Source organism: Acanthaster planci, linkage group LG01 (genome assembly GCF_054643075.1).
Source record: "Acanthaster planci isolate LZ-2023a linkage group LG01, COTS_SCS, whole genome shotgun sequence".
Taxonomy (NCBI): domain Eukaryota; kingdom Metazoa; phylum Echinodermata; class Asteroidea; order Valvatida; family Acanthasteridae; genus Acanthaster; species Acanthaster planci.
Window position 1 is genome coordinate 2,340,367 of NC_141777.1, and position 72,089 is coordinate 2,412,455.

Consider the following 72,089-nt stretch of genomic DNA (forward strand, 5'->3'; position numbering starts at 1 on the left):
ACACCGGGAGAGATCCAACATTACCGTCAACAAACCTACCTCGGTTTATTGCAATATCAGTGAGGAAACCCGGGTGATAAAAAAGGGAACAAATTTTCCAGACCGGGATTTACAACCGCCTTTTTTTTTCTTCTTTATTTTTTTTCCATCTCTCCAGCACCTTTTTTTCGTATTATTTTCCCGCGATGAATCTGGCGAGATGGAAGCTCGCTTGAAACCCGATCCAATGCTACCTGCATATGAAATTTCTGGCGCAGCGCATAAAATGAAATTGTGTCCGCACATCGACAGATAGAAGACGGTGGAAGTGATGAATTATGGTCCGCGGATGGCCAACCAAACATGGAGGGTTGGGATCGGATATTGCGGCCAAATGTTGACATGGATTTATTCCTCATCGCCAAAAAGCAACAACACCTACCCTCACCCTGCGCTCGAGATGTTTTGCTTTCAGAAAATTCATATGTGTGGGTTGTATATATTTGGCTGCCCTCTCTTTTAACATTCTCACCCCTAGCTCGTATACAGTTACCTTCAACCACAATACTCCTCCCCCCGAGACGCAGGACACACTCCTAGATACACGTGAATACAAAACAAAATCGATGGATAAGTAAAATATGTACAGAGCATTACTAATCATGGTTATCCATAACACAACTGGATGAATTAATATGTTTAAATGTTTTCGTATATTTCTCGCATTGTCTTCACTTTCAATTTTAATCTGAAACCGACTCCTACTGAATTGGAAATCGTGAAAAAAAACTGTTCACTGGACACTTTGCAACTGTTGAGTTTTTACTAAATGAAACCAAAAATAAAACAAAGATAATACTAAATAATAATAAAACCGAGGGCCGAGACAGAATACTGATGAACTCAATGGAAAGACAAATCATTTTAACAAATCTCATTCCTATACACACTCAAACCAATGCGCCGTATGGACTAATAAATTTTTTCACCTGTGGTTTCATCGCAAACCGACGTAGATTTATGAACACTGCATGCTCCGTTTTTCTCCCAAGACCTCATAAGACTTCATTTGCTTCCAGTGAACAAAACTCAAAGCCACGAATGCAGAGTCGCGTTACCACTCAGCCATTCAGCTTTCTGGGTTTCTTTCGGATAGACGTAAATATTCAATTTGCTGAAACTCTCCTCTACCATAAGAATTCAGCCTTCTCTTTGCAATGAGATCAATTTATGTGGTAAAGACAAGTCAGTAACAGTACAGTCGTTACGCAAGCCGACAAGGAGAACTCACTTTTTTAATCTACCACGACAGTCACCCCATCCCGTTCTTAATGCCATGAAAACAACACTTCGTCTTTGTTTGGGACTCAGCGTTTTCTGGTGGCATTTCTTTCAAAATGTCAAACACACAACTTGGCCAACTCAGCTTGTAAAAACGAGGTCGGGTAAAATAAAATTGAAAAAAAAAAAAAAAGGAGCGAGCGAATCTGCGAGTGCCGTGGCTACCATCTTTCAGCTGAGGCCCGTTGTCGTCATTATTCCTGAAGGTGTGAGACGCTACCTCCTGGCAGGTGGAAATGTATAAATCAGACCAAGCCGAGGGACTTCGGCACAACAGTGACTCATGCACACCGCGCCGAGTACTATTAAAAAAAAAGCCCCCCCCCTGTCCGTCTCTCTTTTTTTGCCGAGATGATGAACTTGACCCAAGGACGAACCCCGAACAGAATTGGAAAGTAATGATAGGGAAACGATTGTACCAGCCTGTCAAGAGAAAAAAAATACTCGGTAATCGTTTGGGTATGCCTAGATTTTGATTTTCCAAACGACCGTGTTGAAAGAGAGAGTGCTGATGGTGTATGAAAATTGAAATAAGTTTCGCTTCAGCAAAAAGTAAAAATATCAAAACTATTATTTCTGTTTGAGACAACTCAAACCAACTAGAGCCTCCCGTGAATATGAATATTTCACTTTGAGAATCTCAGCTTGCGCCACATCAGTGAAGAATGCCACCGTCCCTGTGCCAGCTTCTTCACTCTACCAAACAATACGTAAACAGTCAAAGTGTCTCCTGCAAATGATTTAATAGTGCTTTGTCTGTAACACTTCGTCATAAGGCCACGGAAAGAACAATAAGGGGGGGCAATCTGACCCAGACGGTGGAAATTCTGAGTTGAAAACCTTCTCTATATCGCAATGTTTTGGCAAAGGAGAGTTCTCCGGTTCTGCTTGGCCATTTCTCCTCTGAATGACGCCCCCCCTTCATCCGATTTCTAACCACACAAATCACGGCGTAAGGGTTGCCTCCCAAAGGCCGACTAGGTTTCCCTCCGATCTATAATAGGCACGAAACGGGAGAGCCGACCAAATCAGTCGATGCTCCCACGAGAGAGTGCTGCCCGCTATGATTTCAATGTTCCAATTAATACAACCACTTAATCATTTGCGTGCAGGCGAAAATGTTACACTTGCAGTGGGGGTCAAAAATTCTGTCATTTTTTATTCAACTTTTAGGTTGTCCCATCTTGCCAAGCACTCGTAAACGGACAAGTAAACTCAACATTTGGCCTGTATTTCATTGCTAAAAACTGTGCTGAAATATGTCAGCATCAAAAACTTCAAGGTGAACTGGCGAGGGTAATGTAAGAAATGAGTCTAATACAGATGCCATTGATTAAGACCACCCCGCGCATCCAGTAAACGATATGTACAGTACACGTTTTTTATGAAGTGTAAGGGTTGAAATACTTCAGTTTCCAGAATTTTGTGGTATTTTGCTGTGCGAGAGACCCCGACGCATGGAATGACCCAATCGCTGGGGACAGCGGTGTAATTTTTACGGCGGTGCATTGAGCTAGCTCTGGTCGGGCTTTGGGCTTCCGTGCTGTCCCCAGGTGACCTTAAAAACCCATATTGAAACAATCTCAGCATGACCCGAATTTGACCGCGGCTCGAATGCCTGTCAGGACCTGACCTCGCTCGAGTTACAGCTGAGCCGCCTCACCGAATCGCGCTGACCAAACGCCCGGGACAAAAAACTGGGTTATTCTGGTTGCTAACCCATATCGCAAACACTTCGTCGCAAAAATTGGTGGAAAACGTTGACGAACAACATCACCGTCTTCCAGCCTACCTCCAGAGCCACATACCGTTTTTATGAAAACGAAGATGGTATCCATGTGATACCCTCCGAATGTGTGTACACCTGAAACAGAATATCCAATATCTAGGCCAATTTCTTAACACCTCGCGGTTGTTGTGTGTAATTCGGTTATGAGGACAGATCACTCATCGAGCTGACCCGAGAAAAGCCTCAACGACAAAACCATAACTGATGTGCGGCATGCTCTGGATGGACTTGAGTAACACTAAAAGACCTGTGTCCGGCTGAGGAAATAGCCAGTCGCATGTTAAGACCAGCCGTGAGGGAAAGAATGGAAATAAATATGATAAAGGTGAGTGCAAAGCCCGGGCGCGAGAGAGGCGTTACTTTGCGTTGGTTTAATTACGATTGCTAATTGACGAGCTGATTGCTCGGTGGCTTGGAAATGTCACACAGTCCCGTCGGTTAGAAGAAGACTAAGGTAGGGAAAATAAAACAATGAAATTAGCACACACAACGCCTCTGTCTGGGACAGGTTAGGGTTGGAAAGGGCTGGATATTTGTCCCAAATGAGATCCCCAAAACTATTCGTATGTTGCTGCTTAGAAGCATTTTTCTCTGCAACCCCTCCGCGGCATTCCACACACACACACACACACAATCTCCGAAACGCGCCACACCAACGAGGCATAGCAAAACAACAACATGGCTGCCTAAAATGGTAGTAGACACGCACATCCACCGGTGTGTTGAAGGTGTCCCATTGGTTCCCTATTATTCGAAGCTCCGTGGGGTAGAAAATGGCGCGCATTCCCGTCATAATTCAATCTTTATAAACTAGACATGTCAAAGGTCAGCGGTTATCAACTGCGTAATGGTCCCTTCCTCTCCCCCTCGTTGTTCGTATAAGGAAGCGATCCACCACCAAAGGACCAAAGAGATCCCCGATTATTAGCTCGATTTATACAATCAAACTGTTTACTCCTAAGGAAGGATTTTTACTGCGACAATCCATCGCGTCGGGGAGTGATTTACGCGTGTAATTGACGGCTATAGACCACACTGTTTACAATATGACTTGTGTCTCGTGCACTTCGCAGCTCCCTGCATTGTTTATTGATTCCTAATGTATCTGTTATCTTTCTCTGAGAAATGAGCAATTTTGCATCCCTTGGTGCTCCCTCGCACTTTTTAAGATGGGGAGGGGGGGTGTGGCGTGATGAGGTTGAATAGACAAGTTGAAGAAACTTCTTTGTTTTTTGTGCTAATGATTGCGGTCTGATTTTCCTGTCCTTAATTTGCTCATTGGGAAACTCCAGCCTCGTGATCCCGAGCAAGTGGAAACTACGATTGCACTTCCGTGGGTTTTGGGTTGGCGCACGACGTCTCGCTAATGCAACGAGATAACCGTCGGTTGACTGAAGGGTCCTCGCTGTATTTACGGTTCTTTTGTTGTCCAATCAAGGGGAGTGAACACCGGGGCTAAGTGGCCAGGGCCCCTCCATCTTTACCTGGGCCAATAATGACAGTGTTTGCTCTCCGCCGAGGAAAAAGTAGACCGTGGACGATTGAGGGGCGAGGATGTTGTAAGCGAGATGGGGCAGCGGGGGAGTGGTTGCATACCACGGTGCAGCCCGTGAGAGATTCCGCCGGCCTCAATGAAAACAAGGGTAGGGAGAGCCGGGGAGCACCGTACGGGTACGGTCTCCGTGGAATCCTTCCACGCTGTACCACGAGCTTGCCGCACCGGACCCCGTCGCGGCGACCGTTCATGGGTCCCTCGCAACACGGTCGACCGACTAGTCCTGGTTGGGCGTGCGAGAAACCCCGAGGGCCAACGGCGGGCTGACAACGGTTAAGATTCAGCCTCACTAACCATAATATCACGCTTAATTAATTACCATTCATCTGCAGTTTAGCTTAATCCAGCCCCGTCATGAAGGGCCACCCACAGGCTACAAACACTTTTCACGGTTCGCCTTGCTTCTTTTGCTAGATGGTTTGCCTAACTCTATGGTTTGCTTTACTTTTGAAACAAATTCTTTTCAAAAGTCCCCTCTGAAAGCTTCATATTGTTACTTGTGCTGTAACAAAGAATGTAGTTTTGACATTTTACGGCATTTGGGGGTTGAACTCGCCGAAGAGTTACCGACCTGTACCTTCCTTCAGTATTGCCAATACCCTCACTTTAACTGGAATTCATCTTGACCTGATTTCGTTCCTCGGAAAAAAATGTGGCAAACGACAAGTGAACTGCCCATAGTTGTGTTTGCTGATCAAACATTGTTTCGTGCTCTCCACCTTGTCCCTTCACGTCAAACCACAAGCGTTCTATCGATGCGTGTCCCCAAAGACAAACATTCTCTTGGGAAGCATTCATTTTTTTTTCTGGCAAAGACATTGAGATATTGTATTCGCGCATTAAAAACAGAATGAAATCGTTCACCGTGAGCAACATAATTTTTCCCCATAAATTCCATTACCGAAAAAGTCCCACCGCGCCTGAAATAGCCTGCTCTGTCAAGCACTGAGTGTTTTATTGAAAGAAAGGGTGAACGTGTTTATTTTAGTTTCATACCGAGACGACTGTGGTGCAGAATCGGGAACGAACTCACAATTTTTAAACTGCAACAGTCGTGGTAAGGACAGACTTTTCAAAAATCCGCACTTTTTTCATAACCGAACGGAATTACCTGGAATTTCTCTGGTCGAACGCGGGAGGCACCTGCCCCGATAGGGATCATTACTGGTCATTTTCTTTCCATTTCCTTTCGTCCACGGCGCGATGGGCCCTTCCTCTCGTCGGTTGTGTGCCCCATGTATCGCCTTGTGTCTCTGCCCCCACGTCCCAAGCAGAGGGGGGAATCGAGCGGACGTGACAGCGGCGTTGCATCTCGTGTTTGAGTAACGCTGGCGAATCTAGGGCACGTATAAACATTGGCGGCCCCTCGGCCCAGTTTCGCCAAAGCCCCCGCGTTTACTTTGGCTGCCATTTGCCGAGGAGAGACTCGAACGGATGGGGCCCTACATTATATTGATATGAAAAGGTTTCGGTTGGGGGTAGATATTGCATGAAAAATATCACAATCGATATCACAACAGCACGGACAGTGTAAATAGATGTCACCATAACCCGCTTTTGTGCGGCGGGGATGAGGCGAGGGAGAGCCGGTGGTAATTTCGGCTTAACACCCTGGCTGTTAGTGTGTTCCGCGTTGGTGGCCGCATGGAATATTCAGGGTTTGTTATAACCGCATGACACAGCTTAAACGAGAGGGAAAAATCTCGCTGAAATTAGGTAATTTAAAACTTACCAGTGCATTCTGTTGTTTTTTTTTTTAAATAAAAAGATTGTGCATGTAATCTGCTTTCCAATTCCGATTTTTTTTTGCGGAACATGTAGGTTAAGTTATACCAATGTATTGCAAGAGTGATGTTTTATCGTGAAGTGACAGTACATACATTGAATATATTTCAGCGTTCGCTATTAAGCATGCCTTATTGTCTAGCATTTAGACCTTCACAAGTGATGACCCTACAGACTTGTGAAAATAAGGATCAAAATGAACTGGTTTGTTAGAAAGAGGAAGGAGAAGGTCTTTAATTTTGTCCTGTTAATCATTCAAGATGGTTTCAAATACATGGGCTTCCACTTCGGAGTTGCCTCAAAATTGGCAGGTTGAATGAAATGCTCCTAAAAAGTGAAAAAAAAAAATTAGGGCCTACATACTTTCGCCCTTCCTGCTGTGATGAAAACACAAAGTAATAAGGACCGGACACACAAAAAACAAACAAGCAGAATTTACTATGCAGTTTCGTATTGAATTATAGTTACTTTAAAGAATGCAAAAAGTGATCTGTCATTATGCACGAAAAAGACTTTTTGAGATGGGTGCACCAGTGTTTTTGCATAGCACATACACACACCCTTTTCCTACCTCCATGAACATGTATCAATGTGTGCTGCATCGACACATGCGCACTCCCCGGTGTGCAGATAAATGTGTAAAACGTATGGAGAGAGTGGCCATACTGTACTATAGCGTTTACATTTTGACCTCAGGCAATTAGAGGACATCGTAGTGTCCATTGTGACTTCATGCTGTGATAAGACTCATGCTTCAAAGGACCGGATTGGCACTGGCAATAATGCTTGTGGAGGCGTTCCCACTGGATGTCTTATTGCATGTTTAACGACTCATGTCCAAAAATTAACGATAGCTTGAACTCGATATTTCGATGATGATTGATTAGTGGAGATTCGTCACGTCCTTGCAATTTCAAAGGCCTGTAGAGATATTAAAAAGATAGAACGTGTCTCGAAACTCTACAAATTCAGAAATGAATGCAGTCACGATAAAAGGCACAGTCCATTTGCCAGCTTGCCATTAAAGGGTAGCTGCAATCAATCTGTTTTAATACAAGCCTTCAAAATGCACCTTTTTGTCTCAAGCTTATTGTCAACTTTGTTTCAGAAAGCGTATTTTGCTGCCTCTTTGGTTTTATGCTAATGGTATTTCCATATTAATGAGTAAAACTGTGATGTCATCCCACGTAGAGAGCCTAAATGTTACATTGGTTTGTACACAAAAAAGTCATGCATTTTGTAAATTTACTCGACAAATTTTTCCTTCTTTGCTGATTTATTGCTTTTTATGTGCATAGCAATACCTCCGCACCAATGTCTTTCTCAGAAATGTTTTCTGTAAGTAAATTCTGGGTTCACACTTTGAATAGAAAAACCCATGCAATGAACTATGTCTTCCCTGGATAACATCACAGCAACAGCGCCCTCAGCTGTCAACGAAATTATAGATAATTTTAAATGTTTTAAAAAGCGCACTTTTCAGTGCATTTAACCAAATAGAAGTGCAAAGGGTCATACCCTGAAGAAAAGTATAAAGTTGCAGAAAAAATTGTGTCCAAGAAAAATTCATTGCGGCTACCCTTTAAGTGCTGCTTTTCCATAGCACTTATTTGGGGTTTTGATGTTGACTGTGCTTGCATTCAACTTGTTAGGTTCCTCAAGAAACTCAAGGGTGGGTTTTCCCACATGTCTGGGGGAAACGTGCAGGGTGATTCTATAGCAACTTTATCAAACTATTGGCGAGACATTGGAGTCTGTTTGTACAGCAGAGAGCAAAAAACTGAACATTGAAAAGCCAGAATGACTCCACATTTCACAAAAATAAAAGGAGTCTATTGGCTTTTTTACGCCTTATTAGGGGAATTTTCTCTAAAAATAAATAGTTACCGCACACGATTTGAAGAAAGGAGAACATTTTACAAAGAAAGCACTTTCTTCTGAATTAGTAAACACTGTCTAAAAGATTTCTAAAGACTCCTCCTAAATTTAGGAAGATTTCGAAAACTGCTGCTCTAAATTAATTTATACTTAAAACAGTCATAAGCCTACCCTTTTCCCGAATTGTGGAAAAACGGAACACAATATACAGTCAACGTTTCCTTTTGTGATTAGGCCGACTCTAAATGAATAAGGCAATTTCCTTGACCTAGTTTGGGTGAAAAAAACAAACACACAAATCCATAATCTCCTCAGCAACGGGATGTAATCAAACAGTCCGTGATGCAATCCAACCTTCAACCTTCTGTTGATGTCAAAGAGAAATCGCTCATTTTTGCTCGTGTATGCGTGCTGTTATTATTTCAGGGGTATGATTTGAACCCAAAAATAACCGAAAATAATGGCATGTTGTATCTTTTCTTTGGAAGGACCTATGATTCGAAGTTTAAAATGATTTATATAATGACAAGCGTTTATTGTTCCGGTTACGCGGTCTTGCTGCATTGCACGGCCGCTCCTGTTCTACCACACACTGAGCGCATGCTGGCACATTGCGAGTCCGCTGTCCTGGCACGGTAAACACTACACTACACAGACGTTTGCCATCGGTCGAATTAAATGATCTGTCCGCATATGCAGAAAAAATACGAGCAAATGGTAAGTGGGCAGCAACCTGGAAAACTCACCATGCGTCGATAATACAAAAGAAATGTTCGGATTTTTATTCAAATATGGCGCCCCAAAGCCACACCGTCTCTCGTTGCTTTTAGAAATCATCACATGGTTAATATTAGCTCAACAGTGTCCGGCTTCACTGTCAAACACTGACCCAGACCATGGCCCAGACAAAACCCTTACAAGTTGCCGAGACGCAGAGGTCACACACCATCACATAAAATGCACAAAGGTCGTAAATGTTCCGATTGTTCAAGTCTCCGTGCACAGTACTTTGTTGAACTGCCAGTTACATTGTCCAGTTGTGCGCTCGAGTTTGTATGCTTTTTTTCGTGCAATCGTTTTGCTGGTAAGACCTCTCTGCATACCGTCTGAAGGGTCGACTTTGCATTTTCTTCCCCTCTAGGCGTTGCAAAGACACAGTGCCAGAGAAAAAGAAACAACATGAAACACTGTGGAGATACATCAACAGCCGAGGAGAAAAATCCACTACAATAGGAATCTTCCGAAGCACACGGGTGTCAACGGTAGGTATAGTATATGACGTTTGCTGTGGTTTTCGAATTTATTTTGCTGTGTGGCAGACGGAACTCGTCAAGCCTCTTGTTAGACTTTTTAAAAACCAATTTAAGCTTTTTATTCGCGACTTGACAATGCACCATTGACCGCGCATTAGCCCTCCAGTGCATGAAAGGAAAGGTCATGATATATTCTCATGACTAGAGACCTTTTCTGGTTGTCGTTTATTCTGAGCAGTCTGGGTGCCAGATAATTTGGGCCTTTCTGGCTTCTTGTTTTATCAACGCAGCTCCCAAGTTGAAAATACCCAAAATATAACGGCCGTGTAGTTTTTGACTTGCACAACAACAACAAACCTGTCCACTTTTTCAGTGTTGGATCTGCCACTACTTTATGCAAACTAAAGCGGATCTGTTTTGCCACTTCGTGTTTTGGTATTCTCTCTAGATGCAAAAAATGACAACCGTGTATCTCACTAGAATGGCAGAAATAAGTATCCGGTCCCAGATCTTTTTCGATAGGTTTACACGTCGCAGGTACTCTGATTTGCTCAGAGTCCGCCATGGGACTACGTGTATTGGCCGACACTGGCTTTCGCCCGCTCGACGGCCGAGAGACAGTGTCACGCCGCCCGTACGAGTCGTGCGTGGAGCTAACTCCCGGTAGAACTCGCCTACTTCGGTGACCGTCCAGCGGTATCCAACTCGATCTGCCAAACTTGAAATCACAACAGATAGCGTTCTACTCCATCTTGTTACCGCATATCGGTCAGAATACATCGGGTTTCCTGTCATACAAGTCAGGATGGGCGAGTTCATGGCACTAAGGGCCGACATCTAACACTAATTGATCAGAGAGGCGGAAACTCTGCCCAAGTTAAATTGAAGGGGCGAAAAAAATCAAAAGCAAACAAGCGATTTCTTGAATTTCACCAATTACCATCATAGGCGTGTTAAAAGAGAGTTGGCGCAGAGTATGCTTACGTAAACGCACTTTGGTAATAGGAAAAATGCCACTGTTAGCTCAGAACATTCAGGACATGGTCTAATTTTGCCGGAGATAAGTATTATTGGAAAACACCGCCCGGTCGTCCTTCTGTGCTGAAAAGGCCTCTGGGCGGAAATGGACTCAAATCGCCGAGTTAATCTTGATTCGCAAACATTCCTAATAACCCCCGCAAGCAAGACAGCAAGAAATCTTCGCTTCAGACAAAAATCTCATTTTGGTCAAATTGTTGTCCTCTAGCTCTTTTTTTTTTAAAGGTATTCTACATAGCCAGCATAGTAAAAACAAGTTAAGGGAAATATTGAGGTGCATGTGGTTAGCCCGGTCTTCCTTTTTCCCCTGAAACGAAAGCTAATTGAGTGGATGTAATTTGCAAGTGTTTCTAACGCGAGTGCCTGGCCATGCGCCGTGTGGATCAAGCGGCCCGGTTTGAGCCGCGAGGGCCTTGAGCCAGATGTTTCGGGGACAGGGTCCCGTTTTGTCTCGGTCACGCAATCACCCCCCTCGTCCAGTGTTTGGCGTGGGGCGCACGGCCCTGGTCTGTTGTCGCTGGGGCTTTGTCGCGGGGTGTTAATTAATGAGATGAAGGGAAGAGGGAAGGGTGAGGTGCGTTATTGTTCATCTCACGGCCGAGTTCAAATATTGTCGGAGTGAGAGATTCAATTTTCCGCAGGGGATAAACACCTTCCTCCATGCTTAGAGGAGGGTGCGAGCCGAGGTGGCCGGGCGGTGCTTGGGATTTCCCAGTCGAAACTGAGTGGCCAAATCTACAGTTGTTAAACACTCGGGCTGCTTTAATACTTCAGTCCAAGTTTATTTATAAGGAGATGTCAAATAATTGTCGGACAGGGTTAATTAACATGTAATTCCACGTCAGATGTATTTAGGCGTAATTATAATTATATGCCTTGAGTCCGAGACGGACGTTCACGACATACAAACGCACGGGGAGCGATCGAGTTGACGGTGCCGAGTTGGAACCCGAATTCCTAAATTTATCGCAATACGACGAAAAGCCGCGTGGAGGTCAGGGGACCATCCAAACCCTCACGCCGGCTTGCTGGAGCTTGTGCACCATGGGGTTTGGAATGCAAGTTACGCCTTACGTGATACGAGTGGAGAAGGATACCGTACATGCCACAATAAAGTTGACCCAAAGTTCGATTCAAAAGGCCCGGTCTCTTCCTGTTCCTACTGATCACGCAAATATATTGCATTGGAACTTGGACTACTTTTGCATCCAGAGGATATGTAGCTTATCATAATCATGTACTGTTGTGTGTTCACTGAAACGAAAACTGAACACGGCTCGTTGTCCTCTCTTGGGACTAAATAATTCTTCATTAGTGGAAAGTTAACATCAAATGAAGTATTTTGGTTTTGGGTGGAATATTGAAACTCTGTTATTAAATTCTAGTGTGCAAAATCATGCAACAGAGCGGGCATCTTATGTTTCTGTTAAAAGTAATTGAATGGAGGGGCACTTCCAGTTAAACCTCTTAAAAAACTAACATATTTGATATTCTGACAAAGGAAACTCTTTAATTGAATATTATGGACCCCAAATTAAGTCAGGGTATTTGCACGAATGCTGTAACTCATGTGAACGCGAGAAGCAACTCAAATTGGCTCCAAGTGGTGTCATCGTGAATTCGTTTAGATCGCCCTGGGAGTGTTTATTTTAACTCTCCAAGAATCTGTCTGTCGGTCTCCTGGTCTCAAACAGTACCGACAGAACGCTCAACTTAGCGGTAGAACAACTCAGGCGTCAACCTTCCCCCGAGCGGTGCAACTCGACGGAATGAGCGCCCACAGACCTTGGCTAAGCTCAACCGGGGAGACTCGCTCCCATGGCCCCACTGCATTCTCTTGCCCTCGCTACAATAGCCGCTCTGTGACCGCTCAAGTGAAGTGGCTCGCACCACTTGAACAATTATCATTCAGGCGGTCACAAACGCAGGTCAACTGGGAGAAGAAGACGTGAATTGTATTACGAATAAACACCGTGGGGATGAAACGTTTCTCATATTCTTGTGACTAACAGTCGAGAACACTTCAAATAAATAAATAAATAAGTACTCCCACTTGTTGTATATATTGTGCGCAAACTTCTAATCCAATCAGGGTTGTTGACGTTCGACAACAAACCCTGGTTTTAGAACCGACGAGAACTGTAAAATTTATAAAACGTCCCGCCAAAGAACTGCTCAAGTTAACTGTACGACTCGAATGCTTTCGGCCATGTACGCATTCTGGCGCACCATTTGGGCCACCACCTTTTTTTATACCTACAACTGGTGTTTTTTTTTTTGACAAAAAAACCCAAGCCATAATATTTTAGGTGTTTTCCCATTGCTGCGTTTTCTTTAAGTTTATTCTGCCCCTGTAGATTGCATAAGCGCAGGTCATTTTGAAATGTGTAGTAAAATTTGAATTGTATCCAAAATAACTGTGAAAGTATTCCCATGATATGATGACTAGGTGGAACAGCATGTGGTCGAAACCCTCTTCCGTCCAAACATGGTCCAAACAAGCCAATGCTTTCATTGTCTTTTGCTGTGTCATGCATGCTGTCTCCGTATTTGCTGTTGTCTGTCCTTCCCACGCAATCCTCTCTGTTAATACCTGTGATGTTTTATGATTTGTCATACTTTTATTCAAGTGGAAGATTCAGAGTGAGAAAGAAAAAAGTCCGGGAGATATAAAGTTCATCTCCAGAGGTGTCAGTGCTGTGGTGCGGCTTCGCTCCATCCGCACGGGAAGAAGTCGTCCACTTTTTTTCCCCCTCAGAGCCCAGAGTGTCACTCGCTTGTTGAATTTTTGCTAATTACTTGATCGGCACCGGTGTTTTACCTCGGCCGCAGTGATGAGCATAAAAAGGGCTAATTGGGTACAATTCCTCTGATTTCAAGGGGCTTGATTAATTGCTGACAGGCCGGAACTGTCGCGGATGTACAGTGGACTGCGGAATGTTTAACACCTTCCCTCGCTCTGATTGCCCGGCTCCTAGTTAGGCTGAGTTGGGAGTCCTGCATGCTGGTTTTTGTACAGGCCTCGATCATCTCGGATGACAAAACCAGCCACGTGAATAACACCTTTCCTTCATGAGAGGTAGGGGTGGTCGTTGTGTTCATATGTGGTGACGGAAACAGAGAAGAACATGACTGCATGCAGGCTTCTAAATAAAATCCGGAAATGGTAAATATTAAAATGCACAGACTTGATGGTCTTTTTTCGGGACTGATGTTCAGTAACCGTGACAAATTGAAAGAGTTATAAGTTGGGTTTTGGGACCGACATAATAGAACCCGTGAATGCCGGCCCTCTTTGGGCACGAGGGTATTAGTGGAAACCGTGATAGAATCAACGGGACATGATTCTCTCTTAACTTTGGCACACGGTTGTGGGTCACCCAGACACCCATTAGCCAAAAGTCTCTACACTCACTAATGTGTGCGCGCGCATATTGTACACCCGTGCATTATCGAACAATCTCGTTTTCACGAAGAGACACAAATGTGTGTTTTGTCAATATAGCATAGAAAAAAGCTTTAAATGTCTAAAATGATTTTATTTTACCCGTAAATGGGTGACTAAACTGAAAAAATGCTCTTAAAACTTGTAGCTGTGTAAATTAAGGAGACCGTTGCTAAATCAAATTTACTGATAAATTCGGGGCTCACTGTTTGAACTACGCTAAGCAGAAAAACTTGAGAACGTACATATCCCTCTCATAACTAATAAAAAGGAATAGATGAATATTGTTGAGTTATAAATGGTGTGGATGGAGTTATAATTTGGTGTGGATGAAACGATGTCGTTTGTTGGTCAACCTCTATCCTACATTTTGCGCGGGCTTCAAAGTATCTGAAGCTAAAGCCGAAATAAAAAAGTCTCCGGTTTCTGGTCAGCACGCGCAGAATCCTGCCACTGCATAATTTTAACGCGTTTTTGATAGGGTATACGGGTGAGTAATATGTCCAGTGAAGGAGTCCCTTCAGTTCTCCATACATTTAGTCGGACACTCTTTGCCAGATGATGTCATTTCTGTACAATACATTTTCATCTGGGAACCAGACAAACGAGGTGGTCTTATGTCCTATGTACATTTACAAGCTTAAATGCTTTTAAACAGTTAGAAAGTACGGGCCCAGTCTTTTTATGTGTTGGCAGCGGCCAGCGTAACGTGTGCATGCAGTCGCGATGGAGACCGCCTGTTATTGCTCTATGGTTATACGTAGGCCCTACATCATTTCCAGAAAAAGGTGAGGGTAAAAAAAAGCCGCGTCGCCACACCAGGATCCAACTACTGACCAGAAACCGGAGACTTATTTTTTGGGGGCCTAAGCATGTTCATTTACGTTGAAACAGATTCAAATAAAAAGACCGGAAGCCATATTCCATTGTAAAAGGTTGACGAAAGATTGACAGATGGTTCGAACCATTCTTCAATTTTGAAGTCCTGTTATTTTTAGTCGTACAGTAAAACCTCTCTGGCAGATTCCCTCCTACATTGCAATATGCTTCTCGTCAAACACCAAACTGTGCTGGAACGACCCAACGTAAAGTTTGGTCGCGCCCTCACGTGGCAGGTTTTCACCATGCTGCGCGACCTGCTGACGAGTGGGAGTTCTTCAAAATCAGCCAAAAAGGAACTGAGCATGATCATTCATTCCCCTTAATCAGGCCCCGTCAACGGAATGGAAAACGTATTTACAGCAGAATTAATGAGCGATGTATGTTCTTACTTCAAAAGATTTCCAAATGAATGAGTCACAAAAGATGTGAGAATATTTCAACGAATGAGGTTATCTAAGCTGAACGGTCACATTGTGTTCACATTGCGTATTTAAACTAACGAGTCAGTAATAGTATGGGGGTTGTTACTATATATGGCACAGAAGTTTGCACCTGTTTATGCAAAATGCAGAAAGGATTGCTGAATTCGATGTAGAATCATTTCACTTCCTTTGTCGTGTGTCCCAGCAGTCACAGAAAGGAAAGCTAACTGCAAATTCAACATTGCAATAATTTAAAGAGCAAACTGCCAACAACGTCTGATATTAGAGTCTCTTCTCGGGTTTTGTTCATAGTAATACAAAAATAATGGGGAACAACTTTATACACAAATTTGCGATGAATATCATGTACACAAGGTTTTCATAAGAAAAAAATAAGACTACGTAGCACTGATAATGAGACCGGGGAAAACAGAAACATGTAAACATCTTCTGGTGAACACTGTTACTATTATTTTTCTCTCGTTACATGAGGTTGTTTCAGATTAAATTGATCTCTGGAGTGATATTATTGATGATACACTTTTCTGTCCGTTTTAATTCTACCCCTTTCTTAGAATGGTCTCCGAGTCTTTGTTTTATTTCTCACGCACCAAGGATCCCGTGAAGATGGACAATGTCCGACTAGACTCGAAGCTGGAAAGCTAGCCCCCCCCCCACACCGATCCGAGACAGCTGCGGAACCCGAGCGGTTCGGCCATGGTTCAGGTCACACGAGCCGTCTCGTATTTAAGAAAGTGGTCTGGAAAACGTGGTGAAACCATTACGGGAAATCTGATCAGCGGGGGCACGGCAGACAGCAGTGGCCCAGGCCGGGTAATTACCGACAGACAATGATCCGAGATCGGCAAGGCCATCCAACTCCGGCATATTGCCTACAACGCAGAAGGCACGGAAAAGGTGATTAAAAATTTAAGTCCAGTTGAAATGGAGTGGGGGGGGGGACTGGTTAGTAGTTGAACTTTACTATGAAATCTGATATTTTCTTATTTTGATACCCGGGAATAATAATTATCTCCATTCTTGCGACAGGAGGTTTTTCTCCCTTCTTCATTTTTGAAACCTGCTTGTGATTAACGAGGAGGAATTGGGAAAAAAATTCTTGGAGCTGCTCGTAATAAGCCCGACGCGTCAAGGTGGAGATAACGAAGTTTCGTTGTGATGATGCAGCAGGCCCGCGGAGGTCTCGTGGGGGCACGGCATGCCGATCTACCCCACTGCCTGCCGGTGATGAGCCTGGTGAGACCTTGACAAATGACCGGCCTGGAGGTCCTTGACAAACAACGAAAAGGAGACACCCAACGACAAAGAGGCCTGCTGATTGGAGTTTTTGCATGGAGCGCTTAAATGCTCTTTTGCATTGCGAACGAATCACTCCGTGTCTAGTCTAATGACACTATAATAGAGTGCGAAATCTCAGCCGTTGAATTCTTGGGGACTGCCTACACAGTCGAAACAAGCTATCATAGATAATATTCAGGGAAGACGTATGAGTGGGAGTTCAAAAACCTCGCCACAGTCCTGATGGTCTTGCCTAGTGCTCAAAATATCGAAGGCTAGTGACTACACACACCATAACACTTAGCGCTCCCAATTATAACACCATATACTACAGCTTTAGTCTATGTAATAAATACCCCGCTACATAATAATCACGTTTCGCTGACCAACATGGACTCATTAAAGGGCCAAGAATTTATTTCCCACTGTTAAAAGCTTATACGGACTGATGCGATTAGGATGACTTAGCTATTAGAATTATCTACCATTCAAAAGACCATTTTTGCAGGATAGGAACGCTCAGTCCAGAACGGAGTGTGCTTGATTGAAGATAGAGATTTTGAGGGATCTTCTCGGTCGCTTACTTTTCCAATTTGACGATTATGAGTGGGCCTATTGTGACACCCTCCTAAGTTAGCATAGCTAGACTTTTTCCAGACTTGGTAAGTGCTGTTAAGCACATTTATCGACTATGAACTGGAAATCCATTCTTTGGAATATTCTGTGCTTTTACCACACAACAGCAGTGCAAAACCAGGTGAAGGTTCATGTCCAGATTCAACCCGAGAGTCAAAAAGCTCATGTCCGGAAATTGGGCATGAAATCGAGAAGAGGCTTTCCTAACTGGCGCCCTTTTAATATAAATGCCAATAAATCCCAAGTGAATAGGCGATGTTCTTTTTCTGTCTGAAGTTTAACAATTGTAATTTGTCACTCTTACTTAATATTTTGGCACCTTCTGTAAAGGGTAAATAACAGGAACAGGAACTAGTCTGAGGGCATTGATGTTAACCCAACATTTACATTACACATTAAGTTTACTGGTTAAAATCTCTCGGAATTAGAGTGAACTTTTGGATAAAAATTGATGATGTAAATAGTTGAGTTTCTTGTTTTGGTTTCTATGGCGGGAACTGAAAAATACTTATCTTTTACATACTTGGAATATTCCATGGATTGATCTAATCTGATAGAGCACCAACCCGAAGGCCCAGAGCACAGTGGTAACGATTATAATGAAATTTCTTTATCGTATCACATAGAACCCCGATCCCTTTAAATTTAGGGACCATTTAAAAAAATGAATAAAATGTTATTTGACACGATTTCCCAATTTTATTTGAAGGTGCACCAAGAATGTTTGTTTCAAAATACGATTGAGAAGATATATGATAGGTGAAGTGTAGACAAGATGGCCGGCCCCAGCACTGGAAACAGGCAAGCCGCTGGGGTATTCTTGAATAAATACGGACTACCGTAAACGGGGTATTTCCATTGTACTTTGTCCTGGCGAGTTTCATTCACTATAACCCACATGCAACACTGGCCCGTGCAATTGACTTCGTGTCGATCGCAGTAGACTATGTAGAGGACTACGACATTCACCTCATATAGCACAGAGCTCTCTAAGCCTTGTCATCATGTCAACGAGGTTGATGAAACACAGTACCTTTGTGGAACAAGAGGGCTGGGCAGAAGTGCAGCCCACAAGTGACCCCCAGGGACATTTACCCATGGGGGGAGGGGGCATGTTCCCACTCCATTGACCGTGAACCTCGGATTCTGTGCCGTCCCGTTATAACAAGCATCGTAAAGCAAATCGACAGATCAGCATAGCAGGCAATGATTCAGACAATCGACAGTGCTCTGCGATACTGGCAATATCAATCGTAAGCAAGGGCGGAAATCTCTCCTCGATCGGGGGGGGGGCATCAATTTACACTTTTTTGTGCACAACGCGTGCTTATTATCTTATTCCATTTATAAAAAAAACTCAAACGGGAAAATCCTCGATCCATCAATTCTTTTAGTAGTTTGTTTAACTTAAAACATGGAGGGGACATTTGACATTGTGTCTCCCCATACCAAATTCATGGGGGGGGCGTGTCCCCTGTCCCCCCGAGTTTCCGCCCATGATCGTAAGAGTGGCCAAGGTACACCACGATGTCCTCAGTCTTTTACTTAAGACTAATGTTCCTTTGACATTAGGGTCACAAGTTGCCACTGGTTGTAATGTTTGGGGTGTCTCAAAGCGCAACATACAGCGAGATCCTACACGCCCTCAGCTGCCCGCACTACGGTTTCCATAAAACCACTTATTATGTTTGTTTTGATCATTGTCAGCAATCATAAGAAAGGCTACTTATGCACAATCCATCAGTTGTTGATCATATCTGCATATGTACCAAACAGTGACCCAACTGCAACAACAAATGACAATTCAGCCGATTCTTTCCCAAATACTTTCAAGTGTTATTGGCTGATATTGTTTGCCCCGCCGTTTCATTTCCGGTAAGTATTTTGATCGGAAATCTTTAGAGTCTTTCTCAACCCGTTGAAAGACAACGAACGGTGGCCTTAAAGACCTGTTTCTGAAACCCTTTGGCCTTTGTTTCACTCTAGATCGCACTACCACGTAAATTATTTTGCTTACTACCGACACTGTTTTCACAACGAACAAAGTCTCAGTTTCGTGGAAGAAAGATTATAAGCGAAATAGAATGGATTTCTGTGGTCCAACCGTGGTCCGACCCAACCCGCTCGTCACCACATGCATGCCACTATGACGGTTCTGCCGCCTAGCCGGCTCATTCACAACTCGCCCGAAGACCCAACTGAAGGAGATTTATTCGAGAAACAAAAACAGACACAAACCTGAGGCCAAATCCTATAAACATGTAGCATAGAGGATGAAGCGCGAGCTAACACGGTAATAAGTTGGGCATGAGTGAACGTTCCATTCTGACTATCGCTAGCGACGGACGTGAAGCCCGGCATGGTTTAGGGCTGTTGATAGTACATGTACAGTACACTGTAGGCCTTGCAGGGAATATAAACTAACGACTGTGCTTACTGTTAAGTCTTAAAATTTAATTACAGGATAAACAAAAAATTAAGACCATTGCAGGCTTACGTGTTGTTGGACTGGGAATTTTAGCAGCCGTCTCTTTGCATCGCAAACAGAGAGGGCAAGTTCGCTCGGCGAACAATCAAAACCCAAAGCCATACCTCGTGGTGAGGCGGGGACCAGACCCCCCCCCCCGGGTCATGGGTTGAGGACATCTCGACATTCATATTGACGGGGTACAAAGGAAGGAAAAGAAATGAAAAAAGTGAACCTCAAATATCGATTTTGATTGCTGGGTAATGATCAGTAATAAGAGTGATGCAATTAAAGGAAAGTGGAACACCACGCTCGCATTCCTTTCATCGAGCCTGACCCAAAACGGGGTGAAATGTTTGCTTCAAATATTTGTACAGTGATTCATGGTGGAATAATAGGCACATTTCTGCGTCCCATTCCAAACCGTGCCAAAATATATGAATATATTTAAAATAGAAAAAAGAATGTTCATACACGGGCCGTGCTATGGCTGGTGACATACCTGGCAAGAATTGTTGTGACTGCCGAGTGAAGACGTAGAATAATTCGGGCCCGGATACCACACGTTGTTGGCATTGGGGTATATATTTTTATTGCCCGGCTCTCCATTGGTGCAAGTCGTGCACAGGAATACGCGTGGTATGCACTGCGCATGTATTGAGCAACGTGGACCGCAGGATTCATCGGGGCCACGTCTCTCAGTTGCTGCCTCAATAGAGCACTGACAGTCAGTCCACACCCAGTACCGTTTCGGGTTACACTGATTGACAGCGTTGCCTGGCAACTAATTCCTGTTCGCCCTCATAATGGCTGAACGACCGAAGCCGCGCAGAAAGCCAATCACAGTCAGGGCGAGTAAAAGGCTCCGGCTCAGCGTGTGACCGTCAGAGTGAGTGGTGTCAAAGACTCGCCAGAGAACTTCCAGTCACAAGCGGCGACGGTGTGCTGTCAGCAGTCAGAGCGTTCCCGTAGTACCGGGCCAGCGTTGCCGTGCACTTGTCGATTCCGACAGTTCCCGACTACAGTGGGACGTTCAGACCAGGGTGAGCATAATCGCCGAGACTAAAAACCTGCCCGACTTTTTCTGAGGTTGTCTTCATCTGTTGGTGTGCTCCCCCACCATGTTACCGTCGTTTGGGTTTACACAAGAGCAGGTAGCCTGCGTCTGCGAGGTTCTGCAGCAGTCGGGTAACATCGAGCGCCTGGGCCGTTTTCTCTGGTCGCTGCCGGCCTGCGAACACCTGCACAAGAATGAGAGCGTACTCAAAGCCAAGGCCATCGTGGCCTTCCATCGCGGCAACTTTCGGGAACTCTACAAGATCTTGGAAAGCAATAATTTTTCGCCACACAACCACCCGAAACTGCAAGCGTTGTGGCTGAAGGCGCACTACATCGAGGCTGAGAAGCTCCGCGGCCGACCGCTGGGAGCTGTCGGTAAATACAGGGTAAGACGAAAGTTCCCGCTGCCGCGGACCATCTGGGACGGGGAAGAGACGAGCTATTGCTTCAAGGAGAAGTCGAGGGGAGTCCTCAGGGAGTGGTACTCACACAACCCTTACCCCTCACCCAGAGAAAAAAGAGAACTGGCTGAAGCAACTGGACTCACCACTACTCAAGTTAGTAATTGGTTCAAAAATCGACGGCAGCGGGACAGAGCGGCTGAAGCAAAAGAAAGGTGAACAAAATGCTGTTTCTTTTCTTATTTTTTCCCAAAATGTTTACTTCTTACCTTGTAACATCAAAATCACAATTACTTCTATTTGTTCAACTATTTTGCAAACCTCGTTATATTTTATTTCGGCTCATTGCCAGTTTGAAATGGTGCGCTATCGGAAAATATGGCATGAGCCCAACACAAGGTTGTTGACAAGGGTATCTGGCCGGCACACACCGCGCGTCCCACGTGCAGCGCCCCATCCGTGTAACACGATACGCCCGCACTTTCCTCGGGATCTTTGGCCGTTTACGCTGGCTTCCTTCTGAGGGGCAAAATATGGTAAATTGTGGGCCAGGGAAATGCAGACAAAAGAAGCAGAGGGAAGAAAAGGCAATGTAAGGCTAGCTGGAATGGCCATGCTTATTAGTTTGTACCACATATATTTTGAAAGAATATTCGGAGACAAAAACAATTGTCCGTTTTCATTTTCGGGTATAATTTTTTAGAAACAGCGGCTTTGTCGAAGGCGTTGTGTCAGGTTTTAGTGATCTATGACTGACTCATCCGAAACACTGTTGCGTCTTGCCAACTAAATCCAAGTTGCCATTTTTATAAGCACTTTCTGTTCCAATACAGTAGCACTGTAGCTCAGAATTGCTCCCGTAAACCGCCATGATAAAAATGTATTTAGGTCAGACAATATTATGCAGCAAGAGGGCAAACAAACGCGGCAGAGGTCGGCAGAATATTTAGACAGCTCTCTCTTCTCTCTCTGCCTACGTGATCCGGCCATGTCCCGTTTGTTTGGTGTGTGTCGAGCAGGCTAGGCGGCGCGGCTGTAAACTGGACATAATTTTGTGTGTCCACCTCTCTTCAGGTTGTCTTGTTTCAACCTCGAGACATATTCCCGGTATTTTGGCCCTTCCCTTCCGACGCAGGCTCTTTGCCTTTCGCGTGTATTTGAATGTCAACACGGCGAGTTACAGCTGATTAACAGCCGGGTAGCGGAGCGGCGCTCGACCCGTGCAAAAACAGATCGGCTGACGTGGCCCTATCATTGATCATTCCGCCGCGTTTCTGCATGTGTACACAAACCCGAAAAGTTACAGTTTGCAAGTGTTCAATATTCTTCGTTTTTATAATCTTAGCATCAAACTCAAAAGAAACACATTTTCTCGTTTACATTTGTCTTAAAGCCCAATAAATAGTCCCTCAGCCGAGTTCTTAATTTTCAAGCAAAATACATCTTGTTGTTGCTAATAATCCCAAGTTTTGATCTTTATTGGAAAAACGTCATTTTTTGTTGTCTTTTATCAGTTTTCTCACCAATTGTTTTATGTTGAATGTTAAACACAGGGAGAGTGCAGAGCAGGAGAATAAGGGGAAATTAGCAACGCCCAGCACCAGCTCCGAAGAGGACCTCGGCATGGTGATGAACGGCAAGGAGAACCTGGGCGACGTGACAGAGATGGGCGTGTCTGCCGCCTCCTCGGTTCATCACCACCATCACCACCAGCACCAGCATCCTCACCACGCTCATCATCAGCAGAGCCTGATGATGAGCGAGTTGGGCAAGGCTAACCTCATGTCGCCCATGACCAGCCTGCCGCCCGGCGCCTCCGACGTGGCGGGGCTCACACAGGTCAACATGTCTGAGTCCGTGCTCCAGAACTCGCTACAGAATTCCATGTTGGCCCCCATGTCCAACAATCTGGTGGATATAGGATCGTAGCGATGGAGGGCGAAAGAGCCTGCCCGAGCGCCCAGAAACGAGCCATCAGCCCCCACCAAGAACATTGTCAACTCCCAGTGAGGCTGTTGAAAGTAAGTCCCATTTCGAGAGGGTGATGTGACATTAATATATAGTATTATTTCGTCACTTGCCAGTTGACTGTAATCGTTTCCATGATTTTTACATGGAACCTATTGAATACGGTTTATATTTCTTGATACAAAGAAGAATGAATGTGAACGCCATCTTGCCTGTGACCCAACTCTTACATACAACATACGGCTCTTTATCTTTGCATTATTGCTTTACTAATTTACTACGTTGTTATTTTGTGTAATATATTTTTGCGGGAAACAAGGTCTTTAACATTAAATCACGCCGTGGTAGATAAGTTATGTAATTTCATTAATAGCAAATACCAACCCAACTTTGTCAGGGATGATGGTTTATTACGAACACGATTCTTCCACATTTTAGGGCCACAATAAAAAACACTCAAGTTGTTACGTCTGTAATAAACAATGGTTGATTCTGGAGATGTAAGTTTTCAGCTGTTATAACATGCTTTGGGTGGACTATTTATGTTTTGCTGCTTCGTGCCATGTTGCTAATATTGATGGGGAATGCGTGGGAAAGTCTTTGCTTCAGTCCTAGCCATCCTATAGATGATATTTCTCGGACAGAATATTACAAGTGCCGATTTATGGCAAATGATGCAGATCCTGTCTTTGTCGCTGGCGGAACGGTTTGTATTCTGCGTCGGGTCGCAGGTGTCCACGGAAGACGGACACGCCGACGGAAACATAGCCGAAAGGCTTGAACAAATCGTCTGCCATTGATATTCCGGTGGATAAATTTTCATGAGATACTGACAGGAGAGGGGAAAAAAGTGCTGATGATAAACAAGGGCGAGTTTTGATCTATGCGTGTCGCGGTAAACATCCGAAGCGATGGATATTTTTGCTGCTAATATATCGCGGTGCACGCACAGGCCCCCAAACAAACACAAAAACACTGGCATAGTGAGTGAAGTTCTCGCCAAAACATGACCACATTCGGTGTAGGCTACTAACCCTGGGAAGTAAGGACACGTAGAGGGAATTGCTTGGTTTTTTTTTTCGTGAAGGCACCGGTGACATGTTGCCCGCAAAGCCTGCAAGTGTTTTACCATGGATACCCAATCTATCAACTTAAATCCTCCCGCAGGTCCGCGCCCTAACAATGCGCGCGGCGAAAAGAACAGTTGGGAGTAACGGGGCGAAATAACGGGGGAGGGAGGGCGGGAAACAGGCAGAGACCGGGCTGCGACCATCACTGGAGAGATACTGGGGGGACAAAGTACTGGCCATCGGGGCGTCCAAGGGGAGGGTATTTATAAACGTCACTAACTTCATCGTACCTCTGAGGAACACGCATGTCAGCCGCTGGCTGTTTTTAGTGAGAAATCCATCTCTTTTAAAAAAAAATACTCACTAACCGAAAACGCTTGATTATCCTCATAAGAAAACCCGGTTAGAATCTCAGGCCTGTTTCACATGGTTACATTTTACTTCACCCATATCGTATATTTTTATCTTCAGTGCCGATTAAACGGTGTGTATAAACGAAGACTATACATGTATTTTCTTTTGAAGATGGCGCTGCGCATTATTCCCCTGCGTGTATCCATACCGGGTCCTTACCGTATCGCCATGATGAACCGATCGACTGGCTTTGTTTTTTCCCCTGTGCAACCAATCGGCTGATATCATAGGAATTGTAGAGTCCCGTCTGTCAGTACCCAAGCACCAGCCCTTAGATGGGGATTTTCTGTCTTACTCCTCCGATCATTACAAAGGATTGTATCATGGCCGAAGAATACGAGAAAACACAAGCAGGAGGAGTCAAGATTCAAGACGACGACGAAAATGGGCTCTTGCCAAAAAAGCAGCAATCAAGCCATCACCGTGGATGGTCATGATGATTACACCTTGGCAATCGTGATTCCTCCGAGACTTTCCCAACTACTCTGGCTACACAACAGAGCCTTTGACATCATCCCACGCCCACAGAGAGGGGCTGATTATTGGCCTGAATGGCAGAGTACACCCTTCCAATTACTTAGATTTCACCCGGTATTCGTCCGCTGGCTCTTGTTCCGTCGTTCAGCCAGCGTGAATTAGGTGAAGTGGGGGGTCAAACGCGCGCCGTTCAAAGGCTGACGCCCCAGCCCAAAGAATGGAGGTGGTGTTGGTTTTCACGTCACATCATCGCCATATCAATACTGTGTTGTCTTTGAAAGCACAAATCAATTTAATAACTGCATAGAGGGGGACATTTTGGGGAGGCTAGCCGTGTGTGTCTGCATATCAATGTTGGATGTACCGTGCCTCCGAGCAAGTTTGAGCTGACTCAAAGCCCTAAACGGCCTTGTTCCCTCCTCCGTTTTGATCTGACTTCGAAGCAACCCCAACGAATGGTTTCTGTTTCAATTTTCATGAAACCACGTAGATTTCAAACAAGTATTCTTCGGCCGATAAACCGAGACCGTGATCGTGAGGTTTCAAGATGGCCCTAACGGATATCAAAACTAAGCATTTTGGGTGAAATCGGAGTGTTGAGACGTCACCTGTGTGGAGGTCAGTTCGTTCATGGAAAAAAAAACAACAACCGAGCTTTGCATTTGGTCGATTCCGGATAGCGAGTCTGGAATCATCGCCTTGCAGTTTCATTGTCTGCTGTTATTCCAACAGCAACAAAACTACGTGCTAATTTCCATAGCGGATTGTTCGGGATTTTCCACTTCACTCCCTGGTCCAGACTTCAAACAAATAGACGCGCGTAAATAAATTACAGTTTTCCTTTCACCGTTTCATTTGCAAAATTACTGTGAAAACCACAGTTACGAATCCTTCGTGGCTTATCTTTCGTGTCAGTGCCCTCAAAATCATCCAAAACTAGCTTGCGGCTGTGCTTTACATTCTGTGCCGTATAGATCTTTTTAAAACAAAGTCTGACAGTCGAATTATTCTCGAGAGACTGTATATATTTTCAGGTAATGCGCCCTTTCTTGGTAATTATGCCATTTAACTTTTAATATTTTAACATACCTCCATGCACATCCGGCTCAACATGGTTCCTTATCTCTCCCGCCAAACGACCCAGCTTTGCAGCCCATACATGTTGGAATGACATGCATCATTGCCATGTTGTTTTACATTTTGTCAGACGAGTGTTCTCGTTGAAGGGGATTTGTCCTGAGAGCTGGCAGGGGGCTTGCATGTAAAATCCCCCCCCCTTTTGTCGTGTTTATAGGGTCCTATCCTGTCGGCTTCGCTCTTGGTCGCGTAACCCGCGAGGAAAAAAAAAGAGAAAACAAGGAAAAACCCAGCAAACTACTGCAAATATCAGAGCTTCCTGTTTCTTTTTTTACAGCGACCTCTGGGAATCGTTGTATGTTTAGTGGACAGGTTTTGTTTGTCTCATAAATGATGGATTATATTTAGCCATCTCCATGCATAACAGTCTCAACACAATATTCACGCGTCGCTGTCTGGCAGACGCTAAACCGATACCCACACTAAGTTGGGAATTTTTTTCAATTTTCTCCCTGTAATTTCCGTTTTTCATTTTAATCATCGATCATTCTTCTGTGGCGATGAGCAGCGGTGCTAATTTATGGAGGAAAATGGCCTGGTTAAGTCAGTGATCGGAAGTGGTGCGCGGTTTATGAGCGTTTTGCTATTTCACATATGTTTTGTTACAAACAGAGTAACAGCGCGGCCATTTTTCAGAGCTTGTTCGAATTCTAGCTTCAGTACAAATGTCATGATGATAGGCCTACTAGAAAATGAAAGCATTTGGGCAGTTTATCCTTTAAAATATGCACACTCTCAACTTACAGTTTCTAAATCCACAATTTCTTATGCCAATGAATAAGACAGCTTCCTTCTGGAATGTTATTTTAGTAAGTCTTGAAAGGACAGTAGTCATGCAAATTATCTTTTCTTTTTTTCACTTAATTCAGTTAACATAAATTCGCCTAGTTTGTCCAAAATACACGGTCTGCGCACGCGGAATGGAAATTTAAAAGAAAAAAAAATAAAAATCGAAAGAATGTGTAGATGTTTCCATGTTCTGTCTCATATGCATCGGGAATGCGTCGTTCAAACCTTAAGTCTTCGACAGGCGAAAACGCCGTGGAAAAATTATGATTATTAGCGGATATAGACACAACATTTCCCCCCCCCCCCATTGCAAGTTCAACTCGCGGTGTCAGCGGAGCCCGTACAAGTGCCTGCACTTGAGCTGCCCGCTCCCACTGACCGTGCCTCGGCCCGCGTGCATAAAAAGCGAATTCCTGGTTCGTGCCTCTGACAACAAAGATCTCTAGGCGCCACGGGCGTCCAACAATAGCACAATTACGGTGCCCTTCTTTGGACATTGTTGATCGCAGGACGATGGCCCAATTTTTGGGGGGTTCCCTTTTTTTCAGATGAAGGCTTTAGGAGTTTATTTTAATCGCGGTCACTCCCTTTTGGGGGTCCTGATTGGTCGCACGTGCCCTCCAATCTCCTTTTCCAGGTCAGCGTGTGCCCGCATGCAAGTTGCCCGGTCAGGAAAGGACCTGGCCCTGTATACCCCACCCCCATGCGAGTCTTTGGCTTCGAGGCAACTGTCACTCATGCAAACTTTTTCCAAGTGAACTTTATCACGGAATTTTATTCTCAAAGCTCCTTTCATGTGTCACGTGTGGCTGTTGCAGTCAGTAGTTTTCTCAAGTGGATTTTGTTTTCAGAAAGAGAGAGGCATTTCAAATGATGCACTGATTTTTTTTCTAGTGATGACACTGAGCTTTTCTCCAGCTTGACTATCGAGTGCTTAGTTTCGGGGGAAAATTTCTGGCAATGCCCTGGTTCGGCTTAAAGGATTGAAGGACCCCAGTTTTTCCTGCACCACACATAGGCAATGGTAGTTAAAAGCTGTATCATCTTTTGGCCTGTTTTTAGCAAATTACACAGTTTCGCACTTGTGTCCTTAATATAATCATGCAGGGGAATGGAAATTACAACAGTTAAAACACAGTCCGTTTGAACAAAAGAAAGGAAATATGATATAAAAAGTTGCGATGGTTTTATTACAGACCCACTGTAATACAACGTTTAGTAACATTCTGTATTGTTAAAAAAAAGAACCAAGGGCGGTATAAATCTCTTTTTTTTTTCTTTTAGTGAACAAAAAGAGCACGCAAATCGGAGAATGTACATGTACTGTTCATCCTTTCATCTAGCGCGCAATGGGCAAATGGCGGGGTCGTTGTATCGTGTTTCGTTGGTATCCTTAGAAAAACCGCTGCAGGTGAAGATTTGCCAGCACCAAGGAAAAAACAAGCATGGTGTTTAGGCTCGTGCGCTTCATTTGCTTGGCTTTTGTGCAAAAACCTCTTATTTACGCCTCATCAAATCTGATCGAAAGATATGAACAGATTGACACCTACTTTATTTGTCAGCAACACCGGACTTAAAAGAGAGTCGGATCGTTGTTCCTTTACTGCTGATCTGACCGCGTTTGTTGCGTTCGATCTCCCCAGAGCGCTGGTAGTTATTATTTTGGTGTAACTGCCATTTCAGGTTGGCTCCGATATCTCTCTTGTTTGGAGGTGTTGGGGGCGGTCAGTGAAAATCGTTTTGATTGATGCGACACGCAGGCCAAGTTGAAAACATTTAAATGCGACCGACTTGGGGTCTGCGTGCGCGCGTTCGTTCTTCCATTCGCCCGCGACAAGAAAAAGGCCGAAGTACCAGACTACCGCGCGAGACACGTGCCCGCCGTTTCGCCACCACCAGGCGGCATAAAGGCCGTGCGACGGTGCGGAAAATTGCATCGAATCAGAATTGTATCAGACACTTCGCCCCTCTCATTATACTCACCCTCATTTTGCTCTGGAAATGATTTATAATCACGTTAACACAATCCATGGGGGAACATAATTATAGTTGGCATTTTAATATTTGATTTGTTGGAGAAAGTTATAGGCTACGAATAACACGAAATTGATCTGGTCGACTGCACGATTGTTTGGTTTGTTCAGCACTTTTGTTTGCAAGCGTCTTTTAAACCGAAACTAGGATTACCTTTATTGTTTTCTTTTTGAAGACAATCACATCGCTGAATTTGTCTAGGGTTTTATGACACTTGTCTACTTGGCGTGGACATACAGTCATAAGTGATAATAGCAGATCGTGACTAGGAAAATGTGCGTGTATTACACAGCCTTTGCGTTTAGCTGAGCTAATTTTCATGAATACCGCAACCAACTTCGTAAGCTTTCGATATTATACATCGTTGCGTCGGTGAGATTATAAGAAAATAGGAGAACAGAAAAAGAAACCAAATGATTATCCGAGTTGTCTTCGGCACATTATCCAGAATGTGGCGAACTTTTGCATTCGCTGCTTCATCCAGAAAGTGCGAACTTTTTTGAGAATGAGTCCTTGAACAGAGATTAATCTTGTGAGCAGGTTTGCCATGCTTACACATTAAAACGTGTTTTTAAATAGAAAACAACACGACTTGCCATTTCACCATTCCTAGATTTTTAACTATCGGAGCCACTCTGTAAGATAACTGATGTGACGTAACGGTTAAGTTTTTGCCAACCATCGACAATGCAGATACCAGGATCGATGTAGTAACAATACTGCACTTCGAACATGTAGACTTCTTTCTCACCTTTGGGTTGCTATCCAAGACTACCTGTCAGTAAAGTCCGTAGGAATTCTCGACATGGCTAGGATTGAAGCATTGGTAAAAGCATGGCCCGTCGAAATTATAAAGAAGAAAATCTTTGTCGGTATGTGATGCGACTGTGATTCGAAGACAAATCAAGAACATATTTCACGCAGGCTATTCCCCTGTGGTGTATAAGTAATATGACGAGCAAGAATGTTTTGAAGATAGGAATACGAACAAGAGAAGTAGATCGTTTCCACATGCAGGAATAAACGCTGAACCGTGATTGAGAAAAGCGAACATCTGTTTGACACTGTTGTTTTGGAATTAGGTTTGATAATTTCGCCTCCAAAAAAAAACACCTTTGGAGGAGACATTATCGTAATTTTCGAGTGAGGAAAGCAAACAGATTACAGATCTTTTCAAGAACACGCTTCGACCCAAACGACAGTTGAAGCACTGACTGTTGCCATTTTCCTCGCGAGTTTTCTTAGTCCTCTCGGTGTACACCTTTAATGCTGCACTGATTCCTGATTTTGGAAACTACTTTGGTTTTCTGTTCATTAATTGTGACAGTGAATTAGTAAGAAATCCAGATAGTTATTTATTTATGCATTCTCCTGTATAGTGTTCGCATACAGGTCAAGCACTCATTCCTTAAACAGTCAGTTCATGGCACAGGATCATCATTATCATTTATGTATAGTCTTGGGGGAGTACGTATGTAAATTTATAGACTTTTTAAAACTGCATGATGAGGAAGTTGATCGTTATAAAGATCACCGGCATTGCACGAATTGTAGGTGTTTTTACGTGCCCTGCTTTGCGGGGCGTAAATTACAAGAAAATACAGACTGTTTGCAAGTTTAACTGCATGGTATGAATATTAGTAACCGAAGAACCCCCCCCCCACATTCGTGTAAGTCACGGGTCAATGAATTTAATATGAGGCATGATGACATCAGCTCGTGTCTTTGTTCTCCAAATCAGGGAGGGACGCTCGGAGTGTAGAAAGATGATGGGACGGTGCGCAGGTTTAAAACAGGTTTTTTTTTTTTTTTAAAGATGGGTGGTTAAGTTCATGATGACATTTATTTTTAGTGTTAGATCACTGAAAAGAACATTTCTAAATTAAGAGTGGTAGATTTTGTGGTTTGATTCAGTTCGCACCATGACTACACAAATGTGCACTCGGCTGAGAAGAAACAGGCGTTGAGTTTTCTCCTGACCTCTTCCCCGGCCCCTTGCGTTCAGTTCAAGCCTTTTTTGTTGTTCATGAATTAAAGCCTGTGTAATTTAACCATCGGTTTCTTCGCTCCCCAGGCTGGTGTTGCGGACACTTTATATACAGTGTAATTTATTTCTTAGTGCTTTGTATTGACAGAGAACGAGGCTGAGTATAATGTCTGGTTTGTGTAATTCTGATATGTCAAAATGAACACACGGCAGAAGGCTGTACGGGCGGGAAAGCTATAAATCAGATCAAGATGGACTTCTTGGTGTTAATAAAGAACGTGAAATAAAACGAGTTGGAGGCTAAATCTGAGAAATCACGAATGTTGTGTCTGTCGTATTGTAAATACCTTGTGTGGACGTGGTGATTTTTTTTACGTCAATGGGGTGAAAGGGTCCCATGTCTCGCACTTTCTCGCATCTACTTATTCCAGAGCTGAGAGAATGTATGAGATTACAGGACATTGGGGGGGGGATTTTTGCAATGTTTCACAGGCCAGTCACTGTGAGTTGACGTCTTCAGAAGAGGGGAAAATATCAAAAAGTGAAACATTCTTGTAATTGCTAAACAAACTATTAAAGCTCTTGAAAATGTCTTCAAAAGGCATTATAAAGCGACGCATTATAATTTAGAGGGAAACATCAATTCCAAAATATAGTTCACATGCAAACATTTTACCTTGCAAATAATGCGCACCATTATAAACATTTGTGATCCCGCCACACAAAGTGACAGACAGAACACATGGTGCACTTCGAGGCGGCGCTTTGCCCCTGTACATAAAGTCACACAGAGGGAATTATAATGCGTAGAAAATGGAGAGTCTTAAAAGGCGCTTGGCTGCTTCGCGGTGTTCCTTCATTACCGTAACACCTGAAATGAAGCACATTATTTTGGTCAGCGTGGATTCGCGTCACAATAGAACGAGCAAGTCTCAACAATTCAAGCCAGTGTGTTACATCAATGTCTTCAGTACCATACGCTGCCAAGTCTGTATGAAGGCCTATAGCTCCCAAGTTTTTTTTTTCATCGGAAATTGAGGTCAATTATCGTTCATTTCATCTCGGTCATCAATTTGCATATTTTTTCAACGTGTTACGAATTGTGATTCTTTACTTTCTTTCATGGGACCAATTTATTGCTCTTGACTATAAGCTCAGTTATAATAATACATGAATAAAAGCCACAAGGTGTTGCGCGTTGCAGCTCTCATGTGATTTGTCCAGTGGTCCTGTTTTCCCTTGAAATTTCGCCATTTTTGATGTTTATTGTTATGTTTGTTAACCCCTGCCTCTACTGAGCACTGCCGTGGATGCTGTGGGTACCTGTGAGCATATCCGGGGACAGAAAGATCGGGGGGGGGGGGATAATTTGACATACCCAAACAAAGCCTGTCCAACACGGCTGACTTGCTTAGCAGAATGCTAAGAGGAAGAGATGATGTTTAATTATTCATGTCGCAAAGCAAATCATCCTCAACTGCATTTAGAATCCAAAAGGAGAAACGCTTGCTGTTTCTTTAATTCCACCCTAGTTCTAGTTGCTTTGCCTAAACAAATAGTTTTGTGCGTCCTTTTTTAGTATTTATTTCCTCATTCAACTGTTTTACCCAATTAATAATAATGCAGCTATGCGGTCCTATTTAGCATTGACGAAAAGGCATTGCACCAAATTTTCTTTTTTTTGGGGGGGAGTGCTGTATGGGGTGCTGTTGTCAGATGCGACGAGTGTTATGGAATGTTTTGCCCACTGCTTGGGCAAAGGGAGGATGTTTTGGAGTATATATACACACAGAGACACTCAGGGAGAAAGGGCCCTTCGGTGTAAGTGTCGGGCGAGGGACCGATTGCTTGGTCACGTGGGCTCGTCATCACACCACTTTCAGATCGACAAGTCACGTTTTGGACCTGACGGACTCGGGACGCTTTGTGTGCCGTCCCACATTAAGCATGTCCTGGTCAAATACAGCTAAGATTCTAACACCGAAATAATGGAATCCAAATAGGGGAGCGCTTGGCCGCGAAACGCTCGGCAAGATCTGCCGCGAATTTGTCGGGCAAGCTCATCAGCTAGTGTAAATTTGATTGCACACTCTGGCCGGTGCGATTTGTATTTCCGTGCATGTGTTTTTGGTTTTAACAGGAGGGGGTGAACAGAGAGATGAAGAAGGCAGCGCGCAAGTGACTCGAGCTGTTCTCCTCTTCGATTATTATCGGCGCTACTTATCTCTTATTCTGCATCGATGGCACTATCTTGTACAGCCATCTCCGAACCTGGGGGTTGGCTGGGTGAGTAGCCTGACAAAAACGGTTTCAAGAAAACGATGCTCTGATAGCATTTATTGGCGGGAAGACAAAAATGTTGATGAATGAGGACGGAGCTAGACGAGGCTCATGCTAGGTTGGAAGTGGTTGATATTCTCTGTGTACTGTTTTTTTATTTTTTATTTTTTTTATCGGTGACAATGACAGAGCCCAAACAGCCGGGAAATACGCCGAGGAGAGACGGCATGAATCGGGCGCGCCGTGAACAACAAAAGAGTGGGGGGAAATTGCGTAGGGAGATGGTGCCGAGTAACCAGGAGACTCACTGGGGACAGACCGTACAGGGATGTCCTTAGGAATATTGCTCCTTTGTGCTCAACATACGAGAAGATTGAGTTCATCACACTGTGCATTTGAACTGTTAAGCTGTAAATGGGACACATTTTCCGAAAGCCCTGATCGAAAACGTCATTTGCGAGAGGGGACTTGCTTTGGGAGTCCCGCAACCGTTTGTTCCAAATGATTATGTTTTGTATCATGTAATTGTTCATTCATCAGATTTGAGGTTATTTTGTTGATTGTATAATTTTGTAAGGTTTGGCCTCTAGTTGTTTTTGGTTCACTACAAATAGGCTGTGCATGCGTATCGATCACCCTTCTCATTTCTTACCGTCTATAGGACACACTCTGTTTGTCTGCATGCATGGGAGAGTTTATCATGGAGAGTGCTCAAAAATTCGAGGTCTTGGTTTTGCAGCAAATCAGTGACAATCACATGTAATAGATGCGTCCCCCATTGACTTGCTGATAGTAGAAAACCATTGTTATCAACGTTGTTTAATATTCCCGACGAAGTAATAAGACCGGCCAGTTTTGTCTTTCGCAAAAAAGACTATAGAAATGATTGTTTTTCTTGTTACTAGTTAATCATGTTCGGTCCTGAAAAGCTGTCGTTTCTCTCAAACTAATGCGCTGGAAGTTAATCAGTTATTAACATCTTAATTGAATTCTCGATTTGTTGTTGCAGAAAAGCTATATCGACAAATACGAAGTCATTGGCGTCACATAATAGTGAATTTGCAAGTCTACCATTTTTCGATTTCTTTTTGATGAAGTATATTTTAAGCTTACAGAGTAGTATATAAGTGCACAGTAGTTTCATAAGACGCTCGGGATTCTAGACCTCTGTCGTCCAGGGAACAGACCATATCGAGTCAATCCGCCGTGCGTCTATGTCTTATTTAACATTGACATGTAACACAGAGACATGTGTTAACTCAATTTACAAGCTCCAGAACAAATCCCTTGCATGCAGCATGATTTAAAACCCAACCACCGCCAAGCGGGACAGAAAGGTGACGTCGAGCCAACCCACCAATAACCATGCGTGTCACGGCCAGGTTTTATTGTCTCCCGGTAGATAGCGATAGGGCCATGTCACACCAGGCCCGTTTTACCCCCTTTGAGGTTTGCTGGTGTAGGATTTCGACAGAGTTATGCCAGCCTGTTCTTCCGCGAAAGAAAAAGAATTCCACGTTCCTTATCAAACAACTCCAGATTGGACCTGTTGGAAAGATGCCTTTGCAAAAATTGTCCACATACATACAGAAGGAAAACACCTTATTACGGTGTTGGCGAAAATGTTCACCAGTCAGTGTCACGCTGATATGCACTGAATATTCTCCATCACAGGCGAAAGTTTCACAAGGTAGGTTCAGCCATGTTCCTTCCTCCGTGGTTCAACCAGCGGAATTTAACAAGCATTGGCACACAAACTCAGCTGAGTGAACGACATGTGACACGTCATCAACGTTATGGTACGCAGTACCTTTTGAGCATTATGTCTGTGAAGAAGAAACTTTGGTTCACATTGTAAATGGTGTGAAAACGAGAAAGACTTGAAGGCAAGGCAAGGAAGAATTACTCCAATAGGAAAGTACGTTTAATTGTTCCATCACAAGGGATTTTTCCTATGCCGTTTCAGTGTATGCAGAACTCTGTACTTTTCTACTTCTCCATCCAGTGATACTGAGGCCACTCAAATCGCAGGCAAACGAAAGGGCGCTCAGAATAGCTTGGCATGAAGACAAATTTCAGTATTTTGTATTAAGAAACTTGAACAACGTGCACAATAGTCTCGTTACAATTCGTCTATGACGGCGCTAACCGTTCGACAATACGGCGTCTCGGTCAGCTAGAATTCGACTACATGCATACACAGTTAGACTGCCCTATACTCCATGTGGACCCTCACAGATGGATAGAATGGGCTTTTAAATTAAAAAAAGAAAATCAGGTTTCATGTGAAGGCCTATACATGTATTGTGGAATAATACACCTTTTCCTGAAGTCATGTTTTTCTCAACATTATTTGAAGTCCGTAATTGGATATACATGTACTATGAATTCCATTTCAAATCTTTATTTGGGGTAAACTATTGCTTCTTGGAAAGCATAGAAACCACTTTCTTGGTTTTGAACCCCCCCCCATTTTTTTTGAGAATTGAAGGTCAGTGAACCTGGGAGCAATTCAGTTCGAAGTTTCGGTGCCATACAATGATGAGTCGGCTCCGGAATGTGATAAGATTACACGGGCATGTTCGTCTTGCTCCCCTGATAAAATACCCGTCAAGCTCTACTTCTAGCAAGACACCCTTTCCTTTCTAATTGGATAAACCACCGGTATCTAAACCAAGGAAAAAAGTACATGGTGCAGTCCAGAAATAATGTCCACAGCATGATTGGCAGCCCCCAGTTTGGGAAACGATGCTCTATATGGATGTACCGTGGAAACAAGTTGGGAATTGGGACGGGATCCTCATACATAGGTGATGGGGAAATGTTTAGATATATTGCAGCGGATGATACATTATGCAACAGTTGGGTGAAAGACGGTAATGATAGCCAACGGACTGTATAAGAGAGAAGGCAAGGTTGAGGGATAATCTAGCGCTCCCCAAATGACTACACAATCATCCCGTCTGGGGGCCGCTCGTGCGATCCGGCGTGCGCGTGTACCTCGCCGAGTAACGATTAGTGCATTGAGTGCCCCTTGACGAGTACTGTTTGCGATACCGAGTCTCGGCTGGATAGAGAGACCTGCCAGCGGACCTGGCCGGCTACGTGCAATGCATGCTATTATGCAAGAGGGGTAAGTGGTGCGGAGGGACATCAATCTCCCAAAGTGTCATCCCTTTCCCGAAGTTTCTTTCTAAAATTCCAGATGGACGCAGTTCATCCCTCACCATTTGGGATTGTGGGAGCCGGGTCCTGTTGATGAGCGTGTATTTTGAGGAGAAATACAGTGTAGAAGGATAGGATCCGCCTAGGAAAAACAGACAGAACAGACGTGAAGAGCGTCCGGAGTTCATCAACCTCAATATAAACAGCCAGCCCTTTCGTCTGAGACAAGAGACCGTTCCCCCCCCACAGTTTGAAGAGAAGAGATTAGGGGTAATACGCTCGGTTTCATGATGGGTCAGCCAAAATTAATTGTCAAAGTAGTCCCCTAATCATGAGATCTCGGACAACGGCATAATCATAAACTACACCAGAACACGAACCGATGACTGTGTACTTATACACCGTCAGCCTGCAGCAATGTTAACTTATTCACAGGTATTCAACAACCGTTTAGCATATGGAAAGAATCGCAATAATTATACACGCGTCATGCCGTATACCTACGATGCCCCCTTTTCTGTGAGGTGAATAGCTGTCATTTATGTGAGTTGGGCGGGAGAGTTGACATCGACATCAATAGGTCCCTCTTTAACGGGACAAAAGAACGGAGCACAAACCCTGTATATAGAGGTGACAAGGTCAGGCAACGCTGCGGTCGTTGGGCTTTTTTACCGTAGTTTCACCGTTAGTTTCACCGAGCAATGTCCGCTTCCCGCAACCTCAACTAGCCGGGAAGAAGGAAAGACCCTCATTGAGCACAAATCACAAAGGTTCGATTATGTTTAATTTGGAATGTACACAGATACAAAAGCAGCCAACCGCAATGAAGGCGAACACCCCTTGAATTGTCATGTGTTGGTTCGTCCCAAGACAAAGGCGATATTAAACAACCATTAATCTTAACGGTGCGACTTTTAGTGAAAGTCAAAGGCTCCGTTTTGATGAGATGCTCACGAGTGTTCATAACAGCGAACCGGCCCGGTGATACTAATGAAAAGACGTTTTATGAGCCAAGAAGTTACGGAGATCAGCAGTGAAGTGGCCGGTAATTTCGCGTAATACCCACCCATCCCTCGAACCAGACGTAAACCCAAGGTGACAGGTCCGCGATTGTGTTGGTAATTACACTGTTCAATCTCCGACCAGCATGTGTAACCGCCGGACATCTTCTTGCCTTGCCTCCCTACTCCTCATCTTATAGACACGGTGGGCCGCTGGTGCACGGCCAGGCTACTTGCCTCGGCCTCTCTCCTACGATGACATTGGCTCAGGTTAATAGGTAAGACATTCCTGGATCAAATAGACCAGGCGCAAAGGTGCAGCAGCATGTTCAACATTTCGGCTAACATCTAGGCTAATTGTGTCAGACAGCGCGGGGCTGAACAGCGTATGTGTACGGCCGGCCATTCTCACGAAGTAACGGGAGACAGACCGATCGGGGCCCACTGTACGCGCATGACACACAACCCTCATTATGAGCAAGCGCATAACACGAACTCGTGGAGAGAACACCGTGCTCTGCACTTGGCCCTATCTCTGCGTTACCTGTGCACATCATTGTTTATATATTTAGGCATTTGTGTCTACAGCATAATGTACTTCTGATCCTGTCGATGCAGACTGTTTGAAAAAAACAAAACACTGGGCTGAACTGTGGTTCAACCTGCTTCTGTTTACTAGAAGGGCCTCTGATATTTCTGATCCTATTCGTTACCTTGTTCGTTAAGTGTACAGGCGTAGTGAGCATGCTTTTCCAGTCCTGTATACTGACATCTTGCAGCCTCCCGTGGCATTTTTATGCGATGTAATATGCAACAGAATTTGACAGTGCGGAAGGGGTACTGTGTTTAATTGTGCAGGTCTTTCAGGCGTTTGCTCGGTCCATGGGGACCTTTTTCTCAGGAAGGGTACGGACTCTTTGATACAAGCAAGGCGTTACAAAGCAAGCTCTTCACTGAGCTGGGGAGGAAGGGGGAAAATACTCTTTAGAAATGCAACAATGGCGACAGGTAGAATGACCGGCCTGCAGTTGACAGAGTAATGCAAGATGTTTTACATTAAAGCGCGGGAAACAGCGTCTGGGCTGTGTGCTCGCGTGGTGGGGTCAAAAGTGGGCGGGGACCTATTATCGTTGGAAACTCCTCACATATGGAAAACATATCTCTGACGAGGCAATTTTCATAACTGCTAGGCGAAATTTTCTGCAATCAATTTTATTCCAGAGACCGTCGGTCCCGGTGGTGATATTTCATCTGTGCCTTGTGATTTCGGGTTCAGTGTGACGGCTGCCCGACTTTTCCTTCTGTCGAGAGGTGTCGAATTGGTCATATAATTTTCGTAAGCAGGGCGGCCAGCCCGAAGCTAAATAGCCCGGATTGGGTAAGCATTCACATTGAGTTCCCGCCTACTTTTCGCTTTAGCGTCACGCCTGCAACACCTCAGTTCAGCATCACCCCGACCACCTATCTGTCAGGAACGATTACTGGTGATGGCCTGGCCAGGGAATTTCCTCAGAAGGGGGAAAACTGGTTCATAAAGTAACACACTCGGGCCCGAGCACATTCAGGATGCCTGGTCGAGGCCCCGGCTCATGAAAATATGCCCCATGCTGGGAACACTGCGCGTCGGGACGTGACTGCATAAAATACATCGGCATCAGCAAGTTATTGATTTATGTGGGACAGGAGTCAGATAACTTGGATATGTGTACCAATGAACTAAATCTTGGGCTCAGCGGCCTTTAAGTCTAGAGAAGAGTTTGTGTGGCTGAATGTGTTAAAAAAAAGATGGGGGAGGTGCCATAAGTTCGGCGACAGTTTGTTGTTTTCGATGACAGCATTATTAACGGCTGGTTCCCCGTATATCTTTCGAGAGGATAACCTTGGCTTCGGCAGTCTGTACGATTGTACATGTACATGTACTCGATGAGTAGACTGTCAGCAAACTAGACTAGATTCGAGTCGCTTCTAGTGATTTCTCTTTTGTCCAGGTCAAGACTACTTTCACATCCCTTCAAATTTCATGCATCTGTTAAATTACCTCCAAACTCCACGACAGAGTTCTTTTCAATTCGTAAAATTACGACTTTTACAAGTTACAAACTACAACAGCATTTTGCAGGGCTGTGACGCTATGAACTTTTATATGGATAGTGTTTTTGTTGTTTTTGAGTAGTAGAGTAGAGCTTGACGGAGGCAGTCCCGCGTGCCATAAATCCTTGCTAGAAGTGTCTTGCTAGAAGTAGAGCTTGACAGGTATTTTATCAGGGGAGCAAGACTTTATGTGTTTTTGTTGTTTTTGAAAAAATGTAATCATTCTCGCCTTTGCCGAAATGAAAATGAAAAGTGTTGTCGGTCAACCCTCAACTTCTGACAAATTCTTGGAATTTTGGAAAGGTTGTCCCTTGCCATGCATACTGCGTGTGTGATAATAGTGAAAGCCTCCCATGGCTGCTGACACGCAAACAGAAGACAACCTTCCTCTATCTCGTGCAGGGGGCAAACTTGGATATTAATCGGCCGTCGTAGACGGAGGCAGTCCCGCGTGCCATAAATCCAGCCAGGCAAATTCTCAAGTGTAAATATACATTTGTTACCTTTACTTTCTTTGTGGCGGTTTATTGAAATGATATTCCGGATAAACATTGCGTGCGGATACAGACACCCGCAGGACGACTGGCTATCTGTCATGGTCGAAACCACGTTTATATTTTTTCCACTAAAAGTTGCATCGTCAGACAAAAGCACACACAACTAATGTCAACAGCAAACAAAGGCAAACAGGCCACGCAGCAAGTCTAGTTTTCTAACCTGACTCAGAAACTGACAAAAGTCTTTTCTTTTATTTTCACATATAAATCTTCAACAGCTTCCATTCTGATAAAACAGACGTCTTCACTTAATTAGAAGTGTGGATGACTGTCCTCATTTCTGAATATAAGAATTTTGTTTCAAGCCATTCTCGGCACGATTGTATTTACGTAGCAAAGTCAATATTTCGACAGTAGTTTTATCTCAAGCTTGCATATTTTCTTTAAAATAACAATGTTTTCTACCGCCTGACAAGTTTATCAGCACTTCAAGTCGAAAGTACATTTTTCTCCCAGCAGATTTCCAAATATACAGCCGCTTTCTGCACTATTTGTAATCATTCCACGCCAACAAAAATGAGTTGGAATTGTTAAAGACCGCACAATACTGTACGTGTACCATACATGTACTGTACATGTACATGTGCACGAGATTGTATATGTAGGCCCCTTCATGGCATGTCGGCCGTGTGAGAGCCTATCGGGGCTGAATGTCGGGAGTCCACCGTGGCATTTATATCGCCTCCTCTTGCTTGTGTATAAATAGGTTAAGTTAACACACACGGACTAGCTGCTCTCTGGATCAACCCTTCCTCGTTATTTGACCTGAATATCACAGCGCACCCCCCCAACTCTCGTGACATACTCAGCAGCAGAGCCTTTTACGTGGAGTTTCTTCGGACAACCTAATCAAAATGATACATTATTATCATAACGGCGGTGTACCCGTCTTTCTTTGGGTTGCACGTGGGCACGGCAGCACATGGAGTTAAAACTTACGGTAGAAATACGTACAAGCAAACAATTGCCCCATGTAAACTATCCTACCAAAAAAGCAAACACATTATACACAAGAAGTACAATTACCAAGTCAGCCAGCATTTAAGCCAAGCTTTAATGAACTGAGACATAATGTATGACAACTCGATTTCTTGCTGGTATCACTCGCAAATTTAGAAAATAAGCTAACTCCCAAACTAAACAAACACATAACATTCGAGGTAGTTACTCACACCGTGGGCTTTTACTAACTGTTCTGAATAGCATGTAACTTCATAAATAGAATACATCAGAAAGAAATGTGTCACCATCAGTAGTTACGGCAAGTTCTGCTCATAATCAACACTACTTTTTACTGCATCATTGTAAAAGGTATTTGTTAGTGGAATGGTTCAAAATACGATGTACTTACACGAAAGGAAACCATAAGTTCTGACGTTATTCGTAACTTTATACAGTAAAGTTCTGGGCTACTTTTTCTTTTCTCTTATGGACGGGTTATCAGTGAAACAAGTGCTGAGTGATGGAGCGGGTTATTGACTGTTGAAATCGAGGATGTTATTGTGTGCGATCTTTTCCTGCCTGACATCCGCGTGTAGGGCCAAAGCCTACATTTTGGGCACGGAATGCTTCCTCCACATGCTGAAAGGGGGGGGGAATGAACGTCGAAACCCACAGCAAAACCCACGACTTCCGTCACTTGGAACAATTCATAAACAGAAGCATGGTGATGATTCACCGCCGTGTTGGAATCGGTATGCAGTAATTATTGCATAGCTCTCTAATCGATGGTGAACAAACTTGAGTTGGCAGCCAGCTATCCCCCACATCACGATCATCAGAGCCCGCTGGAGAAGCAAGCGCGCTCGCGATCGCGTCCGGCTTGCCCTGCTAGACTGATCCATCCAGCGGCCGTTATTGCTTTGCAACATCTGCAATACAGGCCGGGGTATAAACCCTCCACATTGCTAAATAATTCAGGTGGAGATATTGGGGCGCCCGTGGCATTTCAGATGAGTGGCAGCGGACGAAGGACGACGAGTCCAGCGCGGACAGGCGAATGAGCGGACCCTACCGTGTCGGTACCATACGGTCAAGCTTGACCACTCCGTCCGCCGGCTAGCCAAGACGCTGTATTTTATTTCTTGCCTATTAGTTGTTTTAAGAACCATCTACTATAGCATTCAGCAGCAGAGATGCTTAGGTACTGGTTGGAAAATGGTTGTATTGAATATCAAGCTGGAAACCCGGCTATTTTTTGTTGTTCTTGTCGATGTTGCCCCGAGCTCGGTCGCTGTCTGATCCAAGTTGATACCAAGCAGCTGGTACGGAAAGACCGGCCTAAATGCTCCCGTCCTGCCTCCCCAATGGCTGGGTGAATAAACGGCCCGCCCGCCAGCTTGAATAATGGCGCAGAAAATGACAGACTTTTTTCTTTGCCCTGGCATGAAATAAAGATATTGCTGTTTCTGTGCCCTGTGGTCTGGTCGCGGCCTCCAGGCCAGTCGAGCATTCGACACCCGATCTTTAAGCTCGTCGCCGTTCTTGGCATTAGAATATAATGTATTCCACAACGGAGTGAATATTTCCATTATGTCATTCATTGCGACTGAATTCAGCGGTAATTGTAAGCAATTTTATTTCACCGACTTCACCCAAAGGAAAAATGGCTAAACTTGAACATACGATCAAAAGAAAAGAATTACCAACTTACAAAAATATGGTCCAAAAAATCATCCTACGACGGTCTCATCCTAATATCGACCCGATGTATCAGTGTGGTGTCGTCATACACGCAGATATTAGGACGTCTCGTTTTGAAACATCAACGGGAATGAAAGTGAAACGTTATCAGTGCTTGTATTTCTATGAATTCTTTGTTTTTTAATAAAATTGAATTTCCATCAAACTTTCCTTCCTCGTGATTAAATGCCTCTCGCAAAGTGGCGGGAACATGTGAAAATGTATCCACGCAGTATCGATGACCGAGTGCAACTGTTTTATCCACGAACCTAACACTGTCCTTTGATATCAGTATTCGCCGGGCACACATGTCGTACGGGATAAAAGTTGATTTCGTTCTGGCAAGCGTTCCCAATGGATGGTTCGATGTTTTCTGAGATAATATATCACCCATGCACGATCGGGATTGTGTTACGGGAGTGGGATGCCTCGGGAGATATGTCAAATGTCAAAGGTCAGACACAGACGACCCATAGTCGATATTAATTCATTTTCTGGAGAGCATACATCCCAACAGTTTGGAGAAACAAATGCAACAGTGCTCTGTTTTGCGAAATCGTGGTAGTCCCTGAGTTACGTATTTAAAATACACACAGGATCTCGTTGCGCTGTGGTTTTGCCACAACACTGTTCCCCAATTCAAGGACCTGTTAATTAAAGTAGACGTAATTTCGGAGCAGAATACCATCTGGTCTGGTAACCTGTCTTTCCTGAACAAGTTTTGTCTTCTTAGCATATTTCTTAAATCTGTGCCTGGCCGCTTCGTGAAATTAGCTCTTGATCATTTTCAAGCCATCAAGCGATAATAATAGAAAACAGATTTTGAAGCAGGTAACAGAAATCTGATTAAATACAAAGATAAACGACGCATGTATACAGATGGGCCTAAGTACCATACGAAGGTAGAAGTTTCCACTGATCACATTTGAAACTTAGATCGCTCATCATTTGCAAGGCACTGGTGCGTTGATGGTGTTATAAGCGGTGATACTGTTTCATTCGAAGTGTTCGCTTAAACCCCCGCATGCACGATCGTAGCGTCTAAATTTCCTCTGATTTTTTAGCAGTGACGTGCGTAGACCGAGCAGGCAAAATCTGATATAAATTCAAAGTATTTTGGAGAGGGACAAAACGAAACATTGGCGGTAGTGTTCTTACAAACCTTGCAGTGAGGTCACCTGATGTGTAAAGGCAACGCGTTCAGTTTGAACAGTCTCCAAGGAAGCCCCTTCTAACTTTGAACACTAAAATCTGTGAGGTGTACTCAATGTGAAATTAACATCTTTGGCATCCCTCCTTATGAATACGAGAGTGTATAATTTTACATTACAGTGTTTCTAACCTGTTTGTGATAACGATGACAAGCACTGCTGCATGTATTATCATCGGTCTCCAATTACTTAACTGAGAAGCAGTTACAAAAGCTGTGATCATGAAGGTAGCATTGCTCTGGAACATCAGAACATCAGGAAGAATACGTCATCGCAAGTTTGATTAAAGCCATTGACTAGACTTTTAAAGGTGCAGAAAGACCACGAGATTTCAGGTTTAGTATTCATGCGCTTAGTCTTACAAAAGAAGTTTTTCTTTTGTCTCATAATTGTTTTTTTGCCAACCAGTGGTTGCTCGCTGCAGCTGCTGTCAGTCCCCAAACAAAGAATGCTTTCAAAAGTTTTCAAAAGTCCCACGCAGTAATCAAAACACTGAAAATAACACCACTAAATGAAAAGGCCTCGATCTTTGAAATGAACGGGAGAAATATTCATTTCTTGTCATTTGAGTTGAACCTTCTGCAAACTTCAGCGCCAACACAACAGGGCGGTCAGTGTTATAAAACCATAAAGCTCTTGGCCTATGAGTTTAGAAGCCGCGGAACAGATGATTTTGTGTAAAACAAGATATTAACGTCAGAGTAACCGAAAAGTATGCAAAAATCGGCAATATTCAGTATTAGTATTTCTTGCTAAATTTGAGAGGTTACAGTTGTCTTTATGCCAGAAAGAAGTATTCAATTACAATCGCAGTGTCCTTTATATGATTGATTTCATTTCTATTTCTTTCAAAGAAATTTAGTTCAATCAGGAATAAAGCCCAAACACTGGTTTCGTATTGCACTCTTAATAGGCAGTTGGAAAAAGTTCCAGGTAGTCGTAACTGTCAACTGTACAAGACATAGAACGGCGTTGAAACTCGAAACCGCGTTAAATCCAAACCATAAATTTTCCAGAATTTTATGAAAGCTACCAAATGACCCATGCGGCCGCAAGATACGCTCGATCCGACAGTGCCCATGGCGTCAAATGTTTTGATTGAGAGCGCCCTCTGTCGATATGGCGGTCAAATTAAGACACATATTCCATTTCAACAACAAACAAAACTGAGATATACATAAGACAATAAAGAAAACAAACACCATCAAGATCACGAATTGAAGATAATGTTACCTTATTTAAATAAAATTTCAAGTTATCATCATTTATTGTTAGGTTTCCAGTTTAAACCATTCGTCATACAAGTTTGATCAACAAACCCTTGTGTTTTAATTAATGTTAAACATCACTGGGTTTAATAGTAAATTACAGCCGGTGGTGTATCCGGGGAGGGGGGAACTTGCGCCCCCCGCCACGGATGTACTTTTTTTGGCAAAAAATACTTCATAGAGGAGTATTTAGTTATTTATCAAAATTAGTACCCAAACCCCAAGAAAATAACACCAGCAAATAGAAACAAAGATGCAGGGATCGTGAGTAAGGCTTTTGACGTTTTTCTCCTCCAACATCATGTTGAAAGAGCCTGAAGTTGCATTTGCTTTTGAATTTGCCCCCCCCCACACACACATGTAAGTGCCCATGTAAGCCTGTAACTGGGGACCCCCTATTGTTCCTCTTTTGTTTGTACTTAAACTATTTTAGAAGACCACCCATATGTTTTGTACACAGTTGTCAATCGGGGACCCTCTGTCAATCGGGGACCTTATTGTCCTCTATTGTTCAGGGTCCCCAATTGAATGCATAAACAAACTCCACCAAAAGGCGGATACACCGCTGATAACAACACGGGATTTTGACAATAAATGCTACTTTTGCCATCGCCCGATATACGGAAGATTCGTCTCATGAAAAAAACTGATTAAAAAAAAAACGAGACTTTTAGTAAATGTGTAAAAGAATTCCGATCTGTTATGCCTAGGTTTTTAAAAGGGTTATCTAAGCATCATTTAACATTTGTTTGTCGGTGTGCTACAAAAGCATTCTTTTACAAACAATGTAGATCAGACTTGGACACTTGTCAGCAGTTAAAAACCCATTTGCTTTCATTTGAATGCATTAAAATGGAATTATTTTAATGCATTCGGTACAAAGATGTGATGGTTTTCGAGTGTGTTACCTCATGATCTTGTTCGAATCATTCAGAGGGACTTAAAAGAGGGGAAGGATGTTTTTCCGCTGTAACTGTTGAGAATGATCGAATGGAATTACTGAGCCAAATAAAGAAAGAAAAGGTAAGAAAACACTCCGAAGCTCCAGTATGGTTTCAAACGCAAACCTCCTGAGACGAGGGAGCCGAACACGGGGGCGAATAAGAATCCTCGAATCATGAATACATAATAAATAATGCCCTAACTGCACACCTTATTCAAACCGATTTGGGGAAGTTCTGCTATGTACCAACACACATGGAAATGGCAATGTAGTTACATCATGACTATCGACTGATTCCGAAACAGCACAAAACACACCAACAGAAAATAAAGAGAATCCCTCCCCTGCGTTATCTCACATGCCGGACGAGACCAGCCCTGCTACGCCTATATTGTGTTACAGAATTGTGTTAGAGAAAATATTTATTTCTCTGGGCAGTCATCCAAGTCTGGCACGGCATCCCATGCCAAAGATAACCCATAAACTGACATTAAATTTCAGATAAAGGTTGAAGTTCCCTCGCTGTAAACGGAGAGGTATGTTCGCCGATCTACTGTGGTCTTCCACAACTTGAACATCCTGTGCAGAACATATTGTCAACTCTGTATTTTTTCTGTTCCCCTCCCCCCCCGAACTGCAAAAACAAGACCCAGATTCCTTTCCGGGTGGTGTCCTGTCCTGAATCGGGACGAACTTTCATTTTTGTCAATCACGGTGATGTACGAGGAAACACGAGCAGGAGGTATCTATTTATTATCCCTGGTAGAAAGTCACTGACACCCACCGCAACAGTGCTCTTTCCAACAACCTTTTACGCAAGGGTTCTGTACATCACATCACCACATAGAAAGCGAAATTTTCGACGAAGGAAAACTGAACCCGGCCTTATCAGGAAGTATCCCGCCAGCTATTGTTATCAGAATTGGAGGTATTCAGGTTAATGTGGCGTAAATTATATCTCAAGACGAAGGTAATTTCTACCGGTAAACACGTACTTTAACTTCAGCTCATTATCCATGTGCACCTCTCGGGCTTATCTCTGATTCTTTCTTTCGTTACAAACAAAGACACAGAAAAAACGCAATATGGTAACTCTTCTTCAATAGCTACTTAAAAACGAAAAACAGCACAATATTTATCATCTGCAAAACGCGTTCATGTGAAAAGGAAGTTGTTTGTTTGAAAAAAGACAAGCTGGAATTTTTTTGTTTGGCTGAATGCGTCACTATCAAAGTTTAGTCGCGTTGTTCACTTTTATTAGGTCTACGCATGCAACTTTAATGAATAATCATGAGAGGGCCTACTCGCCTTGAGCCTTTGCAACCAGTCTACTCCTGTTTTTCCAGATTATGAATAGGGTCCGAAATTTAGTCGGTCTCTCACGTTCAACTTGGGGAACATTGTGGGAAAACAAAGAGTTGGTGAGCACAATATTCTCTTGTCTTGGAAAGCGGAACTTGTTTCAGTTAGGTTTGTCAATTGTGACAGTGTTTTCCATACCATTCAAGGACGGATCCAGAACTAACTGCTTTGTTTTTGGGAGGCCACAACTGATTTTTTGGGGTCAACAATTTTCGAAATTTCTATAATTCAACTCTTTATGGTCCTGCTGCCGGACGAGGTTAAATTTGGGATTTATACTCAATTTGGAAGGAGCGGAAAATGCAATAGTATTCAAAATTCACCTTCTCTCATTATTATTTCAATTCCCGGGATCCACCAATGATATCATTACGTACAATGTGGGAAGTTAAACTGGGAAATAAGGGGGCCCCGGCCTTTATCGCGAAACATTCGGCACAGGCGTCGCTAGTGATTTTTGGGGGGATCCTTGAATTTTTTGTTATTTTGTTGAAGCTTTTTGCACAACATTTCAGGGAAAGCAAATCCTACAAGCCATTTTGGAATTCTCTTTAATTCACTACAGGTGCACAATATTCAGACAAGCTAGAGGCTTGATGTTTTGTTTGCCCTTTGTTTGTTTGTTTGTTTGTTTGTTGTTTATAACCCGAAAGACTCTGAGGCAATTTCTACAAGGCTAAAATGCTGAGGGCTATGAAAAGTGTCGGCAACTCTCCAAAGGCATAACACGTACCAGTCAGGAAAGAAGTATATAACTGAAATGTTTCGCTGTGGAGTTAGGCGATTTCCATTTGGATTCAATCCCTGTTGCACGGATGTTGATATCACAACCACCCCATTTTTTCGACGAAATATGTGAAGAAATGTATACGACGTATACTCCAAAAAGTTGAGGATAAGACCTATCGATTTCTCCAACCTGCAGAACGAGATGGCAACACAAGGGGTTAGTAAACCGGAGACGACAACAAATGTAAACGTAGACAGAAAGCGGACAGAAATCAGCTATACTGCGATGTTTCTATTGTATTTGTTTAAAACTAAATCAATTAGAAAACAAAACTAATAAAGTGTAGAAAAAACGTTGTCACCAAGAGCGAAAAAGTTGTACTTTTTCACTCAAAATGAAACGAGTCACGGCAAAGATTACAACCTAGTGATTATAACTCATCTGGAAAATTACTATTATTTAAACGAAATTTCGAAGGGAGATTGTGAAAAACAAATGGTTGCCAATTATATTACAGCACGATATAGGCTCCATTCAGTTATTCCCCGACACGGTCCGTATTTTCTACTCCAACCACAAGGGGGAAAATGGAAAGATAAACCAAGCACATTTTCGGCGGTCGAGTGGTGTATTGTGTGTTCGAGTACACAAACTCGGACGCGCGTTGAAACGTTTCAAGAAAATAATAGCTCCATATCAAAAGGAGTTCTTTTTTGTGTGTGTGGCCGTGTGAGGTTTAGCTGGTGGGGAAACCGCTGCCTGAGAAGCCAGGCGAATTGCACAGTAGCCGATCGAGGGGAGGGAATGCTCTATTGGGTGCGCCTAGAGACCACTGGAGAGTTTGGTCTCCTTAAGTCAACAGTAAATGTTTGCGCACCAAGAGCTCGGCGAGAAGGAGAGCCGGCCTTGCTCGGCGGGCCTAAGGGTGGGCCATGCTCCCCCGTATTCACACCAAATCCCCGGCAATTTGATCGACAAGTTGGGCTAACCTTCACCCATAAAAGACAGGTTTGGAGCCCCTTTTGAGTCGCACGCCAGGTGCCGGGCATATCCACCGGTCAGACCCCCAACTCCGTTTACGCTTAATAGCTCGTTCCATTCTTCCCCGGCCATTACCAGACATTTTATTTGCACACGGCCATACAATGAACTCCCTACCTAAACACAAGCCCCTTCTTTTGAGCACAAAAATAACCCCCCTCAAAAGAGACATTTAGTGAATCACCGCACTTTATTTATTGAATACTGGTTATTTTATTCATGGAGACCCAGAGCACTCGGTTTCCCCTCGGCAAGTTTGAGTTGAAGTACTTCAAGACAAAAATGTATACAGTCAGAGACGACCCATCGGTGGTGAGGGGATCATGGAGGGGTCACCGGGGCTTCTCAAGGTACTCCATGAGATCTTAACGGCTGCAAAGATATCTCAAGCTTGAATTGTATGGGGGACACCCTGCGTACACACCTAAAACGGTAAGTCTTAAAGAGGGATCGTATCAACCTCTCTGTTCCTTGACAACGGGGAAGGGGGAATACCATTGTTTGGAGCAACATGTGGCCAGATGCCGACTTAAATTCGTAATGGAATTATTCCGCAGTGATCCGTAAAAGATGAAACAAAAAATGTCTTGGAAATTAACCACGAGGTTGGGCGTTTAGAGGAGTCGAGTCAGGCAGTCTGATTGGAGTCTGCGTTGAATCAACAGAGTGTAGCAATAAAGGTCCATTATTGTTGGCTGCAATATCAAAGGAACAAAATGGAGGTCGCAGGTTCAAATCTCACCCATGCCAAATTCTTTGGTCGTCTTTGCAGCTTCTATAAAAAGCACCTACCAAGTCTTCATTTCTTGTTCTTGTAATTTTAAAAGACTGTAAAAAGAAAAAAAGGCACACTCGGGGCCAAATAAAAAAAAGGATAAATCTTGCAGTTCTTAAAATGAACCTATTGTCTGTTATCAGAAAAAGTTAGGGAATTCTACAGGGAATTCAACATTTTTTTTTCATTTTTGTCAGAGTCGTGGAGTCAAGTTCGCCGAAGCTAGTGTCTTATCTTCCCAGCCTTCCAACCCGATGGCTTTTGGGGTTGAAGGGTCAGGAGCCTCGTCATCGCATGTAGTCTTGAATCTGAGTTCCATTTTTTTCTCGCAAATTCATCCATTCATTATAAATAAATGTCGTACGACAAACCTAATGCGTTTACACTTTCACTACAGGTTTTTGGTTACAGACCAAACATAGAAAAAGAGGAAAGAGAATGATACGCATTGGTGGTGCTTCGTTATCTTGGGTTTATCAGTCAATAATCATGAGATCAAATTGAACAATCTACACCAGTTAGAGAAGTGTTGAGCGCAAAGATTACTCAGTTTACTTTACCTGGTAATTTTAGATGTCATTGCGGCACTATTACAGGCGTTCTTCACTTCCCTACAACATATACGTTCAGTTTACGGTCGTTTGTTATTTAAATCATTGACGAAATTACACTATTTTCTGGTTCTTTCACAATGAAAATTGCCTAGGTTAAATTTTAACCATGGAAGGGTGAAAATTGCAACTATTCAAAAAATGGGTTATGTTAACCAAAGTTTGGGGGTAAGAACTAATTTCTAGTTCATTTTTCACCCACGAAATGGGTAAATATTAACCGTTTGTTGTTGAAAAAGTAGAAATTAATTTTCATCTCCAAAATTGGGGTGACATTACCAAAGATTTTGGGTATTTCACCCTCCGTTAGATTAAAATTAGCCCATTAAAGGAAAGGCAATCTTCATTGTTTTTACCAAATAAACCAAAAAGCTAAAAAAAGTTAAGGCCCGCCATGTAACCGTTATCGTGTCCTTATAATGAAGAATACATTTTTTCCTTTGATATCAATTTCAAATCAAATCAATTTACATTTTGTGCTGAGCCCTCACAAAATATCTGACGGCTTTTGCCTAAGTAAAGAGCTGAAGTAAGTCAGCCCGTGTGCTATGGCATTATTTCTGTTTCTTTTTTCATATTTTCCGACACAAAAAAAGAAGAACAAGCTTTACTTGAAGTTTAACAATTCCTTGTTGCATTACCGTCTTTTATTCTAAACTGCGCGATCATTACTTAGCTATATATAATTACACTGCCGCACGCAAAGTGTACATTATGCGTGGCTCATCAAAACAAAACGCACAGGCTGTTTCACGCTGGACACCGTGTTCATAGAAAGTTTACTGTAAATACAATGCCCTTAGTGGCATTACATTCCAAAAGTATAACATGACTGGATCCCGTTTGCAACAGTGCTAAATCAGTAAAGTTGAATTTTTCGATGATAAAAGAAAATAAGATTATATGTAATTAAAAACAAAGATTCCCGAACCCCAAACCAGAATAACAGAGCAAAATGAACAGTATGCTTTCGTTTGGTGATTTGGTTACCGCTACTCAATAATATTGTAGTCGGTTGATGTGCTTTAATATGCAGAAATTCAAGGTCACGAATGGTTGTCGGTCCACTGAAAGTAATTGCTGAATCTGTCCAGAAGGTGGTAGTTTTGGCAGCCTTTTACAGAAAGAAGACATTTCTTTAAGACTCATTTCTTTTCTCCTATTTAGAATTCCCGGTTTTGAATCCGAGTATTTTGTTGAAATGAAGTCGCTGAACAAAATGTGTTGTCGGAGATCCGTTTTCATTGAAGGTGCGAACAGCGAGACACGAGCGTTTCAAATGAGGGCGCCACTTCTTATTGATCTTTTATCACACGCGGCGTGTCGTCAAGGCATGGCTATCTCAGGTGCATGCAATTCCGGCTGTCGTCTCTGAATATAACATTTGTACTGTGTTCACAGAATGAATTTCGGTAGCCTCAGACGGTGTACCAACATATGAAATTATATGAGTCGGGTTCAGTTGAGCTGAGTGAAGGGGTGAGGTGTGTGTTTACGCATTGCCGTGTTTACTTATCGCGTGTTGAGGCGATAAGACTCGTCAGAAATTCTCCATGAGAACACATGATTCATGAACTAGTGGCCTTTGATTCCGTGCATTGGGAGTAACTACTCCACTGTCATCGTGATCACCAACTGACTAGCTGAATAAACTGTTTTTACGAAATAAGTTTCTTCATTTGATGGATTGTAGGTAGGAAAATCTGCGATCAGTATCAGGAATTATTTGATCCATGTTGTCTTGTTTAAAATGAATTCAGGGAGTTCGTAGTGTTTTGTCGACACCGGATATATAAAAAAAAGGATTTGTTTAGGCGCAGTAGTACGAATGAGGGGGCAAATGGAATGGAACACTACATAATGCCAACGTATGGAATAGTTCTTTCCATTGCACGAATTTACAGCAATTATTCTTTATACTTAGTACAGGGCATGAATAAATCCCGAATGCAGCCGTGTATCACTTCAATGAAAACTCGCATCTTGATCTGGATCATACGAGCGTAGAACACGATGTACTATTCACCTATCAAGTGTCGGGCATTTATTTGGACATTGCATAGAATGGGATAGGTGCGATATAACTAAGTAGAATTAAATTTTGTTTAGATTTGAGCTAATTTAGCAGCAATTAAAGTCGATGCTATGAATTGGTCGAGTCGAGTACGAGATACATTGACTTGGAGACGATAAAATAAAAAGAAAAGGATTTAAAATGGGATAAGTCTGATTTGTATTGTTTGACCTGTAATAAATAATTATTTTAACCCATAAATTACTGTATATTTTCCAAAATCGCAGTCCTCGAAGTCTACATGATGCACGGGAAACTTTTGGGGGGTTTTGTAAATGCCTTTCGATCAGAATGCATGAGTTTTTGACATGATAATTATGGTACAACGAAGGATTGAGGCTTTTGTATACGAGGTATGAGCCGTGCTATCTTCACTTTGAGTTCCTGCTGGTGAGAAATGGACAAAGGTTATTGCACATGCGCAGCCGGCACCAGCGAATCTGAAACCTTCTGTGGTACTCCGAAGTGTAATGATGTCCACATAACGAGAATTGTACTGAGAGATTTCCCGAAATCCTTCTCGCACAGTGTTAAGTCAAAGGCGGATGCTTTGAAACTTGAAGCCACGTTTTTTTTTTCCTGACAGGAAATATGTCTCTGTGAGCGACCCCAGCAAATGGACAATGATCTTTCGCGATTTACTTCACTTTCGTGCTCTGCGAATGCACGCCATGCTTCTTCATTATAAACTAACGAGTACCCACCTTCTTTTTCTTGCCAAGCAATCGGTAAAACATCGCCGTAAGATTTCCAAGTCCAGCACCCATCCCGTTTCGCTGTGATTTATCCCCCACGCCTATTTATTTACAGTTATTTATTTATTATCCTATGGAAGGGGTTTTGAACACACAAGTTTAAATGACCCCATCGCTCCGCCTTAATAAAGAACTGACATACCAACTTGTTTTTGGCTTAGTCTCGATGACATCGGGGTGCAGGGAGCACGAGAGGAGGCTAATATATTTATGCTGACAAGCTCGTAAATAACGGGTAAGAAGTTGAGGAGAGACTAGGCCCGGTTTTCCCTGCGTCAAGTTGACGTTCATGGCGTCTCCAGCGTCCCGAGAATGGGGACACGTATACATAGGTCACGACCCCGTAATATGTAGGCCGTGGAATGGTTTACACTCCTAAATTCGTTGGTCAGATTGAATGGGGCCGTACTCCATTTCTCTCGCTTTGGGAAAGTCTCCCGGGCCCGACAAATATGTCCACACCACCCCTCCTTGTCCAAGGCCGAGGTTCATGACAAGTTCTTGCTGCCGCCTGCATACGATCGACTGCTGCTGGCTGCCAGCCGTGCCCGTTGAGAGTCCAACTTCGTCCGGGACTTATTACCGAGACTTTTTTCCCCTTGGATTAAAGTCTCAATCTTCGCTCCAAATGTCAGTAGTTTGAAAAGTGGAGGCCAACTGTGCTTTTTGTGAGATCCATCGCTCTACAGTCCCACCGAAGGGAGAGCAGTAAGTCGACCAATAGAGGTATAGATTTCTTGTTTTAAGTCACGTCACCTCTTTCTGTCTTGTAGGCACTCGGCGTACGTGGTGAAGGGACACAATCGGTGGACAAATGCACTAACTATGGAGTTGCTAAGGTCATGGCTTGGGCCACAGACACCATACGGAGCGTGGGGTCATTTTTATTAAACTCTATCAATGCACAAAAACGTAACAACCATATTGAGGAAAGACCCTTCGAGGTTTCTGGCGAATTGCTGAACTATTCTATGTACACCCCGGTGTCACAGGGATATTATTTCTTACGAATTTTCGACCGTTGTCGATATTTCGTGGTATTTTGTTTTACGGCTGGGTCAGCACAGTAAAGAACGATGTATCCATAATAGGGCCGCGCTCTGCACTTAGTTATGGAAAGCGAATTTGGAGACTGAAGTGCCGAACGCGGTGAGCCGTTGAAAGACAGAGTGGCCCACAAGTACGCAACTACAACATGTAAATTTGGAGAGTTGGGTGATGTTGTGAAGCGTGTTTGTGAACTTTGACAGGGTTCAAGTCTTGTGGGATATTGTCTTATTTGTTTCCTTTGGGGGCATATTGTTAAAGAATTTTATTTTTATCTTTTAACAAAATGAGCAGTTCACTAGACTATTTAACCACAAAATAGGCCGTGTGTAAAATGCGCTCAGACGGCTGTCATTGATACAGTACGGCTGTTCGATATTGCATTTGTCATCTTCTCGCCAAAGGTATAAATTGTGCTGAAAGCCTTTTGCAGTTGAACCGTATCGGAAGAATGTGAGGTGTCACTGAGTTATTGCACTTAATATCTTTGGTTCAGAAACATTCAGGCGAGGGAATTTTAAGTTTTGCATTTTGTTTCATGAGCACACTTGTGGGGACAAGCTGGGTGTTTTTGACCAATCTGCTGTCCTATCATGAAGCTTCCTGATTAGGAACCACTGAGCTTATACTTGAAACTACAAACTGCAATTGGCTCCAGCCTGGGCTTTTCTTGGCCTTTCAATCCGTAGAATAACAGGGACCATTTTAAATGATGCAAGATGAATGGGAACATCTGCAGCACACCAAAAAAGTGTTGCCAATTACGCCTCCATTTGGTTGTTCTTTAATCTATCGATAGTGTGCACTTCTCGTGAAAATGGTGCAGTCCAATAAAATAATCACATGAAACAATTAGTTGTTCAGCAACATAATATTTCGAGCCGCATCTCATTCATGGCTCCCACCAATCTCATTTCTGTTTCATGTGTTTAAGTCACACATTTAGGAAACCTTCTCGAATGTTAGATCGCATTTGGCACGTCCAGAAGAGACTTAAATTATTAACATTTAATCACGCAGTTCTGTCGAACTAAACTCCCCGAAAAAGTATCAGTTTCGTAAAAATCTCTGATTCCGATTGATGTCGCTACAATTCTGTCAAAATTTCAACGTCGGAAATCCTTGAATTTCTTTTTGGTCTATTTTTAGTTGAATCTGTATGAGCCAAATCTGAAAGATCGTGTAACAATTTCACTTCGGGTAAACTAGATTTCAAACCTTACCTCATCACGACATTTCGAATAATGAAATGGATGTTTCCTTTTCATTTTCTTAAGATTAAAAGGAAAAGTGACTTCAACTCATGCCAGCGACCAGTCCAGTCATTTCCTGCATTTAGGCACAGTTAAGCATCGAATCCATTGCGAAATACCGTATTTCGTAGGCCAAGGATGTAAAAATAGGATGTAAAAAACACCCATGGTGTCACTTTCACACTTCCCTGGTTTCTAAAAGACAAATAATTCGATACAGGAAGCAGTGGTGTAAATTTAATGCCACGTCTTGTAGCGTGACAGTTTGAAAAAAAAATCGGCCTTGCCAATGTGGCATTCGCGAACCGCATCATGAATTATGCATGTCATCTTTCTTCCTCTGTTGCGACTTCGCAACAAAGCAATAGTCGAGGAAGGAATTTCAACTTTTTCCAGATGACATTGAGGAGCTATTTGAAGTAAACAGTCCGATAGCGTTTCAGTGTAGACCTATCCCGTACCATGATGCCAGCTCGAGCAACGCTTTCTCCAGTAGTCAAACACAAAATCGGTTTGGGCAGGCGCTGTGACCTCTGCATGTTGTAGGTCACCAATTGACAGGCTTTCCTTGTCATCGCAGAAACCATGTCATTGTTGAACTTGTTTAAAAAGCGGTATTGATTAAGCAGCATGAGTTTTTTTAACCATTTCTGAGCACTATACGAATAAATCAATCCATTAAGAGGTCAAAAAACAACAAGTATCATTGTAAAACACTGCTTGATATTCATCTACACATTTTCTATTCATCCCTATGAAACATCTAAACGCATACCTTCCCCCTTCTTTCTTAATGCTTTGACGGGCTACTACGCAAAAGTTTTATTTATCACTTTTTTTCTTCGGTTGGTGCTAGAAAAATCCATCACTTGAATGCGTGAGATTCCATATTAATTACAAAAAGATATGAGGGGGCTCTTCCCCCTATGACCTCCGTGGTCTTTTATGGAGGAATAAGTTCATTCTTAAAATGACAAGAAAAGACAAAATGTATGCGTTGATTGCCTCGACAATTGCTTAGTCTTACGTTGCAGTCCCTATACGACATCTCGATATCAACAATAGGCTGTGCAGGGGTTAACTGAACATGTAAAATTTAGTTGCATAGTTGCACTCACTGAAGACAGGAATCTAGACCAGAGCCTGAGCATGACGATAACGGGCCCCTGGTTTCAGAAGGAAGGAAAACTGCTGATTTTCATCACCAGCGATTTAGTGTGTCTGCATCACCAGTGAGTTATGACTCGTGATATGATTGTGAAGAACAGACACCTCGGCTAATTCCAGATATGAAAATATTCTGTACAGTCGTGCAATCAATAATCTTTGTGGAGTGCATTTCCTTGGTAGATGTACAATTAGCGTCCGATTGGGTGTCTGACCATTAATGTCTGTCGCGACAGGGTCAGCCACTGTCTCCAGCAGTGTTTCCATAGGAAAGAATTATACAAATGTCAAGATACTGAATTGCACGTGTAAAGGTGCGGACGCAGTTTTTTTTTTCTGTCGTTTATTTTACCCGCAAAAAAGGAACTTTGAATTTTTGTCAGAATATGGGCTTAAAAGGTGAGAATCACTGTGGAATTACGGTGAAATATTAAACATCCAAGAAATGTGACAGACAGAAGGTTTTGGACGATGATTTTCTAAGCTTTGGTCATAATCATCCATTTTCTTCACATTCGTCTCTGGCCATGATTTCTGTCTGCGTTTGCCCATCGCCAATTCAGCAAATCCTCCTCGCACGCACCTCGTCTGATGATCTAAATGCCTTCTAGGTCTCGCTATTGTCTCCCCTGAAGATTTCTTCCCTGAGGAGCGGCAATCCCAGGCCCCTATTCCCTCTGCTGTTTAATGCATTCTCGCTAAACTATTAAGAGAACTGAATGACCCGTGAGAGACGCGCACATGGGTTCTGCGCTGCGCTGGGCTTCAATTATCCATGTGCCTTACGTCTCCCCTGCGTCCTGGCTTTGCCCCCGCTTGCTGCTTCGCCTTGTTTCCTGGCCAAGCTTCGCTTTCCCTTTCCGCGATGCCGTAATTCGTTTTTCATGAATACACTTAAGATGTTGCTGGATTACGGCAAGGCATAAGCGTGATAAGGGGGGACCGTGTCAGTACGTGGCATCTTGGCTTGCATCGCCCGAGCGATCCAGTGCCCACTGGCAAGGTTTGGCAACGAGCGAGGCTGCCGAGGCGTTTGTTTTTGCGACGTGGTGAATTTTTTTTCGCCTCTGACCAGTACCAAAGGGGGAATCCCCGTGGGTCCTGCGTCATAATTTGTCACCGCCGGCCGCAGATTCGACCATTTATCATATTCGGATTTCATATCTTGTCATGGGATGGGTGATTGGTCGCCAACGAGTTCGGTTGTGCGTTGGCAGCACAGAGGACTTCGCGCGTGTTCTCCGCTCGCCCTGGCTTGTCGGGTGGATGACCGACCGGCAAAAGCTTGCTCGTCTCTCCAGCCGATGTCACGGGTGTTTTCTTAGCGACATCGAAGCACCGTTGCCCCAGATGACACAGTAGTCGATTCGAACAACAAATCAGTATCGGGGAGGGACGGATGATACTGTGAAGCGGTGGGATGCCTGGGATTAGAATTGATTTCTACGCCGTGGGTTTTTTCTCATCATATTGCTAAACGCGCAGTACATTATGCAGTGGGGCTCATGTGTTCATCGAAAGGGTCCATGGAGCGCCTTTGGCGTCCGTCGAATTACAAGAGTGATGCCGGTGACTGGGGTTGCGTGTGTTCCTCCCCTTGCTCCCGTATCGAACAGGCAAGAATTGTGGGAACCCTGTGTCCACGTTACGTACGGTGCTCCGCTAACTTGCGACGGCACCAATCTTTTTTCGGGGGGGGGGGGTTGCTGTGGGGAATGAGGACACTGCCCAATCGATCGTGTTGATTTGAATTTGGACAATTGAGTGAAAATTGAGCTCTGTGACACAGTTAATGTTTGAAAAACAAATCCCTGCCTGGAGCCTTCATCTAAATGTTTGATCGAGGCTTTTTTTGTCGAATAATACCTCAAAACGAGGAATGGATTGCTGTGATAGGAGGGATTACAGTGAACAAAATGTTCAATAAGAAAAGCCGAAATAGACCATGATCCTTCAATGTTGCCATGACATATTTTTTGGAACGTTGTTGGAACGTTGCCACGGTAACGCATTAATCAATGACCACTTGAACTTTGCCTTTTATGGAGAATCCACTCCTATATCTGGACGTATTCATTACGATGCATTCCTTGCATTCCAACCTGGCTCAACCTCTCGTTTCTTTTAAAGGTTTGTGGCCGAAATCATAAAAATTTACTGAAAATATTGCTCATTTATTTTGTATTTTTTTGTCTCAGGAAAGACAATCGTAAAAATCAATAACAATTTTAATCCCAATTTCTAACTTAAGACAGGACACATTTTGAAATCGTACAAAGGTTCAATTCACGAGACCCGTGAGTTCCGGGCTCAAAGTACATGAATGTCGGGCAAACTATCTTGTAATTTTAGATCTTTTTTACCACCGATGTCACCACTTTTCTGTCAAAAAGATGATTCTTTCATACATATACATGTATGTTTGAGCAGCTTGTGTCATGTAACGATGTTATCTTTTCTGTATTTTACCACCAGACTCTACAACCACAATTCGATATTTCAACTGAAGTGTGTGACAAGTGTTTGTTTAATCCCCCGCAGGAATGTGAAAGTTTTCGGAGTATCTCCGGAAAGATACAATTGCAGACGGAACGACTCCACAAAAAACTCGACATCATCGAGGTGACTTTTTCTCATGTATATTTGTATGATTGAGTTTTCTTTGGCCATGGGTGCCCATACAACAAACGGCCAAACCTTGTCATGTTCTGAGTCCACCCCCAGCTTAGGTAGCACCAAGCAGTGGCGGTGTGCCACGTATTGTTGAAGAATCTCTAATGACCAGATCTGTGTAAAATGGATGCGGCTTCCGGTTTTGGAATACATGTATACAGTTTCCCAAGCCTGAATTAACGGGTTCAATATTCTCGTTGCATTATGGGATTGGATGACATTGACAGACAGGCAAGATATTTTGTGCAGAAACCACATGGAGAGGTTAATCCGTCACTTATTAATCAGTCACCATCTTATCAAATATTCTATTATAATATCAAGTTATATCTTTCATACTGTTCATTGGTAGTTGAGTATAAAATTATTAAAAATTTGAAAGCTTATCAGAAAAAAAGGAGAAAGTGTGGAGAAATCCCTTTCACTAGCATCAGTTTTGTCTAAAGGTATGGAATTAAATGTCAGTGAACATATACTGAATCGGACTGAGGGTCTTGAGCTCATTTGTTAAATACTGACCAGTCATTTCATTTCGCCGGGTGACTGGCGCCCGTTTCTAGTAAACCGTGCACCCGTCTCTGACTAATGGGCAGGTACTTAAGAAAAGTTCTGAAGGGGTAAAAATAATATTTGACTGGTTCACTTTCCCTGGGGAGGTTTGTACACATCCAGCCGCATGAGGTGGAGAGAATGGCAAAAGGGCTTGTTGGTTTAGAGTGCCCCTAGAAGTGATGCCGCGTCGAGACCGGGTAACGAGCGGCTACGGCTCTGTTGTTTGCCTGTAAAGCGCCAACATTTAACAGCTGTAGTGCAGACACAGACTATGACTGATCCTATGAACCATACTCATATCACGTTACTGCAATGAGTGCATCGTGCAGTAAAAGTGTGCACAGATGTTCGAGACACACAAGATGACCCCTTTTGTCGTAATCCGAGCGTTTCTGCATGAGGTACTTGAATAAATTACAAACAAAATTGGCGGAACATAGTGGAGATAATTTGTTTCATTTATTTATTGATCTTGTTTTTGTACTCTGCCGTTTACCACTTTGGTGGGGAAAACTGTTGCAAAGGTACTTAAATGAAGCTGCTTCTAAGGTTTGCTGTTTTAGTTACTCGTGCGTAGTTTCCCCGAATTATGGTGAGATCAGTTTAATTCGCCAAATGATGGGATGGATTTTGAATTCTGTTCATCGCAGGGATTTACATGCGCCTATGGGCGAGGTTTTTTTGATATTTTAGAGTCTTCATCGATTCAACGTTCTTGTTATGTTTTAAAGGACATTCAGTGCATCGCCATAAGCATTTTCTACTCACATTTCTCATTAGATAATTATTCTTGTTTCGTTTTTCACTCCCTATAGAGAATGAATATTTCCACCAACTGAAATGAGTTTGAGAAGAGCATATATATTGAAGTACAGTCACACGTGACAATTAAAGTTTTCAAGTGATAACGTTTCTCCAAATCTTATTCAAATGCACTGAATTCTTTACACTTTTTAACTTGACTGTGTTGGTCCTTCCTAAGTAAAGTAAAATAAAATAAAACAAAGTCAGCCTAAAATTTAGAGATGTCCACCGCGTTATGCGCTTTATCGTCATCTGTATTCTCTCTACAGTGTTTGGACAGTCAGACGAACGGAAACCAATTAATATAAGTTGTCAGGGATATTCCATTCATCGGAGAATAAATTTTGCTGAATTATTCAATCTTTCCCTCTCCCGTATCACCTGTTGTAAACAAATCATCCCCATCTTGCATTGAGTGGCTGGCGATACTTCACCCACCAGTGATTATTTCAATTAATTCCACAATGGCCATGCGTTTCGTCACCGAAGACTCCATCCGGCTACAATATTGAGGTATATACCAACGACATTATGCACGCCGTTCGTAATAAGTGTCCCAAGACAAGGACATTGGTGTCCGTAATTATGTTGTTGTACAAGTAACTCGTATTTGGTAAACCAAAGAAAGAGATAATCAAGATAATGGAGTTTTTTCTGGTGCCACAACCCCACACGTTGTCCACAGGCCTTAATGTGTCCCATGTGAATCGCTAAACGCGCGAGCAACGTTGACTATCATTGAACAGCAGAGACCAAACGAGTGCCATTGTGTTGATTGGTTTATCAAAAACAGCGCGATAGTTAAATGGCGTTAATAATACATGAAACATGTTAGTTAAAATCTAAAAAGATGTGAAAAAATAACAAAATGAAAATTACAGATGTCAATTAAAAGGCTAACAAAAATACGCGAAAGAATGAAAGCGATCAGCAAATTTAAAGACAATACATGGCTAACCGAATGAATGAACACCAGCACATAATACAAAGAAATTGAAAGAAGAGACCAGACACAGGCTAAAAAGAACACTACAGCAGCGAGATTTTTCACAAGGGCACAAAGGGATAAATCCATTTCCATTTTATTTCTAATTACTTTGTTTAGAGTGCTTATATCAGTAAAACCAATTTAAGAAAATTAAAGCCTACACAAAATCAGAGGATGGTATAACAGTGGAAAAACTGTGGGTTTTCAATTCACTCTCACAATGTTGTTAGCTGAAAGCATTTTGATACACTTCGTACCAAGAATTAACTTTAGGAAAAAGTATCGTGCATTGAGCACTTGTGATTCATTGCATTGCGATGACAGAAGTGGTGATAAAAGGTGACACTATGGCATTGCAGGCCTACAATGGAAGACATTTAGCCTTTTTTCATTGTGACATGGAAAGAGTGAAATGGAGAAGACTAACACACCTGTATAGGCAAATGTGTGTACATGTACATGTACTTCTGTGTCTGGGTTAAATGTTTGGCTAAATTAAATCTTGCTGAAGTGAGAGATCAAAAGTTTTCAGCTCACTCTTGGAGCCATATCGCATGTGAAACATAGGTACAGATAAATGCCAATGCAGAAGTAGCATTTCTTGCAGGGTGGTTCCAAAAATAAAATCTCCTCCTCTGGGGTTCAAACTATGCTCTAAATGCCGCCTTCGATATGCATTTGCAAGTCAGAGTTATACGTTGTGCCGCATGCCACCCGTATACGCGTATACAATGTTGGTTACATCAGCCGTTGCGTCAGGAAATCTCCATTGTTGAATATGCTTTTTTTTTTTAAAATTAAACCGACTTGGTCAGTCACAGATCTAAGTGGGTTTATATCCCCCGCGCCGCTCTGAGACAAAAAAAATAAAAAAAACAAACCAAAAGGTAATAATAATGGGGAGGGGGGGATAATAAAACAAAATAACTAAAATAAATTTAAAAACAAGATATCATCCCGAAGAGGCTTGTGCGTACAAAGGTAAGTGCACCGATATCTTTGTAAACAATGCATGTCTTGTTTCATCATCGTTTCGGCTTGACCGCAAAAATGAGACATTAAAAAATCTACGGCTTGACCCCACCAGAAAAATTCCTGAATACGCCCTGTTAGTATCATGGTTATTCACGGCTCTGGCATTTCAGAAATCTGGTGTCCACCAAAAATTTTAATTATCGTGCCTTTTCCAGGGAATTCTGTAACTTGTGCCGCGTAACATCCCCGCAAAAAAACAAGGAAGTTTTTATGCCCTGTAATTCATTCCATCTTTTCTCTGTGCACAGTGTTTTCTAATTTTTGTTCACACTGATGTTCCAAACTCTCCCCGTTTCAGGCCTATAGTTGCTACTTCAAATCAACAGACTTCGTGGCCTGTTAGTGGTATCAGATGTAAAGACTTTACATCCGTAGCTTGTGTCCGATTTATTTAACCAATAACTGGTCTTGATAATGATATCTTACGTAATGTTATGGGTTAGTTCTATGCCTTATTCTTCTTCGGTCGCTTTGGGTGCATTGCCTCTAGTCAACAAAAGACTAAGTGCTCTGCGGCGTGAAAATCTCAGATCGTCAACTGCAATGCACTTTAGACGTTGTTAGATGTTGCCCCAGATTATTTCATATCATTCTGACCCGGAAGGCATGCTCCTCTGGTTTGACCTTTAAACTCTTGTATTTGGGAAAGGAGGCACTTTCTGATGCTTTTCGGCACAAGCAACAGAAGTATGGCAATCGGCGTGACCCCTGACCTTTTTGCCCAGACATGTCCTACCCGGCAACCTAGATATTGAGAAGAGCTTAGGGGGACCTCTCGGCTTAGCACAAAAGACTTTGGCTCGAAGGACAAGACAGGAAAAAGGTTGGCAATTTGTCAGAGTTTGTGGTTGGAACGAGTTGAGCAGATGCTTGACAGGTTTTCCAGGCCTCGATGCGAAAACCAGAGAACGGAGTCGAGGCCTGACGGGCCGACTAAGGCCATTTATCCCGGTGAATGGGCCGACCGCCCGCTGGCGAGATATTTGGAATAAAACCTTCTGTTGCTGTAGCCTGCGGCCCAAGATGAAACGCAAGCTCCTGCCAATCACGCTGGCCTGCATTGGACGACCAGCCTCGACGGACCACGGCATCTCACAGCCCGGTCACTCTCATCAAAAAGATGAAAACAAGACGCTACAGAACCGCTTTGTAATTCTGTACGCGGGGTTTACCATAAGGCAGCCAGTTTTCTTCTTTCTTTTACGCGGAGCACTTTACAGAAGGCTCGCAAGATGACCAACTCGTCCCGGCTTAGTGTTAATGCACATTGATCCTTGTGCGAGAAATGACCTCAGTGATTGAGCCTACTGGTCATTCACTTGGGTCCAAACCCTGGTGAATTGACCAAAGCATTCCCCCTCCCAAAAAGGGGGAAAAACGGCGTTCGTGTCCTCATTTCAAAGGGTCTTTACCGTTGCGACTTGCTCAGCACAGGTGCGTCAGTCCACAACGACAACAAGCGACAACCCTTCAACGAAGGCGAGATCTAGCCCGGAACAAAGGACCGTAGATATCGTATACCAATTTGCCAAGCCTCAGGGGAGCCGAAAGCCGCTTCATTTCGTCCCGGGGGTGGGAATTTCATAAACAAAATGGTTTGTAGTGCTCAGGTAAAAAGCCAGCTCCACCCAAGCCCGAAACCCAACCCTATTGAGCGGAGAGTCTGGGTGTAGCATGATACGGCAAGATTTGTACTGCCCGTTAAAACTGTCCCACCCAGTGGAATTGGCGAGACCAACCCCAACCCTTTATACTCTATTTTTTATTTTTTTTATTTTATTTTTTTTGTTGGTACATCTCAAATGAACGGCACAATCTGTCATTTCCCCAGCCGTAAAAGGGAGGGACAAGTGGTGTGCAACAATCGGGGGGTCGCGCGCCGCTCATCTCCCCCGGTCATTTATCAGAGAGTTTCCCCCAGGCAAGCCATTTGTGGAGCTTGTCATTTATGGAGGAGAAGAGATAGCCGGGGCCGCGGTTTCACTTCAGGATGACTGGAGCAGGGGGCCCCGCCGAACTTCCTTGCGCCTTTCTTTGTCGGCTGGGGCAATCTTGCAAGACGTGCGCGTGCCGCGGTGACAGTACACGGGGGCTGGCTCACAGCTAGCCCGCCAACCCAACCGTGACTAAATGCATTGCTTTCTTGAAAAATCATCAGCGCCGTCTTTGGGCCAAGACCGATGGTGCTATAAATCTTTATGGGCTCTAATTGTCGTTTTCGCTGGCTCTCGTCGCTCCCTTCCCCCATGTACCAATAAAAAGTAACTTTGACGATGTGCAGGTACAATGCAGCCGCAATGTGGCGGCAGATGAAACAATGGATGGGTTGGCAAGCTCGGAGATGAAGCAAGGTCATCATGCCACGTGACAAGCCGATGGCACTAGCCACTTGCATACGATAATTATTGCTCGTGCTTCTCCAGGTAATTGTATGAGAGGGAAGACTCACTTTTTGATAATTCTATTTGCACCGTAATTAGCGTAATTATTACTGCCATAATTTCTATTTATTGAGGTAGGCCGGAGGCAGATGCAATTACACCCTGATAATATTGGTCCATTTGGAGGAATTCAAGTTGAAATGTATGAATACTTGCCTCTTTATGAGAAACAAGATCACTAACATAATCACAAAAGGTTAATAAATTGCCTGCAGAGTTTCAAGACAAGAACTTTTTAAAATTCCTTCCATGAAGAGTCCACCACCGCGTACTGGTACGCACAGCCTGACGCACATTCTTGAAACTATGTTCAGTTCTTGAGCCATGGAAAACTGACAGGTCTACCGTGAAACTTTTGATTAGCTGAATAATAAACAAACAATATCTTTACCAAAAGAAGTCCATTATACATCAGCGACGGTAGAAGATTCAACGAAACAAAACGAGTGTGGGCTATTGGTCCATGTCACACTTGAACTTCTTTAAGCCTTCAAAGGGTTCTGGGAACTTCTTTGATCTATCTTTGATTTATGAAACATCTTATCCTGACAATGCGAGCACCTTTAATTTTGGGACTTTAGGTTATATCTGATGGATCCCAAACTGGTGCTGGTATATTTTCATTATTGAACCCAGCAATAAATCGACTGTTGGACAGTTTATAGCCTTTTAGTATCAGCTTTCCCGCCAATGATTACGTTGCTGGTGGGGTTTCTTTGTTGGACATGGTTTAGAACTAATCAGTCTTAATAACTATATCGCGTCTTAATAACGATCATAGGGTTTGGACCTATGATGTCCTTCCTGTACTTTTGCATGGCCCTTTTTCTGAAGAGAAAAAGCAAATACATTTACATGTACGTCAGTGTAACCACCTCGAACAATGTCTTCACTGAGGCTCTGGGCTAAAAAAAAATTCTATCGTATGACGATAGACTAACAAGCCTTGTGTGTAATTTGTTGGTCTTTCATTATCAGGGCTGGCGTCTGGAGGGCCCTCAGCGGGGAGTGGGAGAAACGGCAACCGGGGCTAACGACGCGCAGCTCGGTGTAACGTTACCGTACCAACACGGTGGCTGCCTTGGAGGTGGTATGACAAGGGCAGTCCTCAGATACCAGTCCATGATCGCTGTCGTGGGAAAGCTGTACCACAGGCGAACGCCAAACATCTGCGACGAGCCTTACTAGATAAAATCCTTCGTAAAGAGAAGAAGGTGTTAGATGATAACCCAGATTCTTCAAGTACCCAAGGAGACCAATGATACTCACTTCAGTTGCCTGAAGAAAAGATAAATTTACCTTTAACAACATAATATCCATTCGATAAAGGAATTCAGAAAAACCCACTCTGTGACGTCACCTTCACCCCACTCCTCAATTTTTGTTTCTCCAAGATTGGACCTTTCATTTCTCCAAAATATTACTTTCATCATCCGTTTACGACATAGTCTGATTGATTTATTCTGTCTGCTATCCTTGACAGCCCCTATCCACTCCCCATCCTCATATGTCATGCACCCAAACCCTGCCTCTTCGATTCTGCAAATAATTTTGTCCTCTCATTCCTTGAATGTTGTTTATTCCCAGGTTTTCCACTGTTTTTAGTTTATCAGCCCATGGTTGGTATTTGTGCGCTTTCAAAAATACAGAAACAAATTTAACTCTCTTTGGTGATGTTACTTGAACTGGCGATATGGAAACAATGTGTAACAATGCCCCATAAGGCAAACAAGCAAGCAACCAAACTTTAAACAAAACAAAAGAAATACCTTTCCATCAAACTTTAATTTGAAAAAAAAAAGATAATCTGAAAAAAATACATTTTTGAATCTTTACAGAACCACTTCCCTTTGAACAAAAAACAGAGCAACCGTTTGTATTTAATTGCTTTGGACAGCGATAGTTTTCATTCCTGAAATGATCTTAGTTTTTGTTCCTTTGCCTCTTTTGTTTCAGCAAAACAAACATCGTTTGGGGTCGGTGACGAAAAACCTACCGAGACTTGGATAAATAACGAAACAGACCACCCATCAGGACCCGGGGATCTATTGACCTCAGGCCCCAGGGCAAGGTTCACAGAAATGAAAACCCGTCATTTATAATGAGATATGCCAGAGATTGTTCGGGCTGAGGGTGTAATTGTCACCTTATAGCCTTTGTGTTTGCCTTTGTAGTCTACTGCATCCAAGGCTATTTCCAAGGCCAAACTTCGGTTGAAAACTTAGGTTTTCACGGCGGCTGCAAAAGCGCGCTCACGTTCCCAGCGCGAAGCGAAGATGTGCGTTTCAAGCCTTTAGAACAAATGTTCCCGTCAAGTGTCATCATGAGTGCATTTGAAACTTTTCACCACATCCAGGGATCTCTTTCCCCAAGCCTTGGTCTGCAAGACAAAAGGAAACCATCCATTATTTTCTAAGTGCTTTTCTAATTTTGCTGTATGTGTAAATATATTTGGCAATTTTGACAAGTGTCACATTGATGACTATTCTTTGATATAACCCGGAGCTCTATCCTGATCAAAGCAGGGATTGAAGCACCAACTCAATATCCATGCTTTTTGTACTGGCAAATGTACACTGTAAAAAGCTTGGTCAATATTGGGTTGGTATTTTGCCTCATGTTGGTAAAAATATCAACTTAGCAACCTTTGGGCAAATTCTTCCCAATATTTGGTCAATGTTTGACCAACAATGACGGAAAATTTACCAACATTGTGGTAGCTAATTAAACCAAGGTTGGGCAAATAACAAATGCCCAACACTGTTTTGACCAACGTTTTTTAGGGTCAGCATGAAGCAACATTTCAAAACCTCCACGCCCAACTATCATTTTACTGCTTGAAAATCGAGAGGGAGGTTTCTGCCAACGGACAGCAGCATGTCATCGTATAACGGAAGGCTTGCTTGGAAATCTATAGCGGGCGTAGCTCACTACTGATAAGACAGATACAAATACATTGCCGATTTCCTTTGCCTCGCAACTACAGCGCCTTCCAAAATGTCATGGGCGTGTACGGCGCTGCTTTTGACACCTTTTTTGCCGATTTGGGCCTAGAAATTTCTGCTTGCTCTGAAGCCATGGATCTCATCGAACCCCCGAAATCTACACATCAAATCTACCCAGCACACTCTTCCAAGAGACATGTACTGTACATGTACATTCCGCTCTGAGGATCACATCAACATCATCATGCACGTCGCTACTGATTACGTTATCGTTCCCACTTAACCTCGGTTAGTTTCGATTCAGTCTTGAACCCAGACTACCAGCCGAATTTGCCCGCGTCGCACATTCCATGCAGTTTTTACGCGAGAACAACAAGTGTAAGGACGACAAGCCTTGTGGATTTATCCAGTGTGCTCAAATTGGCTTCCCTGTGTTTTCTTTCTTCAATGTTCCTTCCAAATCGATTCACCCTTGGCTGCTTGGCAGATGTGTTTCTTCATCTTGATGGTCCGTTTGCGGTATTCATTACGGCGCCGCTCGGACACCGTCCATTTCAAGCGAAAGGTTGTTTCGCGTTGAGAGCCACGTCACTGGTACTTAGGTATGCACATCCTTTAGCCTCGGAAAGATCTGGAGCCAGTCAATCTTGGGGTTCCGCCAATTCAAAAGAAATATCTGTTTCTCGTCCGTTGGCTGCTATTTATCTCCCCCTTCATTTACCAATTCTGGTTCCATCCTCGCTTGAGATGCATTGTTTTTATGGGGAGATAATTAAGTATTCTCATGCGACTTTAAAACAGTTATCTTTGTAAAAGTGTCAGCTTTTTCTATGGTTTACAATAAATCAAAATGAATGAAATCCGCCAATAGCGAATTTATGAGGAGTTTCCAAGAAACAATTGTTGAAATCCATTTAGTTCATGTCAAAACCGTAAACGTTCCAGAAATGCTGTACTCTTCCCGTAGTCTCCAAACTGTTGTGTCCATCGTGCTGCTAATTCATCGGAAAAATCCCAGCGCATGAAGTCATATTACATTATCAAGAAGTCACGAGCACTTCTCGCACTAGCTGTGCAATAAATCAAGAAGATCGAACTGACAGGATAATCGCGAGAAGCGAAATATCCTCTGACCAAGACCTATCTGTGTATATAGTGCATGACTGGCCGTACTTCGCATAATATCATAGCGTGATCAACTGCGGCGTCTGGTGAACGCTTGTCAACACCTATCATAATGCCTTTAGCTGTTTAGCACCCTCGGCCAAAACAATCTCCGTCTAATTGACTGACAACAGTCAGGCGGTTTATACAGAATTAGCCCGTGTGAATCAAAGTTCATGAAACAGACACTCCTTGTTTTTGCAAGACCTTGGCAAGGGCTGAGGGGAACGATGAATGATATTAGAATGGAGGTGTAGTCTGGTTCCTGCCACATTCTGGTTCCTGTACTGTGAATCGCTGGCATAAGGGTTAGGACTACAAATCCTCATTATTTGACGCCCGGAGAGGCGTGGAGAGACTTGTATAAAATTTCATAACCATTCGTGGATTTTTGAAGACTTTTGGTGTAAAGAAAAAAAACAAAAACAAAACCCTCTCTATCAAAAACAATTGATTCACTTCTATATAGGCCCTACTACATGAATTATGAATCAAATGGTTTCATTTTATTTCAGCCAAAAATTGGAAAAAGCCAGGTAATTTTAATTTTATTCCTTGTGTTATCTCGCCTGACTCGGCAGTACGTATATAGTGCATAGATTGCCAACTTTCGCCTTTAACCCCGGAGGGCACACAGCAAGTTAAGTTAAAAAGCGACCGTATATTCGGACGTTGGAAATCTCGAGCACTTCCCGTTGCATATGCATTCATTTTCGCAGTTGTCGACCCGGCGCGATGCGCGCAGGCGGCTTGTGTCGCACGCCGAAGCAACAGGAACGCTTTCAGCCACGCTTTTTTGCAAGTTGCCAAGTTTATTAAATCAACAGTTTCGGTCTTCTTGAAATAAATTGGCTACGGAAAAAATCCGAATTCAAAAAGCCCGGCCGGTGTCTGGTTACCGGTGTTGCAGTCGATTGCTTTCAAATGCGGAAAGTTGGCACTTGAATGAAGTGAAATTTTGGGCTTCTACAGTAGGCTCGAGGATCATTAGCATTCCACGCGCAGACACAATTAACCTAAAAGCACAACCGCATCTATAAGAGGGCAAGTTAGGCTGACTGCATATTCCAGTCGCTCTACAGAGGGGAGAGTGGTCAGACAGAGTGGCCGGGCAACTCATTTGGGTTTTTAAATACAGGGGCAGATTTCCGGCGTGGACTCGAAGAAGTTAAGAACGGAATAGCCACGTTTGCCACGAACAGACCGGGCATTCTCCGCTTTATGGATTTACAATCGTGGGAGATTGAAAGAGTAAAGAACACAAATGTACACCGAGTGTCCCGTGACATTTTAACCGCTCAGTGAATTACTGGAAACGGTGAATTTTATAAATCTGATATTCCGAAGTTAAAAGGTTGACACTCAATAACATTAAAATGCCGCGCTGTTTCAGAACTGTATTTAATCTTTTGCAGATGAGTGACATGGAGTTATTCCTCGCATTCATTCCATAGATATCGTGGTCATTAGAGGGGCGGAGATATCCTTAGTGGGGGGCCTCTGGGATCATTGCCCATGCGCAGTGCCGCAACCTGTGTACGGAGTAAATCCAATAGAAAGCGGTCCATTTGCACGGCACCACATCCCGCACAATTATCGAAGAATGCCCCCACAGTGCGGTTGGGCGTGACGTCGGACCTCGATGTCTTGTTAAGCTCGCGGCACTTCTCTCCCTAAAACAGCATTTTGTGAGAAAAACTAAGTACATTCTGTCCACTATAGATTTATTTTTCCCGAGGAAAAAGGATTACAGGGAAACTCCTTATCAGCAGTAATTCGGTGTACTTCACAGGATATTTTGAGTGGTAATGTCTTTGTCACAATCGTGCGCGACAATAGCATCAGTTGCAATTTTCAAAATTTGGCAAAATTACACATCTCGCGGCTCCCTTTGAGGAGAGAAATTCAGATATGTAGTTATTTCAATTTGACTTCATTTCGCACGCACGTGCATTCGTCCAAACTTTCTAAAATGAACCCCGAATGTCAACTTTGAAAAGGAATTTGAATGCACAAGTTGATATGAATCACTCCACGGTCCGTGATGGGCACTATAGTCGGATAAATACTATAATACTTACAAGATGATTTTTTTTGGTAGGAATTTTGACACTGGCGGTGGACATCTCTACGTGCGTTTCAGCTTAAAGAGGTTCTCCCCATTGCTCAGCGTCTCGTCGGCGACTGCCCTAGCCCTGCGTATGTTATTCATTCCACCGAGCTCCCGTTTTATTAAGCGCAGGAGTTTGTCTGAATGTTCTTTCAAACATTTCACCAACTCAAGTCATTATTTTTGCAAATATTTGAAGAAGTCAAATCAATTCTCGATCGATAGAATTCCCGGCAAGACAGGAGGCTCTGTGGGGAAG

General features: G+C 43.2%; 1 protein-coding gene and 2 long non-coding RNA genes across 6 annotated transcripts; all 3 read left to right on the plus strand.

Moving 5' to 3' along the window:
- Positions 1 to 2,976: 2,976 nt before the first annotated feature.
- LOC110974176 (uncharacterized) lies at positions 2,977 to 18,147 on the plus strand. 2 transcript variants are annotated; one of them, XR_015427671.1, is made up of 4 exons: positions 2,977 to 3,434; positions 9,469 to 9,589; positions 15,943 to 16,285; positions 16,418 to 18,147. It is a non-coding gene; the product is annotated as an uncharacterized LOC110974176 (long non-coding RNA). The 2 variants fall into 2 exon arrangements; XR_002597557.2 differs by lacking the exon at positions 2,977 to 3,434 and adding an exon at positions 8,573 to 9,044.
- A 2,444-nt stretch (positions 18,148 to 20,591) lies between these two features.
- LOC110974175 (homeobox protein SIX1-like) lies at positions 20,592 to 35,830 on the plus strand. 3 transcript variants are annotated; one of them, XR_002597556.2, is made up of 4 exons: positions 20,592 to 21,444; positions 22,783 to 23,250; positions 33,246 to 33,391; positions 33,575 to 35,828. XR_002597556.2 is itself a non-coding variant. In XM_022225612.2 (2 exons), exons 1-2 carry the CDS (start codon positions 20,891 to 20,893, stop codon positions 23,156 to 23,158), a joined length of 930 nt encoding a protein of 309 aa, XP_022081304.1. In that variant the 5' UTR covers positions 20,592 to 20,890; the 3' UTR covers positions 23,159 to 31,422. The 3 variants fall into 3 exon arrangements, 1 of the variants encoding a protein (XP_022081304.1); XR_002597555.2 differs by having other exon boundaries at positions 33,246 to 35,830; XM_022225612.2 differs by lacking the exons at positions 33,246 to 33,391; positions 33,575 to 35,828 and having other exon boundaries at positions 22,783 to 31,422.
- A 12,843-nt stretch (positions 35,831 to 48,673) lies between these two features.
- On the plus strand, positions 48,674 to 60,276 carry LOC110974352 (uncharacterized). Its single transcript, XR_002597576.2, has 2 exons — positions 48,674 to 54,377; positions 59,594 to 60,276. It is a non-coding gene; the product is annotated as an uncharacterized LOC110974352 (long non-coding RNA).
- Positions 60,277 to 72,089: the final 11,813 nt, after the last annotated feature.

Excerpts from the sequence above, each read along its gene's own strand:
- LOC110974175 (XM_022225612.2), top strand. The coding sequence starts at position 20,891 with ATGTTACCGTCGTTTGGGTTTACACAAGAGCAGGTAGCCTGCGTCTGC. Across the intron at positions 21,445-22,782 it reads GCGGCTGAAGCAAAAGAAAG|GGAGAGTGCAGAGCAGGAGA; the intron begins GTGAACAAAATG and ends TGTTAAACACAG.